The sequence below is a fragment of the Cibotium barometz genome, chromosome 26 (assembly GCF_041138505.1).
Source record: "Cibotium barometz isolate CiBa-2024 chromosome 26, ASM4113850v1, whole genome shotgun sequence".
NCBI lineage: Eukaryota > Viridiplantae > Streptophyta > Polypodiopsida > Cyatheales > Cibotiaceae > Cibotium > Cibotium barometz.
In genome coordinates this window covers 10,066,707-10,138,795 of record NC_141071.1, presented here as the reverse complement: position 1 = coordinate 10,138,795, position 72,089 = coordinate 10,066,707, and the positions used below count along the sequence as shown (strand labels likewise).

Here is a 72,089-nt window from a genome sequence, read left to right as displayed (position 1 = left end):
AATAGGGGTTGATACTTGCCAGATGTGGCTTTATTTTAAATATCCTTAGTTCCGAAGTGGGGAGAGGAAATAACACACTTTCTTGCCAATGGCCTATCAGTTGACCCCCTCCTAAACAAGGACCATGCACAACGACTTATTAAACATAAAACCCCTTATCAATTGATTTCAAGACAACTCTACCGATAGGGGAAAGACAAGATAATCAGACAGTGTGTCAGAGAAGACGAATATGTCTTCCTCTTAGAACAGGCTCACTCTGCCTGTGCTAGGGGCACTCTGCTTGTGTTAGGGGCACTTTGCAACATATATCACTACATGCAAGGTCCTCATAGGAGGGCTATGGTGGCCCACCTTAATGGCCGATGCAGCTGAATATGTCAAGCGGTGTGATGAATGCCAACGAGCAGGGCAATTCCTCACTTCAAGGACCATATGACCTTAAACCCTGTTATGTCCTGGCAACCATTTGAAAAATGGGGTATTGACTTTGTTGGACCCATTAGTCCCACTGCTAAATACACTGAAGCTCGATATATTATCGTAGCCCTGGACTATTGCACCAAATGGGTTGAACCCGAAAAGCTGACGCGCGATTAATTGCAAAATTCTTGTATGAGTCAGTAATCACTTGTTTTTCGGTTGCCCTCTCGAGATTGCGAGGAACAATAGCACACACCTTATTAATGAGGTAATCCAATTCCTCTTTCAAGAGTTCCTTGTCACTCACAAAAAATCATCCCCGTACTACCCCCAGGCCAATGACCAAGCAAAGAGCACCAATAAGGTTATCTGTTCAATCCTCACGAAAACCGTTGAAGCCAACCGTAAATGATTAGGAACAAAAGTTACTGAAGGCACTCTAGGCTTACAGAACCTTATACAAAACTACCACAAACGCAACTCCCTTCAGTTTAACTTATGGTACTGAAGTAGTTATGCCCATGGAGTTCTTAGTCCCAAGTTTAAGGATTGCAATAAAAGAATGACTCACTGGCAATGTCCTAGGTTGTTTGCTTGTTTGATCTTGAAAAGCTCAATGAAACACATCTCCTTGCTGTATATAGCATGATTGTTTAAAAATTAAGGAGGAAATAGTGGTTCGATGACTAGCTGAAGGACAAGGGTATGAATGAGGATGATATGGTCCTACTTTTTAGCACAAAAACTCATAAAAAGAAACTAAAGCCTAGAGGATTAGGACCTTTCCTAGTCACTGAAATAACTCTACAAGGCACAATGCACATTGAGACACTCGATGGAGTAGAAATGGTGGGGTATTTCAATGGTATCAAGTTAAAACGCTACTATGGCCCATTAACTAAAAACACTCTCAGGGCCATTCATGAGAAAAAACAAAAAAAAAAACAACATGAAGAGATGAAACAAAAAGTCCAACAAGAGGCTAAGAAGCGACAAGCTAAACTACGGGGAAACAACATTATAGTCAACAAGGCCCAAGTCATAGACCTTGAAGAAGAGGATTGGGAGGTGAAATTTGATCGGTTATGGTTAGGAATGACCACCCCAACCAACTTCACCTAGAAATTAGCTCTTGTAGATACATGAGCTAATCACAATTCAATGTCTTATGACACATGGCTTTCCTTCGAAAAACCCACATTGAAAGAGACTTGCCACAGTCACATCAGTGGCTTCTCAGACTATTCACTATTTAGGCACATTCACAAGTGTATTCCACGAAAGGGAAGTTTTATGTGATGCCTGCAAGAACTATGCAAGAAGAGATTCTACTAGGAAAAGGATGGATGGATGGGACATAATAGGTGCAATATTGACTGGGATGCTCAGACTGCAACCTTACAACAACTAGCCTCCGACCAAGTGACATTCCTTATGTGAAAGATGAAGAACCCATGCCCTCCACTACCTCCTTCCAAAAAGATACCTTCCCCCTCACCACCATCCTTCTGCCCTGGATCCACACAGATCCATTCCACCAAAAAAGAGGCTGCTCCCCACTCCAAACACTACACTGCCTCGCAAATCCTCACAACCATCCAATCTAGTAGCAACCCAAACTAACCTCTCCAATGCCACTTTTGTTGTTGGGAAACCTCCCCACCACAACACTAACTCCACTAACAATGCTAACACCTCTAACCACCACACACAGGGCATGCACTCTCAGCACTAGTTCCACAAAAAGCTTCTCAAGGCCCAAAGGTACTATGATGGTACAACTACGCTATGAATACGTCGTCGATCCCCTTCCCATTCTCATGAACCACCAAAACAAGCTCCTCGCCCCTCTTAAAGGAAACCCCTTCGACAACCTAAAGCTTTCAAGGTGCAAGAAAGGTGCCAGCCCAAACCCTCTTCAACACCATACACTCCTCGCCCTCAACAACTGAAGCCTAGAAGCTCAACAAAGTCCAGGTGGATCCCAAAAACTTTGCTTCACACTCAAAAGTATTATGAAGGCGATCACCAAATTTGGGTCCCCAAAACTCCCAGGTACACAACCCCTACTCTTGCCATGTCACAGTTCCCAACACTCCAATGGAAACCCAAGGTGACCACTGCCACTACTATAGTACAAGAGAAGGGGAAAGAAACTTTTCTTTTGTCAATTTCAAGACCAAGTTTGCAAGCTACACAACTGAGGACAATTGCTTTCTTAACCAGGAGGATTGTTATCTGAGTGAACTTTCTTGAGAATTTAGTTATATTTCTTGAGGATTTAGTTATATTTATTCAATAAAATTAGAGTTAGAGATAAGAATATATGAATATCTCTAAACAATTAGAAAAATGTAAAGAAATTAAATTTGTGATAAAAATAGTAGCTTTATGATAGAGATTCCCAAAAGTGGGTCGACTTAGGGAAATAGCCCACGTTGAGTTGTAGACCAGGCTTATTCTCGTAATTTTAAGTATGAACTCGACTATATTCTAGCAAAAAAAATAGAGAGTTAGAGCGGCTACAAGTTGTAGGCATGTACCTGTATACAGAGAACCATGACATGCTGAGACAGGCAAATGTCTATAGGGAGTATCAGTTTCTCTTATTGTTTTTCTTATTATGGTGTGATTATTTCATGAGTGTGTGTGTTTGAGAGAGAGATATATTAAACATGGAACTTGTAAGAATTGCAAGTTCCTTGAATGAAGCTTTCTTTTCTTTCTATCTTCTCTTTTCTCCTCTTATGAGAAGATGTATTGATTGTATCAAATTACTTCATACCTTAATAAATCATCAAAATACTCATATGTGAGACTACGGGTCTCACATATGGGGGGCAGATCGCGGACCTAGTTCTTTTTGTCTTGTATTGACAAATATTTTTTTGTTTAAGTTTTTCGTTTAATTCTTCTTCTTAGGTTGATGTATTAACTTGTAGTTAACTTATTTAAAACAATTATAAATTTTTTTGAAAGCTTGTACTTGGAGAAAAGGTCATGTAACAATGGGCAAGGCTATACATGCGACTATAGTCACGTGCCCCTAGCCGCATGTATAATTGTGCTAGAGAAATTTAAAATCTTGAATTTCCTTTGTTGTGGACGTGGCTATGCTCTCATTCTCTTGTAGTGATAATGCATGCATAGAGCTTGCATGCTTGTTATGCATGCATACTCTTTATGCATGGATGGAGTATACATAGAGTATGCATGCTCATTGCTTGCATAGAACATCCATAATGAATGCATAGAGTATACATGCTCTATGCATGCATAGAGCATAGAGCATACATAATACATGCATAGATTATACATGCTCTATGCATGCATAGAGCATAGAGCATAGAGCTTGCATACTCTATACATGCATAGGGCTTGCATACTCTATGCATGCATAAAGCATCTATACTATCTATATATGAATAGAGTATGTATGCATACATAGAGTATAGAGAGTACAAGCATGTATACTCTCTATGCATGCATGCATAGAGTATACAAGCTATATGCAATGAGTTACAAAATCTTGAATATGGTATCTATTAACTTTTACCTTTTCTAAAATTTACATACAAACTATGCATAAATTCAATCATCTTTTATGCATTCTCACCGTAGGTTCCCTGAATTGCAATAAAAATACAAGAACATCCATATGCACGTCAGCGATCCCTTCGGTATAGAATCGTACATAAAACCATTGGAAATATTTTCTAAATATTTATCAGAGTAACTGTCTAAATAGATGTCCATATATCAATCTGAAACTTGGCTGAAAAAAATGTTTCAGTTACTACCTATATTCCAACGCTTTTTTGGATGTATAAATTGACTTCTTTTTAGACACTATTTTCGATAATTTTTTCAACGCTATTAGAGATGGACACAGGTTTTAAATGTTTTTGGCATAATGGTGCATCCAAGTGCAGATGTGTACCTTGATGCATCATTATGCCAAACGTATAGAGACCTTGCTTCAACTGGTCTCAAATGAAGAAATAGAAATAATTAAACATTTAAGACAAAGATTCTTTGATACCAAGATATGAGAAATTTCTAGCTGGATATCAAACATTATACGAAAATTGTTACATACATAGATGTTGGGCTATACAGGCAAGCAAATTACACACTACCAAAGGGGGTGTAAAATGGATCTATACAACCCCATCTACATATCTAAGCAAAAATAAGCTTGTAGATGCGAGCTACTAAGTGGTATCAATCCATGAGTTGGTCTCCTCTGAGGGAATATGGCTAGGGCAAGATCTAACAACGCGCGGAACGCCTTCTGAAAATCAGTGTTCTTGCCCCAATCCATCTGACTGGTGAAATTGTAGCGCTCTGCAACAGTTTCTCCTCGGATCAAATGGACTCGAGGCGTTCTGCTGAAAGTGCAGAGATGATTTTTCCATGGCTCCTCGCTGAGCTCTGCAACAAGCAACCCGAGGGCGATGCAAACCTCCATGGGTGTGCCAAACATGCTTAGTGAAAAATCGCAGACGGCCATGCTGCTGCTCAGCTTGCTTCCACTTTCCCTGAGGTCACAGACCATGCGTTTCCACTGTGCTTCTGCAAGGGAACCCTGGGGCTTCCCGTTTCCCTTCACAGCGTCTTTGACAACCTTGTGGGGAAGCAAAGCCCCTGCAGCAACCTTTTTCTTCCCGGCAGCTACCCTTGCAAGAAACTCCATGTACCGATCCTTGTCGCGCTTGATGAAATGATCCACGTAATTTTTCATTGCAACAGAAGGCACGCGCTCATACGGCAGGATCCCCCGTTTATTTGCACTCATGTATATCTCCGGGACCTCCAGGCAGAAACTCTTTTCTCATCTTGTCTGCTATGGCGATGTCAAACAGCTTGCCCTCGTCGAGATGTGGAAACTCGTCCCTGCTGAAGAGCCGGCGAGCTATGGCATTGTGCAAACCAGTCCGCAGGTCATAGCTTCTCTGTACAGAGGGACACCATTTCGCAGCCAAGCTGATGTCGAAGAAGCTCTTGCTCTCGAGAGCCTTCTTGTCCTCCATAAGCTGCATGGCGAAGATTTCTGCTACAGCATCGTGCAGAGCTGCCAGGTCTGGATTCTCCTTGTACTTACTCTTGGCTCTGCAGGCCATGGCTTCCCGCTTCTGCTTTCGAAGCAGAGAAGCTCTCTCCTTCTCGGCCATGTCCCGCTTCAAAGAGGCAGCGATCCTTGTATCTCTGTCTTGTAGGACCCCGGCCTTCTTTGCTTGTCTTGCTGCTTCACCCTTCCTGCTCCAATACCCTTTCAAACGTTTTCCATTCAAAGCAACCTGATTTGCATTTTTTTTTAAAAATCTTATAACCACATAATGGCCTGTATGGCTCATGAACCCCATCACCTCCTATAAGCATAAGCTAGAAGAATCGCCCACCATGCCAAGGCCACCCACAGAGCCAGCACCTAGAGCTCAACCACTTCCTCTGCTAGCTTGCCCGACCTCGTCTCAGCAGAGCAATCTACTGCTCAACGGGCTTCTTTAGGCAACACCACTGGTGCTTTATTTGGTACACTTCCCGACCACAGAAGGCATGTGGCGCTTGAGCAGTGCTACTGGGTGTGACTGTCCTTCTTGCTGTGTTACTGGACTGGTTGTGAACGGTTGTTTTTGTGCGCCTTGGAAGGGCGGGTTCACATTGGAGCGGCGGAAAACATACTCTCAAACACACTTTTCCAGGTGGAACTCTTACAAAATGCACACTTCCGCCGTCCAAGTGTTCACATAGGGAGGGGGAAGTAAAAGGGAGCCTGACTTCTTCTGCCGCCCACTGTGAACACTGGGGGGCGGCGGAAGAAAGAGTAAACACCATACCAAAAACCATAGAACAAAGCTATATTATGTCCACAAAGCATAGTGTAACTACAAAAATAAAGAAGCCACACTACAAACCACAATAAGCCAGACAAAAGACTTGTATTACAAAGGCTTAATCGGAGTTGGTAGGTGAGTCCAGCTCCTCTAAAGCCGCCCTTCCAAAAACTTGTAGGACATTCATCCTTGCTTGCTCTCTATACATTGTTCGGGCAAGACTATCTCGCTGCTCCGAGCCAACTCCAAGGTCACTCGCACCCCCTTCATTGCCTCCTTGAGCGCGCTCCATTGCATCCTCTATGTCAACTTCACGTATTGCTTGAAGCTCCCTCATGGAGGTAGCTATTGCTCTTCGATCCTCTTCTACACGTCCAGAGCATGCTGACAATTCTGCTTCCGCCTCACGTACCCACTCCATATCAAAAGACTCTCCATGTTGGATATAAATGTTGTGTAGCACAAGACAAGCCGCAACAAGATCTGGGACATGACGTAGATTCATGTCACATCTTTTTAGCAAGATGCGAAACCTTGCCTTGAGCATACCAAACGCTCTCTCAACTGGCATCCTTGTGCTCGATTGAATGAAATTCCAATGGTACTTTAGACGTGTCAACCCTTCCTTGCATCCTTTGAAAGGCACTAACATGTATGGCCGTGCGGGGTAAGCACAGTCGCCAACCAAACAATAGTTTCCCAGCTCGCCCCTTGCACATGCTTGCCCTATATCACTTCTGGAGAAGTTCAAGGAGTCATGCGCTGATCCGGCCCAACCGACATCATAATTCCATACTGAGCAATTGGCGGCTACTGTTAGTTGTAGCAAAATAGAGTGGAACCCTTTCCGATTGAAGTAGTCAACATGGTTGTCACGGGGTGCAATGATGGGGATGTGAGAACCATCTATCGCACCAACGACGTAGGGAATTCCCCTAAGTGCCTCAAACTCTCGTGCTAAAGTTGCAAGCCGAGATCTTGAAGGCCATCTTATGTACATATTCCGGAGACCCGATTTCACAATTGCCTTGGAAAATGCAAGGATTATTTCACAACATGTGCTCTTAGCGCAACCATAGGTGTCACCAAGGCCCAGTAGTCCATCTCCTGTAGCAAGTCTGCTTAGAGCAATGGCTACCCTATCTTGAATAGACACAGGCACACGGAAGTTTGTGGTTTTCTTTTGCATGAATGGTGCTAGAATCCCACAAAGGTAATGAAAGGTTTCTTTGCTAACCCTAAGACGCCGCTTGAACATGGTAGCACTATAAGCACTTAGGAGATAGCATTTTACAAAGCCTTGAGGCCGTGGATATGCCCACGCTTGTCTGTGTTCATGACCCCTCCTACGGTTCGCAATCTTCCTCAACCTCACAGATCGTGCCATGCATTCGGTAACATGCAACCAAGTCTGCACTATGCACTCATCATTGTGCATGCTTGGTCCTTTAAGCAATTCATAGATCGCTATAGAACACAACCACGCACAATAGAGTGCAATGTCTTTTGACATGCCCATTGTCACCTGCAAATCCAAAACAAGTTGATACATATTAAATTCTCAGCTTATATGGCTTCTTAGGAGCTTAGAAACATTCATAAATCCATACAACGCATAGGAACAAAGCAACGTCGAGATCCCAAACTTTATAAACTCATACAAGAATAATAACAAGAATTTCCTCCGCCAAGGCTACTTGTTGCCCCCCTTCCTTCCTTAAGGAATTCACTCATTGTGGCATGCAATCCTGCCAATATCTTCAGTCGCTCCCTCTCCAAGGCAACATTTTGGCTAGAGGTCTCCTTGAGATGGTCCAATAGATGTTTCCCAGTATCGGCCATTGTGGCCAAAGATTCCTCATACTTGGGAGTCACTCGACGACTTGAGGACATGGGTGCTTGTGGCTTCTCGTCATCTAGTGCTATAGTTACTTCATCCTTGTCACCGCCGGGGAAAGTAGCATCATCCATTGTTGATGAAGAAGCGTGGCTAAGAGGAGCGACCGTGGCTCTATCGTGGTAATACTCATCCACAACATCGAACCATTTACATGTGTGCCTCCTGTCATTGCCAGATACCGAGTTGTGAGCTTTGTCCACTCTATATTTTGCTAGCACCGCTTGCCACTTCTTGCGACAACTTTCACTATCCTTATTGAAATCAGGGTAAATGCCGGCTAGCTTTGTGGCCACCTTTGCCCACAAGTTGACCCCTTGTTTCCCAGGATTGTTGAACTCCTCACTCATGCCCCCCCTGACATGAATGAGTTGGTCAACCCAAAAGTCTTGCCACTTGCTTTTCTTATTGTCGTTGTCGTCATCTTGGTTGAGAAGATAAAGGGGGGTTATTGAGCGAGTTGGGTGATGGTTGGCTTCCTAGGGAATTGGGAATGGAACCCATGTTTGGGATACCTAGGGGGGATGATCGATTAGGAGGTCGCACTACCATAGGTGAACGGGGGGGGGGGGGGGGGCGAAACATGAAGGGAGAGTTTGGAGAAAAGGAAGGAGAATTGAGCATGGCTTGGAAGCCATGAGGTGGCACATGAAAAGGAGGATGGGGAAATGAATAGAAATTAGAGTGCGGGAGAGAAGTTTGGGAGAAAATAGGATCATCGTCACCTCGTTGTTGCGATGAATCAAATTCATGGCTCGTGTTGGAATCCATAGTACCTACATCAAACACGAAGAGAATATTAGCACCACATAAATTAAAAACACATAGATAAGTCATGATAATGGAAATGCGGTTTGTGAGGGGTCACCTTATGCGCTCGCTTCACGTTGCCTCCCGCCCTTTTCGCACACCCCTAAAAGAAAAACAAAAGCACACAATGTCAAAGGCATGGCAAGTACCACAAAAACATTAAAAGAAAGGTAAATGGGTGGATAAAAAGAAAGCATGATTGAAGTGCATGTAAAAGCACCTTGGAGAATGGAACTTGTGAAGCTTATTATGTTCTCTAGAAATTCTAGAGGGTACAAAATCTCACCCTAAACCCTTTAATTTATAGGAAATTGAAGGGTGTTGGGGGGGGTGGGGGGGTTTGTACGTTGGAAAATGAACGTTGGAAAATTAACGTTGGAAAATGAACGTTTTGAAAAATGGACGTTGGGAATTTCGTGGGCTCCTCCTGCACGTGGAGGGTGGAATACTTTTGGGCGAGGGGGGGGGGGGGTCGGCACAACATCAACCCCCTTCTTCCATCACGTGGCAAGGGGGGGTGGATTTCCACCGCCCACTGTGAATGCAGAGTGCCATGGGGCACTCTGCGATTGCAGTGCAGGCTGGCGGCAGCTTGGCTACCGCCTTATCTAAACCCGCCCTTAAGCTTTCTTGCCCTCTTTTTTTATTGTTTCTTTGTTTTTTCTTTTTACTATTTTTTGTTTTTTTTATAAACTTTTCAAGAGGTAATCAATAAGAATAAAAAACAACAAATTGTTGCTTTTACAGGTAGGGTGATTCGAACTACATGATGTGAAGACAAAAGCTTCGTTGGGATGAGATTTGTAGGAATCTAGGCTTTTGGATATATGGCTCTCACAAGGTACAAGAGGTTTACTTAGGTATAATAGTTTTAGAGGACTAGCAAACAGTACTTTAGAGGACTATGCTTGATATGTATGCCAAGTGTGATGCTCTCGCCAAAGCACCACACTTGGTGATGTTATATCTTGCGATCAGTGTACTCCAAGAGACATCCTCCCGAGAAAGAAGCTCCTCAAGCATGCCCTCTTTAAGCTTAGCTATTTGATCAAGCTGCCTTGATCAGCTTAGCTATTTGATCAAGCTGCCTTGATAGCCACTTGCTTTGCTTTCATTTTAATTTTGTTTCTGCTTTGAAAGTTGTTCTATAGATTGTAGCTTTAGTTACAAGGTTGATGATAACTCGTGTGTACCGATATCAATTATATCTCTACATTAATCAGTGTTCGTGAAACAATATCACACAAGACTTGTCACATCATTGACTTCAGTATCGCAGGCTGACAAAGGTATTCCTATTTTTCTCTCTTTTATATTCAAACAAACTAATGGCATCTTTGAACATTGAAGGTGTATCTTTGGTCCACTTTCAATACCAAGAGTGTTATTTGGGAAACGAGGGAAGGACACATTCCCTTATGTTTATAAAATTTTAGGGAGGACCGTGCCAACTCCCACCATATTTTATGTAAGGTTCTTTTTTTTCACTCGCATAAACAAGCATAAAATTCATATGACTTAAACAACGACTTGTAACTCAAATTCATATGTGCTAACCAATTTGTAATTATCCTTTTTTTGCAAGGTACTTCAAGATCTCCATTGATCATAAGCGTAGGTGTGTGATACATCGGTAGTGGACGTGCCTCTAGCACCCTTTCCAAGTATGTTTACAGATTCATGTTCGTTCGATCACTTCAAGATATTTATAAGTAAAATTGCACGGCTGTATGTTTCTAAATTTTAAACTTTGCCTCTTCGAGATATGTCAATCAAAACCACACAAAAAATTTGCTACAGGTAACATGGCAAGTCGAAACTTGGGAAAAGCAAACCTACAAAAAAGACGTGCTTCATAAATTAGGACTTCAAGGAAAAAGAAAACAACTGCTGATATGAAACGCTTCCACGTGGTATAACGTAGAGATGTTATGTGAGCAATGGCATTATGAGTGTGATATTGTTGCCGGCAACATTGCACTATGTCCTAGATTTGCTTATACTTTGCTATTGCATTGTAGGGTTCCACCTATGCCCTTGCTTGCATCAACGCACACCATACTACTCACCACACACACACACCTAAGTACCACAAGGGGTTACCACCCTTTCCTGCAAATATTGCCCACTTTGTAGGTAGTAGACAAGCCACTGGACAAACCCCATAAGTTAGTCTCTTGGCCAATTGGAGAGCACAGCTTTGAACTGGGCATCTCCAGTTGAGTTGCGATCTTTGATATCCATGGCAGCCATCATCCTTGATCCAGAGCGTGAGCTTGAAGGGCAAGCATTGAACACTGTTGCTTCTACAGGATCGTTGAAGAGGAGGGTGGAAGCAAGTGCCATGATGATCTACCTAAGGTGTGTGAATGGTAGATTACATGATCACTTGCACGCAAACACACCCTTAGTATAAGGTGTTTCCAAGAGGATTTGAACCCAGGACCTCCCGTTAGAAAGTCCGAAGTCTTATCCCACTAGGCTACTGCCTTGGGGACAAATTTACAACCAATATTGAAAATCTTCTATATGTAAAGATTTTGATTTTTTTGGACAAGAACTTTTAAAACATTTCCCCACATAATAAACAATTTCAAAACCTTCAAATACAAAAATTTAAAAACCTTTAATTTCTAGATTTGAACATTTTATAAAGATTTTAAAATACAAATATTGTGGAATAGTTTGTGTATATATTAGAGAGAAATATATATACAACATTTAAAAGATCAAGGCTTTGCATAAAAAGAGTAAAAAAGGCCGTATACACACTGTAACAAAGATGAGCATACTAGTCTTGTCTCAAGAAGAAATTACTGTGTGCTCCAAAAAAAAAGTAGCTATTAAATTTTAAACTCTTAATTTTTTGAAAATCATCTATTTTTATATTCAAGGTCAATTTTTAAAAAATTATCATTCGCACCTTGATTTTTTTTGTGAGCCAGTATTGAGCTACAAGACTATGTGAAGGAAAGGATCTTTTAGTTGATCAATTGAAAATGTCAACATCTAGGCAGATTAGATAACTTTTTTTTTTGTCCTACTAATATGCATGACATTGAGAATTTTTTGATTGCTTGGGCAAAGTAAACCTTATTGTCAACATCTCCGTGTTGGGTGAGAGACATGGAAGAAGATTTGAGTGGACAAAATTGGCAAATGCTATTCAACGTCGTGGACAGGATTGGTGAATGGCATTCAAGCGGCTCACAAGGTGGATATGATTGGTGAAGACTTAGCCATTCAAAGGCGTGATGTGATGTGATCCTAGACACAATTAGGAGGGAGATAATAGATGTGCTCTGAGCACTAAGCTTTTTCCTTAATGATCTGCCCAAATGCCTATCTTGAGAGGGCCTGCATCACTAAGAGGCCTAAACTATATAGCCATGAAGTTGTACACATCTTGTTTTACATTTGGTGATTCGAACACACACACACACACACACACACACACACATGGAGTTGTACACATCTTGGTTTACAAGGGATGATTTACACACACACACACACACACACTCACACACAAACATATATATCTATGATGCTTTGTTTCCAATAAAGTGGTGATGAGTTGTGTGTTTGTGTATTCTTGTTTTTTTTAAGTAGGGTGCGATGAGTGGGTGCATACTTATGATTTTTACACATACACACACAAACATATATATCTATGATGCTTTGTTTCAAATAAAGTGGTGATGAGTTGTGTGTGTGTGTATTCTTGTTTTTTTTTTAAGCAGGGTGCGATGAGTGGGTGCATACTTATGATTTTTTGTTTCAAATTAAGTTGTGATGAGTTTTGTGTGCGTATGCTTGTTTTTTTAAGCGAGCTGTGTGAGTGAAAGTAGAAGTGATGGGTGGGTGCATACTTGAATGCTGGATCTACAGATTGAGTGATTGGGCGGTTGGCAGACTCATGGTGATTGGGCAAGGCTAGGTTCCCCCTACAAAGATATAGGCTTGAAATTGTATAGAGGAAAAAAAACCAAAATTGTAAGGTTGAAATCGCATGTGACCATAGAGAACCAAACATATAGGGAGAAGATTTAAAAGGAGGTTAATGAAGGAATTTCTGGCCTTATGAAGGAATTTAAAAGGGTCCAGGGTCAAGGTGATCTCGGGGTAACAAGTGTTAGGCTAGAATGAAGGAATCACTTTGGCATTTCTTGGTGAGGGGACTTTTTTAGTTGAGCTTCTGAGATAGCCTTTTTTCAAGCCACTATAGAGGAGGCCCTGAGTGGCACACTCTATACTAGTAGAATAGGTGTTTTTGAGGGGTATGGGTCTCACATTTGGTATCAGAGCAAAGGTTTAGTAACCATGAGAGAAAATCTAATGGGTCTTTATTCTTGCCTCATGGTAAAACAACCTGTTTTATGATGAGACCGTATATGTCTAGAGTTCCAAGAATCTCAATAGAAGAAGATATGATAGCTCTTTTGTCTTTGACTACCTTGCCTTCCAAGGGCTCGAAGGTGGTTATATAATAAGGGGCCTCACTTTGGTACACTTTCTAAGCCTTTTGCAGTAAAAAAAATATTTTTTTTCTCACTAAAAATGGCTAACCTCACCTAGCTAGCCAAGGAATTTGAAATTGAGATCTTTTAATGAAACATGACACCCTTAGTTATGAAACTAAACATATGGTCCGATCAAAAACGAAAAATTTCAAGCACTAAATTTTATATTTCACAGATATAGTGTATACAGTAAGTCCCAAATTTGCATAGGTTTTGACAGTATGATCTTAAAATGTTAATAGCTTTCTTGTTTAACCAAAATGTCATCCCCACTTTGTATGCCTAAAAACATAAATTGGTGATCTTAACTTGATTTATTGAGTAGTTTTTGCATGCAATTTCTATTTTAAACTAGTTAATACAAAAAGAGTATTTTTTACATCACTCCTTAATAAAAAATTATTATTTATTTTACACATGAAAAATGAATTAATAATTTGGATAAATTTGAGTAAGAAAAGGTCTATTTTTCACCCATTTATGTGAAAATAGCTCTTCTTCCAAGCCTAACTAGGATTGGTAACCTAGGTGACCCCTAAGGTAACCTAGGTTAAGCACATATTTGACATGTCACCTACACATGATTGCATGGATTCCACGTCAATGTGCCACCTCATCATTGATTACATAGCATGCCACCTAACTATACCATCTCATCATGTGATGACATGGTATACTACCTCATCATTGATGACATTGTATGCCACCTCATTTGATATGCCATGTCATATGCATTGACACATCGTCAAGGAGGGAGAGCTACCACCTCACTCTAATTACCACATGACTAGTCCATGTAATCAAAACATCCACCATGTGGGCATGCCACACGTTACACACGTGTATGCCACACTAACAATCTACCCTACCACACTATCAACTTCAATTACGATGTCATTATCACCACATACATGGGTGTATCCATGCATATAATATTTTTTGAAAGAAACCTATATATTTAATTTATAGATAATCCATGCATATGTATGTAAGAGGATGTCCGTTTCACGAGAAACTGCAACCCAATAAAGCCAATAACCGAGCGAGTGCAAAAAGATAGAGATCACAAAAGTGAAATTAAAAGAACAATTCATATCTCCAAAGAAAATCTTAGTATTAAAAGAAAATATCCAGGTCAAACCTAATTGCCCGTCTCAAATGCTATTAACTCTATGAGCTCTACCTGAATGTACCTGAATTGAAGCTACACGAGATATAAGGAGCTCTACCTGAATGTACCTGAATTGAAGCTACATGAGATGGAAGAAGCTCTACCTGAATGTACGTGAATTGAAGCTACACGAGATACAAGGAGCTCTACTTAAATGTACCTGAATTAAATGTACGTGAATTGAAGCTACACGAGATAGAAGGAGCACCAATATTTTTTACTAAATTCTACATAAAAGGAAGACATTGTACAGAAAGACAACAGACTAGCTTAGAATCCAAAAAATCTTCAACATTTGCAAACCAAGATGCAAAATTACTATTTTTTTTTAAAACACACATAGCTATTTGCTTTGTTCAAATCACTAATTTGGACACAACCAAAGTACATATTTGTGGACTAATGCTTTGCAAATGCCAAAATTTGAACTACAATGTAGTTCAAACATTTGGATGAAACTTGTGGCCCGACAAACATTGGAACAACTCCACCTTTGTGTCCAATGCTTGTTGGTGCATAAAATCATGAATTGTAGCATCTAAGTTCGGGACCTGAAGGAAAACAAAGTATAAATGCTTGCAAGGGACATAGGTTGCTCACTTTTCCTCTCGAAGTTGAACGTCTTCGCAAGAGCACCCCGAGAACTCAAAAACTATAACATAACATATTACACCCTTTACCCTAGATCCTTTGGTGATGACATGAAAAACATGTGATGCATTGCAAATAATAATCCCTTCTTTAACAAACTCAGCCCCTAGATCTTGTCCCTTCTCCAACTTGTTTCAAAAATATTTTTTGAGCTTTGTCCTCCAACGAATAACTTTGTCATTCCTATATTTTGCACGTACAACAGTAGGCACTAACAAGGATGGTGTGCACCCATCTGATGCACCAAACCACATTCCCAAAAGATGACCTCATTAAAACAAAACCATTCTGAATCAGCCCTACAATCTCATCCTCACTCAGCTGCATACTACTGTAATCAGCCAAACACCTAGAGCAAGTCCTAGTGATCCAATCGCATGGACCATGTCAACATTCCATGCATGACTAATGCTTATGTTGCAAAGCCTGATATAGCCTTACCTAACACCACCTGGATAAGACCACCTACCCCTAGAAGCAAGGAGCTAGCACTCCGACATCAATAAGAGCACTACAACATGCACTTGTCTCTTTGACCTTCCCAAAACATGTGACAAGGCTATGTGGATCAGTTCTTCGTATAGCCCAAAAGCTACGATTCAAGCTGGATTCAACAATAATGCCTTCTTATGATTCTCTCCTTGTTGTTGTTGCATGCTTTACCTTTCACTCATAAATACTATCACTATCACATATTCAGGCATATGGATATCGTTTTCCAAGACCAGACCAGGGTTGGACATGGATGGCCTTTTCCTATGAACAATTTTTGTCTCTAAATTTTTTTTTGAATCTCTAGGCTTTCTAGACTCGCCTCCTCCATTGTTGAATGAGTCAAGTGAACCAATCTTGTGCTTGATGTGGTGGCCCCTTTGTTGACAAGAAATCGATCTCATATGATTCCAAGTCCGCACACCAGCTCTAAAATGTTCACCAACAAGGTAAGCATTATAGTTTGCACTTTGTAGTACCTCCATGGACAAGTCTACACCCGTTGCCTCAAAGAGAGTAATTTGTTCACCAACAAGGTAAGCATTATAGTTTGCACTTTGTAGTACCTCCATGGACAAGTCTACACCCATTGCCTCAAAGAGAGTAATTTGTTTCTTGTATCCCACTCTGGCTCACATGCTAGAGTGCTTTGTTTCTGCTAGATTTGTATTAGGAACAAATGGATTGTCATTGTCTTGTTTCAAGAACCAAGCACCCCAATGTGATGCATGCACATTCCACCATGCAAGCCATTGTCTCAAGGCAAGGTATCTCATCTGAAATATCATGTCACTTTCTCCACCATTGCTTAATTCTTTCCTACAATGCTTAGCTGACATATCTATTGGTGCATCTTTACATTGTCTTGATAATGCCTTGTGCTCTTCATGACACGAAGCTCATATACATTTATTTGTGTGCTTAATCATACTCTAATCCTAATGAAAAGCACAAGACCGTTCCTTTTTAAGCATTGCCTTCCCTTTATTATAGACCTTCCTAATTGTAAGCCAATTAGCAGTAGCCTTGTCCACCATGAAATCACAAAACTCTAGCAGCCCGTGATCATTTTGCATAACAATAGAATTAAGCATCATCCAAAACTCCATCTATTGGTATCTATCTTCAACTTTAAACTCATAGGTCACTATAGTCAAAATCTCTCTAATGAAAGGATCATACACATGAGAACTTTAAGTCAACCAATCAGGCACTCTATGCGTGTGATCAAAGTGGACCCACATTATCTCTAACTCTCCTTTTGGCCTCATCTTGTTCATCAAATATAAACCACTAAACACATGAGGTTGATGCTTAACCTCCAGCTTCCCAGGGAAAAAGTATACTATGATGGGTATTTCAATTTATTCTTTAGATCTAAAATGGCCTCTAGACCTTTTGCACTATATTTGGACATCTCTTTGTCTCCCCCACACATCTCTAGACTCTTCTTCTATCAGGCAAGGGAGTGAACAACTTTAGAAGATCCAACCTCTCCAAAGTCAAACTTGTAGTTCTCTAATTCTTTAAGTAACATTTCCATCACCATCTCCTGGACCATTGACACCTTAACCTGTTTCAATGTTACAAAGGGTGTAGCTCTAGCATGAGAAATTATCTTATCCTCCACATTATTTTGGCCTTCCTAGATGTTCCCTCTCTAACAGGGTAATCATGGCTCCCCAAATGGATGCCACATCTAGTAGTGGAGTTGTGGTCTCATGGAATGCAATAATACATCACTGCTAGGCATGGAGTCACACACTCTAGTGTTTTTTTGCAATGCATGTACAAAAGGGTTACCATTTCAAAAGAAATTACTCCTACATGTGGTTGATTCCTTAGTTTTCCAATCCATTTCTTCTCATTAACCAAGGATACACTACCAAAGTAAGGATATTCAATATTATAACATCTTAAATGTCCACCACATCTGCTGAGATGTACTACTCTTGGAAAGAAATCTGAGGAGCAAGTGACATAGTCTACCCATACCTGGCTATCATTCCTATGCTCCATTCCCGCCATTGTGGATTCTCCTTTACAAGAAGGAAGTTTGAAAGCAACATAACCATCATATGTTGCAGGTAACTCAGAAACCTTTATTGTGTGTTGAGCATTTGCTAGAGTTGTGTGCAGGTTAATGTTCAAGGGAAGGCTTTTAATAATGTTGCTGACAATAAACAACTTGCTCTTGCTATTTTCGATCTCTTCTCTCATAACAAATGGACATGCACTGCTCCCTTCCTCAAAGAAAACCTTGTAGAATATGTTTATATGAGCATCCAATATGAAACCATAGTCCCCACTAGAGAGAATCTATATTTCAAGCTTCACTCCCTTGCACCCTAATGTTAGTGGATGAAAGATAATTATTTGCCCTTCCAAGCCAAAGTGCTGAAGAATATCTTACTTGTCAACCTCATAGTATCTTGAATCATGTGTGACTATCATTTTTTTCCCCTTCACTAGCCCAAAGTTAGTGATATCCATAGTGATTTTACTTGGCAATAGAGGAAAGAGTAGAAGAAAGAAAGGCACCCACACTGAAATGGAAAAAGCACACAATGTTTAAACAAGGTGGAGAATTAGAGAGTATTCCAATGTGTAACCCATAAATCCAAAATTATTTAATTTTATTATTTTTAAAATAAATTAATAATGCATTGAATGTAGATTGAGATTTCATCATTATGCCACACATGAAATTCTAATTAATGTTTGGAAGATGAATACTGTCATCTAGGAATAACCATTAACGTGCCATATCTTTTCTAGCCTAATATATGATAATTTGAAAACTATAATAATAAATAATATCTTTTAATCCATGATTTGTTGTCAATATTCTTAGTCTAGTCATTTTCCTCTAGTTTATCAATAAAACACACTTAAAATAATAATTTTAAAGGACATCCTTTAAATTATTTACAGTACCCAATAACATCCTTTAAATCATTTACAATATAGTGAGTTCTTAGGTACTTTGAATAATTACTATGAATAAAGGATACAAAGAAATCAAATATTTTTAAACCATTGGCCATCTTAATAAATGTCGAGATCACTAGCAAATCTAGAATATTTAAACATATCAGATTCTAAAGAACAACCCAAAAAGAATTTACTTTTTTCTCTGAGCATATATTCTAATAGATTAGAGAAATAATTGAATAATTAATGTCCCAATGAAATTTTTGAAAACTGAGCATTCACTCACCTTCTAAAAATATTATCACTCTTCTTCTTCAATCTTCCTCTTCTTCCTCACACACTCTTCACCTCTTCTTCTTTACCTCTTCTTCTTTACCTCTTCTTTACCTCTTCTTCACCTCTTCTTCTTTACCTCTTCTTCACCTCTTCTTCTTTACCCACTTATTCTCAGAGAGCGATCAAAGCGTCACCATTGACCTCCTCTTGGTAGTAGCACTCCCATTGTCAATCCTCCTTCCCAGATCTACGCCGATGGCTCCACTAAAAAAGCCTAGGTATGTCGCTTCAGCGTGGGAGAAAATTAAAAAAAACTTAGTTTATTGATATTTCCCCCCCAAAAAAAATCAAAGTGACCCGCATCGACGCGAGCTGCTATGTGTTTTTTCATGTATGAGTAGTTATGCATTTTTTTATGTATGTGTAGTGTGTTTTTTGTGTCATTCATATCCCATCACATTCACATTCATTCATATCCATCACATTCATTCTCATCACCATTATATCACATCACTTCTATCCACAACATATCTCATTCATACACATCTTATCTCATTCATCCACATCCATCCAATCGTTCACATGTACGACTACTTACATCCATCCAATCGTTCACATGTACGACTACTTACATCTATCCCTACATTCATATCTATCACTTCACATCTACATATATTCATCTCTTTACATCACATCACATTCCTTCACATACACATCTATATCCATTCTTTCACATACATCTGCATCCATTCTTTCACATACATCCGCATCCATTCTTTCACATACACATTCACATCCATTCCTCACATACACATTCACATCCATCCTTCACATTCACATTCACATTCACATTCATTATCATCACATACATTTACTCACATCCCATATTATACATTTACATCCTAATTCACATGACATCACATCTCATCTATTCATTCATCATCTATCTGATTCACATCTTATCTCATCACATCTACTCCTCATATTCTCATCACTTCTATTCACATCACATCCATCCATCCATTCATTCCCATCTATCCGATTCACATCACATCTATTCACCTCACATCTCATCACCTCTATTCACCTCACATCCATCCATTCATTCCCATCTATCTGATTCACATCTTATCTCATCACATCTATTCACCTCACATTCTCATCACTTCTATTCACATCACATCCATCTATCTATTTACATCTATCTGATTTGCATCACATCTCATCACATCTATTCACCTCATATTCTCATCACTTCTATTCACATCACATCCATCCATCCAATCATCTATCTGATTTACATCTTATCTCATCACATCTATTCACCTCACATCTCATCACCTCTATTCACATTACATCCATCCATCCATTCACATCTATCTGATTCACATCTTATCTCATCACATCTATTCACCTCATATTCTCATCACTTCTATTCACATCATATCCATCCATCCAATCATCTATCTGATTCACATCTTATCTCATCACATCTATTCACCTCACATCTCATCACCTCTATTCACATTACATTACATCCATCCATCTATTCACATTACATCTCATCACCTCTATTCACATTACATCCATCCATCCATCCATTCACATCTTATCTCATTACATCTATTCACCTCATATTCTCATCACTTCTATTCACATCACATCCATCCATCCAATCATCTATCTGATTCACATCTTATCTCATCACATCTATTCACCTCACATCTCATCACCTCTATTCACATCACATCCATCCATCCATTCACATCTTATCTCATCACATCTATTCATCTCATATTCTCATCACTTCTATTCACATCACATCCATCCATCCAATCATCTATTTGATTCACATCTTATCTCATCACATCTATTCACCTCACATCTCATCACCTCTATTCACATTACATCCATCCATCCATTCACATCTATCTGATTCACATCTTATCTCATCACATCTATTCACCTCATATTCTCATCACTTCTATCCATAGAATTTAAGAGAATTCTAATTTTTTATATAAAGATTCTTTACACATCTATTTATGCATAATTCAATTTTAAAGAGAATAAAACTTTTGAAATAAAAATAAATCTTTTATGCATCTTTCTATGCATAAATTCAATTTTAATGAGAATAAAACCATTGAAATAAAAATAAATCTTATATGCATCTTTCTATGCATAAATTTAATTTTAATGAGAATAAAACCTTTGAAATAAAAATAAATCTTTCATGCATCTTTCTATGCATAAATTCAATTTTAATGAGAATAACACCTTTGAAATAAAAATAAATCTTTTATGCATCTTTCTATGCATAAATTTAATTTTAATGAGATTAATAACACTTTTGAATTAAAAATAAATCTTTTAGAATGCAAAAACGGAGGGGATTACTCTTTTAGAATAACCTAATGATAAACTTTAGTTTCACAAAATTTAAGAAAATTTTGCCATAACCTCCTTTGTATGGCTGACCGTTTCTCAATTTTTACATTCTAATATCAATTTAAAATTAATCCCAATTTGAAGTAAAGTACTCTAATCTACTCAATTTTCACTTTCTAAAGAGTAAACAATAAGAAAAGTTGAAATCAATTTATTTGTTACTCATTTTAGGATAAAGAAAGGTTGAATTCTTAATGAAGAGAAGGGGGGGTGGCCTTTTCATCAAGGCATAACATCCATATTCACATTAAAAAAGCAAGAATCAAAAAACCATAGATTATAATTTAAAAAAAGTAGAATTTTTAACTTACATAGAGTTTTTGTGAGCTCTCCTTTGGCTTGAGGAATTGAGGATTCTACTCTTGTTTGGATCAAGAGTGGCCACCAATTCTTTGTAGAGGATTTAGTCAAAAACAATTGAATTATCAAGTGAATTCAATGTTTTTGGCTCTGGGGAGGAGTAGAGTAACAGTGCATAAACACTATTAACCTTTTACAAAAGGGGAGGCTTCTATTTATAGGAAAAAGTGAGCCTCTAACCAAGCAAACTGATTCTAGAATTTTCTAGATCAGTTTGGTCACTTTTTGACCATTTTTAGGTCAGTTTAGCTTACTTTTTGGATCTAGTTGAAACAGGAGAGAGGAGAGATGAAAATATCTCATTATTTATGAGTTTAAAAATCCTCCATACATGTGAAATAGGCGCCTCCTTCATGAGGGGAATTCCCCACACTGAGGTATCAAAATGCATCATTTTATCTAAATATCTCTTCTTTTTTTAATAATAAACCTTGTCCTTAGTCAACTCTTCATCTTATGTGAGCATTTACTCATTTTTGGGGGATTTTCTTTTATTCTTCAATTTATCTCCTCCCTACATTTGGATTAATCTTATTGGTCCATAGGAATCTTAATTGGAGCATAATTTAAATTTTTTTGAAAATCTTGACCCTTAGGCTAAGGTCCTTTTTACCCAACCATGATTGGCTGAAAATACTTGCTTCAGTTGACACCCTTCCAGACCGTAAACTCGACACACAATTCGTGCTCCCAAATGGCCATGCCCTTCATGAACCCTACAAAGCCATTGCCTCGTTTAGCACCCTCAGTGTAAGCATAGCTCCACAACCTCAAACAACCACCCTTAGGGTCTGGATAGATTTTCCTTTTGGAAGAAATATGCAAAGAAAGCGAGCCTTATTAACTCCCACAGCTAGCCACAATCTTTTGCCATGGGAAACCTGGGTCTCCCTAGGCAAACCATTTCTTAAAACTACCCATGCCAAAATTCAATTGCCTAGTGGACAACGCATACAAAGCCTTAGGTCTTTTACACAAACTGTACATACTATCTCTAACCAATTAGCTTGTAAGTTTTATGTGGTTCACACAGGTGAGAAAAATGAAGCAATCCTCCTTGGCATAGAAGCTGGATCGAAAACGCTACAAGTACCATCAACTCCACTAACAACACAGCTACAGTCAAGCTTCCACATAGCAAGGTAACAATGATCCTCTAGGACGGGGAGTGCGTTGAATTTGATCCTCTGCCCCCACCAATTACTACCACCAAGGGTACTCTCTCACCCCCAACAATAACTGGTTAGTCTTCTATTGCCCCTACACGTCCACCAAAACTAACCCCCCAAGAATATGGATTGGACTCCCGAGACTGAGAATGGTCTGCAATGGTGGCAAGCCCACATCTTTCCTATGGTCCACACCAATTTCATATTCTTGGAGGTGTGGAAAACTCTTGGAAAACCCACACTTACACAAGAAAACACTTACATTCAAATTTCACATGAAATGCATTTAATGAGTGTTGGGTATTTCATTCCTAAAATTTCTATAAGAAATAACCAGTTAGAGTGCAAATTTCATGTCATAGATGCAAGAGCACTACAAGGACAGATAATCCTTGGAAAAGAGTGGATTGATGCCACTCATTGCCAAATCAATTGGCATGAAGAAACGGCCCCCACCATGGAAATCAACAGCAAAAAGGCCACAATCCTCTTGTGTCCCTAAGAGGAACTCATCCACACACCCTCACCCCTGACTGCCCTTCCCCCTCACGCCCCATCCTCATCACCCGGCAGTCTCCCCTGTGACCACACCCCATGCCTCACCAATGCCAGTCAAAGGGCCACCGCCATCGACACCCTCCAACATTGCAAATCCAAGCCTTATCCGTTGACAATCCCCCTCCATTCTACATCTTCGACCACCTACACTGCACGCACTCCAACCTCATATCTTTATCATGACAATCCCCCTCCATTCTACATCTTTGACCACCTACACTGCATGCACCCCAACCTCATATCTTTATCATGACAATGGTGTGTGCCCAAGAATCTACTTGCAACTCAAGGATTCTACGATGGTTACACAAAACTCTGGATCCCGAAATGGCTATCTCCAAAACCCAAGTGCAAGAAGCCAACTATGCCAACAAAAACTAACCCCAAGTCCAAGCTTCAACGTTGGCTATCCCTGACCACCTATTATGAGCACAAGACTACTATGAAGGCAACACTCACCTCTAGCTACCCAAGAACGCTGCATGTGCTCATCCACCACAACAACTCCCCCAAGAGCACCGACGCAAGGCCCAACGGCTGAAGGTTAAGCAACCCCAAGCACAACGAAGCCAACAATGTTGGGTGCCTACCAATGTGCTTAAGACTCAAGGCTTCCATAAAGGTAACACACACCTGTGGCTCCCTAAGCCACCATTAAAAGCCTCTCCTCAGCATCGACAACCTACACCTAGCTCCATGCCTCATCAACCAAAAACCAAGAAGCCTTGACCACCATAGACTTTCATCACTCGACAATGATGGGTGCCCAAATGTCTCTTAGAAGCTCAAGGCTTCCATGATGATGGCAACTCCATCATTTGGCTCCCACAACATAACCCATGACCATTCGCCCATACCACACCAACCAATCCCATACCTATCCAATCGTCAAAAATAGTTTGGCGAGACCAAAGAGCAAGCAAGTCCCCTCTTCAACAAGTAAATACTATGGACTTGCCCACACACGACCCATGGGCAATCAACATCTCAATTCGCCTATCCCTTTCAACCCACACAGCCTCATCTATGAAGCTCCACACCACCCCTCAACTTTGCCATCAAACCAAGGAGCAGTGCTACAAATGGCTGAGATTATCCAACCACTCAAAGATAAACTCAAGGGTATAAGCTCACAAATCTAGCCACATGGGCCACTTAGTGCAAAACCCTCTTTAGGGGTGCTGACCAATAAAAACATGCTCAAAAAGAAAGAAAGAAAAAGACAAGAAAGAGTCTCTAGATTATTAGGACTTTAGGTGATTAGGACCACGGCCGTGCACACATTTTACCCTCGCTCATGCACAACACTTGCAATTCTCATAGGGCTCTGTCCTATACACACACACTGCACAAAGCTTCGTCATCGACAACCATCCAGGTACATCTCTGGATGGGGGGACCATGGTGGGTGCAAGCCTGGTCAATGATACGACCCATTGCTTGGATCTTCTTAATCACCCTCGCTTCACCAGAATAACTGTACTTCATGCCTATTCGCAAAAGAGGTTGCACCACCCGTTGGATTAGAGCAACCGCCTTAGGGTGACAACGAGTGCGGGAGGACAACAATGACGATGCCCACACAAGATGGTGGAGCTCTTGAGCATAGCTCAAGCTCAACAGATCGGCAACTTCCCATGACAGTTAGGGTAGGATTTCCTTAACATATATCCTTCATGTTTCCAGATAGGAGTTAAGACCTTCATGTTTTCGGATAGGAGTTAACACACAAACATGCATGCAATTGGAGAGAACTATGTAGTACAGAATAGAGTCAAGACAGAGGCCAACCCTCAAGCCATTCTTGAACATTAGCTCAAACTCTCAATAGTATATCGATTCGATATCTATTGATCTCCTAACTTGCAGAAGCTCCTCTGGAGAGTTCCCCCACCTTTTCTTCTTACATCCAATCAAGTACTAGCCATTTACAAGAGGCCGTTACAAGGTTATTAAAAAACAAGAAGGCTTAGACCATAATAAGTTTGTTACAAAAAGGAAAGAAGTCTGGGTGGTGGCCAAATGGCAGCCAGATGGGTTGGTTGGCCACCAACATCGGTGGATAAGACTTGTTCTACCTTCTTGCATGTTGCATCAACATCTGAAGTAAGCTACACACATGTACTCAAATGCCAACTTCTCTATTATCCTTACTATATAATGCAAGGTGAAAAAGTGGACCCTTGTCAAGGGTATTTTTAAAATGGGATTCCACTTGGGATCTAATGGCTCTAACTTTCCATTCTTTTGAACACATTCGTCACATGTTGGAGCACCACATTTTCCTATCTACTAGTGTTTCTTCCCGTCCTTGCCTTTCTTTCTAGATTGGTCACATGTTGGAGCACAACATTTTCTTATCTAGTGTTTCTTTCCATCCTTGCCTTTCTTTCTAGATTGCATGTAATATAAGCAGGGAAACTCAGCTGATGATGATGCTGAATTTGAAACACCAAACATAAATTTTAACGTTTTTAAATCATCAGCAAGATGCCATTTTATGTCATAGTCACTAGGTCCATTAATATTCAAAACTTCACCATTATTTTATTGTCGTATACTATTTGGTATCTATGTTAAGTTTAAAATAATTCATTACTTCATGGTTCTCCTGTAGCACCTCAAATGTAGCAAGCCACCATATTTCATTCTTTGATTGCATACTAGAATATTTTAGATGTTTTTAATTGATGTTGGGATGATATAATGTCCTATTAAGTGTCAAGCTAACACGTTCAAGCTGTTGGCCCTTAAAAGCTTCACTTCCATCAAGTTTTAAAATAAATTAAAGCTTACCTCTGCACTCAATCTTATATTTTTAACCAAGGTCCTCCTTCACCTATTAAATAGACCCCTTCTCCTTCATTTTTACACAAATTTAGCTTATGGGATCCCGCAGGGGGGGAGGGGGGGGGTTCTTGTTGTTCTTTTGATGTAAAAGGTGGGTTGCATTGGGGGTCTTGCATAGATCATTCGGAGAAGAGGAGGGAGGCTTGTGCACACAACTCATGGTTGGGTAGTTTTCAACTTTCAAATCAGCCCCAAAAATCCACACCTAGATCAAGTTATAAGAGGTGAGTCCAAGCCTAGACTCTCTCTCTCTCATACCTTCTCATATGTTGTTATGGCTCACCCAAACCCTCGTCGAAACACATCCAATAAGAAGATTACCTGGTGAACCGCAACTGTCGTGGGGGATCTTTCCAATGTCCAAGCTTGTAACCCTTGAGGTTTGCAAGCTCCACCACTCCTTGAGTAGCAATTCCGAAGTAGCCTCCCACGTGCGTTGTCACACCACCACGTTGCACTACGTGTACTCGTCCCTCCTCTCACCTCACTTCACTCCCACACACTCACTAGCATGCATTGGAGAGAGATTAGCAAGAGCAACACTCAATTGCACAATGGGAGAGTCCTTTGTATTATGAGAGATTTTCACTTATATACATGACTTTTAGGGTAGGACCCTATGCACCTACGTCATGCAAGATCCTTTGTTGTCAAATCATTGCAATTTGATTTTCTCTTTAATTACTTCATTAGAGAGATTCTCCGATGTTACATGATTCTCAAGATTTTACACCCTTATCTAACTTAGTAGTCTCATATTGGTTCCATAGAAGTCAACCATGCTTCTGTAGCTATAGATGTATGCTGAATCATAGTCATAGCAAAATCATTGACGCTCATGAGATGATGAAACTCAAAAGATTTAAATCCCTCGTTCTCTAGGAGTAGGACCCGAGGAGCTTGTTTGAGTTGGGATCTTTGGCATATGGTATAGCAATCAACATCCCACCTACTCTAGTAACCTTCTCCCATAACTCATATCAAGATAGAATTAACTTAATTTATCAAGATAGAATTGTCCTAATCTTGAACTTCTAGAGAGTGTTACTGATCCATCCAAATTTTCTTCAATGTCAAACGTTGGTGGTTACAAAGAACATACGATATCAAGCACTAGTTTTGCAAGCATTGTAGTAACATATACTCAATGCGAAAAAACACATCTAAAGGCATTGCTATATAGAACTAGAACAAAGAACACCCAAAAACATACAAATTTGAACGCTAGAAAGCACATCTAGAGAAAATCTATTAACTAATTTCTCTATGTATAGAAACAATTCTAGTCCTGCTAATGAGGTGATAGCACAAGTGGTGAAGACGTTTGCTTAGGACCAAGAGGTCCTGGGTTCAAAACCCCCCTTGGTGCTTCCTTTGCGGCATTGCCTACGGGCAGATAATAGAAACAATTCTAGTCCTACTAATGAGGTGATAGCTCAAGTGGTGAAGGCATTTGCTTAGGACCAAGAGGTCCTTGGGTTAGAACCCCCCTTGGTGCTTCCTCGGCGGCATTGCCTACAGGCAGATAATTAAGCGTGCCTATGGGCGGTGAAAAATCGGTAACTACGCGAAGATCTTGGACCTAAGGCCAATGCAAGAAACAATACTAGTCCATGGAAGCCACAATCGTACACCTCTGTCACCTTGGTTTGCATGCACTACACAAAACACTAGTCCGTTTTATATAGTTATTAAATCATCTAGGTGATTAAAATACAAAAGCAATTTATATCATCATTGCGACTGTCTAACTAATGCGACTGTACCCAGAGTGGGCAAGGCGATCTGTGTACGGCTATGGCGATGGAGGGGAACGATGACATGGAGTCTCTCTTTGCGGGGATGGATTTTGTGAACCCCCTCTCATTCTCCGATGTAGAGGTCCCTCTCTCCCCCCCACAAACACAGTCTGCTCCTCTCGATCTTCACGATTTCTCCAATCAAGATCAAAGCATAGAGACCCCCTCTGAAGACTCTTCTGTAAGCGAAAAAAGCTTGGCAAAATCAGATCAGGATTCTCTCAAGATCAAAACACAGAACAGCATCGATTCCATCTTGGCAGCCTACGACACAGTGAACTCGAAAACGCAGCCCTCCCTAGTGAGCTCCCCTTCCTTTTCAAAGCAGTCCGTTGATGCTTCAAAGCCCGGGATTAGAAGAAAGAGAAGAAGCGTCAAGATTGGCTATGGCCGCTCTGCCGATGATGCAGAGGAGGCTAGGTCAAGCGGCTATGATGAAACTGCTAGTAATGGAAGTGCCATTGATGATCAGAGCAATGGTTTGCCTGAAATGATCTCAGTTGTTCATGATGCGATCTCAGTTGATGGACGTGATAAAGTGTGCTTATCCATTGGAAATGATGACATTGGATCTGATGAAGGGATCATCATGGCATCTGACGCTTTTGATGCCAATCAAGCAGAGACTTTGGACAACCTAAATGTGGTGTCAAAGCCATCAGATAATACGACTGTTGACACACATACATCTGAGGTGCCGAATTTCGATCTTGGCACGGGTCAAGGCAATCTGGATGGGGTTTCAGAGTCGTCGGCAGCCACCGCTGCCACCCCAGATTTAAAGGCTTCAGAGGTGAAAGTATCAGGTCTTGGTTCAACAGAGAATCAAGTTGAGCATCCTGCAGATGAAGAGTCAGGGATAGAGATGCCACACGAGGATGGGATTGCAGAAGTTTCTTCTATATCAGCAGAAGCATCGGCTTTAGGTGATGATGAACATGACATGGGAGACGGAAACACAAAGTTCACTTCCTCAAACATATCCTATGATAGGGTACATCCCGAGAGTGAAATGGATGTGCTAGATCTAGGTATACAGGTTCCACCTGGCTTTTCCATCGAGGAGAGACTTTTATTCATAAAAAATACAGTGGCAAGGAATGCAGAGTGGATCCAGCGAAGGATTGCTGCCGTGTCTCAGGCAAGGAAAGAAGCTGCACAGAAGCGCAGGCAAGCAGCAGAAAAAGTTTCCAGCACTTCTGCCAAGTTCAAGGAAGTCGAAGAAGACATAGAGGCTGCCTGTGAAAGGGAGGACTTTGAGAAAGCTGAGCGCTTGAATGAGGCATTAGCAGTTGCAGAAAAAGCCCGGGAAGCTGCTTTGGAGGAGTTCATAGCTGCTGAGACAGAGTATGACAAATATGCTTGCAAGATGCAGGAAGTGATACAAATGCAGGTTGCAAATGAGGAAGAGGGTGCTCTGCTTTTGGAGCAACTAGGACAGGTAAGAAAGCAACTTGCTACTCTTCAAGCGTCTTTGGTCACATTTTCTCTATATAAAAAGAACTTAGTACTCTTCATGTATTTCTCTCTACTTTCTGTATCATCTGTTGTGTCAAAGGTTGCTGTGATTTCTGTACCCTGGCTTTGGCTTCTTAGTGTAACCAAATAGTTCTGCTCACATTGTTTACCAATGCGGTGACCAATCAGCAGGTTGGCCATAGGTCCACCACCCATCCCACTTGTGCATTTTAGCAGCTAGCCTTTAGCTCTCAAGCATCCTGCTTTCACTGCAACAGTTCCCATAGCCATCTAAGCTCCTATCTCATGAGTACAGTGGTGGATGTGATCAGCAACGCGTTTGCATTTCTACACAATCAAGGTTCAATTCTTTTCGTAGTGCGACTCAAGTTCAGTCTGTGTGTGGAAAGATCATGTTTGTGTGAATGCTATGTGTTACACTGTCATCAGTAGGGACACTACGGGACATTGCTTCTCATTTGATCATCACAAATAGGGGACACTATAGTGATTGATGTCTTGTTTGGATCGTGAATGTTTGTGATGGGGAATATGTGTGAGGGGGCAATTGAAGACAATGTTTAATAACATGGGAGATTTGCGATTGTGTGCTGTCTACAAAAGACAAAATCATCTATGAGACCAAAAGATTTTACAATGTGTCTATAAAGTACTCATGAAACAGTAAAACAACCTAGCTAATAAAAGAGTATCCTGAAGATCTATGAGACCAAATACATGTGGTGAGAGTAACAATCTACTACAAAAGAAGCCCTCTAAGCCAAAGGGGGTCACTTCATCTCCTTCTCATCTAGGAACTCATTTAAGATGTCTATAATCACTGCTTGTGTTGAGCACTGATGTGCCTTTGGAGGATCTTTCTGGATTGGAGCTGTTGTGAAAAGCTCTTCAGTGTGGTCAGTGTCATGCATGGTTGTGGGTGATGTGTGTAAATGTGAATTGATTTCAATGCATGGGTTTTAATACCTGTGAATAGGCCTATAGGAAGCAACTGGCCATCTTTTTCTTTAACGGGAAAGAGATCCTTCTATTAGTAAAAAAACAGCAGCCATAGGCTAAGTGTACATGCTCAGAACCCTCACAAGAGGCAAAAGAAAACGAAGTGGGTGGTTCTCTCCATGGCTGGCCACTCTTGGAGGGAAACTACCTTTGGGGGGGGGGGTGTTGGGGGGGGGCTGTGATGCGAAGGGATCTCATTGGCCCGATCAGAGAGAAAGGGGCCCCGGCACCATGTGCACAAGGCCTCGTGCTGTCTACGCATGGGATTTGATCCGCCCGGCCATGGAGGGTATGAATGATGTCCGTCCAAATGGAATGGAGGGACTCGTTTGGGGGGGGGTGAGAGTGCCTTAATGGCCTCGCTGCAACAGGCCTGCCATGTACGCCATGCGGCTATGCTGTTGATGATCTTCCATCTCTGACTAGTCCTCAGAGTCCAGGGCCTTGATGATCTATCAGGAGTGGGTCCTGCAGTAAGAGTTGGAGAGCCTGTCCTGCTCCCTACTTGTAGGAAAGAGCGGGGCCTACCTCAATCACCCCAGGCTACCCCCCCCCCCTCCTTGAGGTGATGGTATGCGGAGTGGACCGTACCATCGTGTAGGGGCAAAGGATCCTCTGCTAAACCTTCTGCGCTTTTGGGACAATCCCAAAGGCAGTGCCAATGCGACTTCGTGGGATGGCTGCAACGCACACTGTGTCGGCCGTCCTCCAATGGCCAACCAAGTGTGGACGGTAAGGCTGCAGTGGCTGACCGCCAGAGGAAGAGTGATGTTCCTTGGCTGATAGCTGTCCCATAGGTGCTTCCAAAAATCTGTGACGAAGTGGGAAGAGATGCCTTGTTTGGCCCAGTGGGCTGCAGCAGCTGGGGTACCATCGATCTCATGCATCTGGATCATGCAACCATCCTCGCCGTGTAATGCAAAAAGGGGGTGGTCTGCCATGGGCCACTTTGGCCAGAGGAGGGTCAATTTGCCATTGGTGATCATGGAAACTGACCCTCACCTGTTGAAGAGATTTTCTGCTGAAATCCTCAGTGGGGGAGAGGGTCATTTGGCCATGAGGGCCTTGTGAGGGCAAAAGGACGAAAAGAGCAGATGTATGAGAGATCAGAGTAAATCAATACAGCATGGGATGGATGAGAGAGTGTATGTATACTAATGAATGAAATCCAGTACAAAAGCCCACTGATGTGTGGTGCAGCAAGGTCGGTATCAAATGAGCAGAGAGGGCTGCTGTCCCAACAGAGTAGAGAATGTAAAAAACGCTGAAGTACTTCAGGAGTATGCTGCTGCAGAGGTCCAGAGAAGTGGGCCGTCGATGGGCTGTATATAAAGAGTGCTGCGTTTGCAGCAGTCCACAGCAGCAGCAGAATACAATGCTGAGCAACTTGTTGAAGGGGTAGCGCCGGCAGCAACAGAAGCAAGCAGCAGAGTAAGTCGATGAAGACAGTGCTGATATTGATGTGCCGGCAGCAGTAGAAGCAGTAGCAGCAGCACCAGGGAATAGTGAAGATATTCTTATGATTATGTGTACCACTGAATAATGATGCGCTTCATTTATATATGCTGAATGGGTGCTGGTTGGTCAGATGTGGCTGTCGGCCAGCAGATAAAGCTAAAATAAATTGTCAAAATAGCCCTTTTGGGCTGGATAAAATACTCTTTGGGTATATTTTCACACCCCCCCTCTCAGACCAAAAGGGGATCATGAGAGAAGATGAGGGGAAATTGGCTTTGGTTGTCGAAGATGAAGATCATGTGCTTTTTCACTTGAGTAAAGGCTTTTGAGTTTGGGAGGTACTGGAACTATGCCACAATGCAAGAGGTTTTCACATGCATGAATGCCCATTTTTGGGTTTTCATTCACACATGCGTCCCAAACACAAAAACAGAATGCTATGCAAAGGGAATGCAAGATAGTAAATGCAATACAATGGGTTTTCACATGAGCCGTGCTCTCATGGGGTTTTCACTGACTCATGTGCCCGTTACAAAAATGATAAATAATTTGGAAGGAGAGGGTGATCCCCCTCTCAATGTGAGGAGGGTGATTGTGGAATTCCAATGTTGATCCGTTCGCTAAGACGCTTGAGGATGGGCCGGTTGACGGAATTTGTATAGAACTGACTTATCCGTCGACCAGAACCATGCTTCCATCGATGAAAAAGGATCTGCTCGGGCTCAATAACTTCTGCTTCGTCTACCACGTCTGGCTACTGTTCATCTAAAACATCACACTTCTGGACCAAAATATGGTTTTAGGCAAGAAACATGGAAAACATCATGCATTGTCCAACTGGTAGACAACTTTAACTTCATGGAGACATCACTTAACTTTTTGACTATTGGAAAAGGGCCAAAACTATGGAATGAAAGCTTGGGACAATGTTTGTCCACTTGTTTCAATCTTTGTTTCATGATGCACTGAGAGGCCCAATCCCCTTCCTTGAAGTGGATATCTCGTCTAAACTTACATGCCTGTCTGTGAACTGAATGATGGCCAGGCTCAAAATTGAGGGCCAAACTAGGTTGAGTACCAAACTTTGTGGAATCGACATACTGATCTTCTAAGTCTTTTCCAGAGATGTTGAGAATGGTAGACTCTTGACTGGTCGGGATGCTGGTCTTTCTACTAAGAACATCTGCTACTGGGTTATGCTGACCAGGGATGTACTTAATCATTCCTCCAACTTGTTGGAAGAGCTGACCCTGTCTAGTGTGTTGAGCACTCCACTGGGCACTTGGCATCGTCGGGAGCCACTTAAGTGCTTGGTGGTCTGTGGTGACTGTGAAAATGCGTCCATAAGGAACATGTTTCAAATGTTTGAGAACTGACTGCTGTTCTAGCTTGCCCTTAAAAGTCTTGGAAAGACAAGAGGGAAACTTGCTAGGAGGTTCTGCTAACTGTGGGGTACTGGGTGGGAGATCATCCTTAAAAATGTCTGAATGAGAAAGGAGATCTGCCAACTGAGGGACTGAAGATGATGAGACAGCGGTTATTGATGAGATAGAAGCTGTCTGAGCATAAATTAATGCTCCTTCTGCTTCCTTGCACATAGCTCGTCAGGCCTGGAGATGAGAAATCATAGGAACGCCAAGAATGCTCCTATCCCCCCGAATCATGTGAGGCTCAGGAAAACCTTTAGAGATAATAAAGGTGTCCTGCCCCCAATTGGGAATAGGTTCATACTGTCGAAACCACTGGATTCCTAAGATCATGTCACATCCCAAAAGAGGAGAGACAATGAATTCTCGCTGGAATGAGGCCTTTTGAACTTGAAAAGAAAATTGTTGTGCCTTCTGAGAGATGTGGGTGCGGAGACCAGGTGTAAACCCGTCTACCTCCAAATGATAGGGCACTAAGGTACAGCTCATGTTGGTAGCCAACTGGGGAGAGATGGCGTCCTCAGAACTGCCCATGTCAAAAAGGATTATGAACTGTCGGCTTGGCAGAGCCATAAGCTCGGATCAGGCTTTTTTGTGTGGTTGTTGCCTCACCCTCCTACTTAGCATCAAGTACCACGGATGGCATGGAATGCATAGAAGGTAAGATCTGAACCGCATTGGTGGTAGCAGGCAGATCTGGAGGAGCGGGAGATACTGCGGCAACTGTGGCAGAAGGCTGTTTGGAGGCTTGCTCCACTTGCCTTTTTGGACAATCCTTCATGCCATGCCCAATGGTATGACAGAAAAAACATCGATTTTGTGACTGATACTGCCTTTGCTCCTCTGGAGGAAGATAGCCTCCAGTGATGCCTGCTTGAGCCCTTTCCTCAGGGGTCTTCTTAGGCTTGGATTCCTTACCCCCTGAACTAGAGCTAGGACTGTTGTCTGTCTTAGTGTCTTTAGAAGACGAATTACCCTTCCCCTGTTGGGGTTTGGTACTGGATTGAGATGACTGCTTGGGCTTGCCTCTGTTTATCTTCATTTCTTCATTTTGAGCGAGAGTCAGAGCCTGGTCATATGTACTTGGTTCAAAGTTATGAACTGTGAACCGAATGTTAAGAGTCCAATCCACGAATGAATTGCTCCATCTTAGCCTGCTCAGATAACCCTAACTAATGTGCTAAAGTAATAACCTTACCGGAAAACTGAAGCACTGGGGATCCGTTCTGTTTGAGTCCATAGAACTCGTCTTTCAGACCGGTCATGTACTGGGGCGGGAGAAATCTGGTCTTTAGGTCAAAGATGTCCCAGTCAAAGGCTGTGACACCTGTGGCCTGGTCTGTATGAATACTAGACCAATGCTGCCACCAAGTGACTGCCTCACCAGTGAGATGGGGAGCTGCTAAGTGGACTTTGTCTTGTGGGTCTGTGATCCTAGCTAATGGAAAATGAGCATTAAACTGATGAATAAATTGATTAACTGACGAATGATCACACTTACCCCCATCATACTTACTGAAGTTTGGTTGACTGCGAATGATGGTGGTTGATGCTGCTGCGGACTGCTGGCTGGTGACACCTATGACTCGGGAGATTGAGGAGAGCTTCTGATACCTCAAGTGTATGGCCTCCTTTTCCCGTTGGTGCTCGAGTAACATACGTTCTTGATCAAGCTCACGTTGGTGTTCCCGAGCGGCGAGTTCAGCCTGATGCCGGTCTTTGTCGATCCTACGTTGGGCTTCCTCATAGTCTTGTCTTTCTGCTTTTTCTCTTTTCCTTCGGGCCTCATCCTCTCTCCTTTGTTGTTCCAACTGAAAGAAGAGGGAGATGTAGTCGGGTGCTGCTGGAGGTGTAGAAGGACGTGCTGCTGCTGCCTCCAAGAGTTGGACATGAGCGGCTGGTTCTAAGCTCTAAGAAGAGCTATGGTGTCTGCTGTAGGCGGAAGAACATGGTCTCCTTCGGGGGAGACGTCTTCCGGTTGATGAGTACTCTCTTCTGTAGACATGATGTTGAAGTCGGGCGGTGGTCGTGCCGGAAGGCAATCTAACCATCCAAGGATGCCCCCACACTAGGATACGGTGTGTGTGGACAATCTGAATTTGATACCAATGTGATATGCAGCGGAAGTCTTTGTATTGGAATATCCGGTCATACAAATGCTCACACCGTCTTCTGTATCCTGAGTTTCGTGAGTTTAGCAATCCACTTTAATACTTCAAACTTTAAAGAGATATGAGAACTGTACACCAGATTGGGTCCCGAATTACCCACTGAAGGGCCCCCTATCCCGATAACGAGATAGTATTTGCTTTATTTCTTTAGAGAGAATGACTGTGGACTGTAGATAAGCCAAACGCAAGATGTCGGAGGATCGGAAGCCTGGCTGAACTGTACACGGCTGTAGAAAGTTGAAACACCTCGATGAACTGATCTTGAGCCTATGCACACTTCCCAAGGGCATGAGGAAGGGCTGCACACCTGAGGCTGAGAAAAGGAGATGGTGGACTGTTCTAAGCTATGTTAGAATGCTGTAAATGCTTATGAATGCTGTGTTACCTTCACCAGAGGGCTGGTGTATGACTGGATGATGTACTAAAGGCTGGATACTGATGTAAACTGATGGTTCAGGGCGGAGAACTGCTGTAGACTGAAACGCAGACCTGTAGGGATGATGCTGGACTGAAACGCAGGCTGAATGCTGATGCTGGACAGAAAACGCAAGCTGAATGCTGATGTTGGACAGAAAACGCAGGGCTGTAGACTGAATTCTGGCCTGAATAGATGCTGAAAGCAGGCGACTGTTCACATGCAGAAAACGCAGGTATCTTATGCTGATTTGGGGCTGATCTGATGCGCTTATGGCTGTAGGGCTGCTGAAGATGCATGCGTTGGAGAACCAAGGTTGGCTGAAGCAAACTCAAGCACTCCAAGGGCTGGATGAGACTAGTCTAGTGCTGAAGGCAAGGGAACTCCTAGGGCTGAGGAGGAAAGCTCTTAGCACACTGAAAACTGAATGAGAAACTAAGCCCTATGCAAGCCTATTTATACTAACTAGAGGCTGGTCATAATTTAATAAACTTTATGTTTATAAATGACAATAAATGCCAAATAAATACCATAAAATATGGAAAAAATACCAGATAAATCCTAGTAAATTCCCTAAGGCTTCTGGGATGTTCTAAATGATGCACAGGCATATGAATGCATATTATGCAGAATGCAGAGTGCTTTCTGATGCAAACCTAAGGCTTCTACTGACTCTACATGCATGAATGATTCTCTCCAAGTGGGTTAAGGGACTTGACTGACTGACTGACCTGCTAAGGCTGAGGAATGACCTACGTAGCTCATGCCTGACTTATCGTGGACTGAGGATGTACAATGGGGTCATGGCGTACGACAATTATCATCCTACTAGGTTCTAATAATGTACAACTGTTGCATTGCTGATGATGAGCCATCTTGTCACCATGCACTGAGTGCAGAGTGCATGTGACAATAGCCACCTAAAAAGGACCAAAACCAAGATAAAAATGGTCCAAAGGTTGAAAATAACACTACCAAGAAGCGTCCCTTCAAACTAAGAGACTATGGTCTCACTCCGGAGCAGAAAAAGCAATATATGAGTGAGGGAAAATGCTTTACTTGTGGTAGCACCGAGCATGCCCAAACAAGAAGAAGCGTGATAATGAAAATGCATCAAAGCCTAATGTGCATATGGTTCCGGATGTGTAGGGCAACACTTCACATGATAGCAAAGATAGGGTTGTATGTAAACTTGGGGACAGCTCAGGGATCAGTCCGCTTTGTTCATGTTTGATGATTGTGCATCTGAAAATTTCATATCCACACAGATGGCAGCTGCTTTGGGTATTGAAGTGGAGGACATGGGTCCTCAAATTGAAGCAGGGGTTGCCTTTGTTGGTAGAGAAGTCATGCCTATTTTTGGCAAGTTGCGCATACACATTCAAGGCTAAGTGGATCATGAGGATTTTCTTGTGGCGCCTTTGAATGGTTGTGATGTATTGCTTGGAAAGCCTTGGAATACACGTATTGATCCGTGCAAGGCTTACAAGACCAACAGGATCACCTTCATGCATAAAGGCCGAGAGCATGTAATTGATGCTGGTGAAGAGGGTGATACCATTCCCCTTGTATCTCATGTACAAATTAAGAAAGTAATGAAAAAGAGTGTTTTTGCGTACTTGATTTTTGTACGAGATCATGTTGAGGAAAATAATGTGCATGTAAACACTCTTAGTAATGATAGGTTGAAATTTTGCAAGAGCGCGATGATTGTTTTGCTGATGAGTTACCAAATGAGTTGCTACCTGTACGACCGGAAGATCATCGCATTGATCTTGTGCCAGGTAGCTCACCGCCTAATAGGCCAGCCTATCGTGTAAGTGCATCCCAAAAAGAGGAGATTATGAAGTAGGTGAATGAGCTTCTTGAGAAGGGTTTGGTTCAGCCAAGCTCTTCCCCATATTGTTCACCCGTCCTCTTGGTTCAAAAGAAGGATGGATCCTTTTGTATGTGTGTGGATTATAGAGCTTTGAATAAGCTTACCTTCAAGAATCGGTTTCCGATTCCACGCATAGACGACATCCTTGACAAGTTGGATGGATCGGCATGCTTTAGCTGAATTGATCTCAAGAGTGGATATCATCAAGTGCGTGTAGTGCCTGAGGATGTACACAAAACTGCTTTCAGGACAACATTTGGGCTTTATGAGTATCTTGTTATGCCTTTTGGTCTTACAAATGTCTCGGCTACATTCAATAGAATGATGGATCGCATATTCCGTGGGTACAAGAAATTTACAGGTGTCTTCTTTGATAACATCCTAGTCTTCTCGAAGATCGAACAAGAGCATAGAGCTCATTTGGCCATTGTTTTTGAAGAACTCCGTAAGCATAAACTCTTCATAAATGCAAAGAAGAGTGAGTTCTTCTTGTCAGAGATACATTATCTTGGGCATATTGTGTCCAAAGATGGAGTGCGGATGGATCCTGCAAAGATTGATGCAATTCGGAATTGGCCCGAATTGAGTTCGGTGCATGAGATCCGTAGTTTTCTTGGATTATGCTCTTACTACCGCAGGTTCATTCGGCACTTTGCATGGATTGCTTCTCCTTTGCATGATTCGACAAAGAAGACGGCCGTGTTCAAATGGACTAATGTAGAGAGGGATGCATTCCTCAAATTGAAAGATGCAACTACTCATGGTCCAATGTTGATCATTCCGGATTTGCAAAAGCCTTTTTGTGTGGAATGTGATGCATCTGGAAATTGCATAGGAGCTGTCCTTAATCAAGAGGGACATGCCGTGGCTTGTGAGGGCCGTAGATTGCATGATGCAGAGCTATCTCTTGGCATTTATGAGAAAGAGCTCTTGGTTGTAATTCATGCACTTACTATATGGAAACATTACCTTCTTTGGGCTGATTTCACTGACAGATCACTAGAGTTTGGGGTATTTTCTTACCCAAACTAAGTTGTGAGAGAAGCATATGAGGATGGCCAATTTCCTCTCTATGTTTCATTTTCAGATCTCGCACACCTCGGGAAAGAAGAATGTAGTGGCTGATGCATTGTCACGAAAGCCGTATGTAGCAGCTATTTCGGTTGCCTCTCATGGGGACTTGTCTACCATGCGTAATTTGTATCATACCGATGCTGATTTTGCCACTATTTGGGCTGATTTGATGGCTGGTCATGCACATGCCTCATATGTGATCAAAGAGGGTTATCTCATGAAAGATAATTGCCTATGTGATGTGTCTGACATGAGGCAAAAGGTTTTGGATGAGTGCCATGCTCCTCCATATGCTGGTCATAGAGGCATAATGCCTACTACGCACATGATTGAGCGGTATTTCTTTTGGCCAGGTATGCGGAAGGATATAGAGACACATGTACGTGCATGTGTCACCTGTCAAAAGGTAAAATTTGATAGGCAAAAGGCACCAGGTTTGCTTCAGCCCATTCCCACGTAGCCATGGGAAAGTATTACAATGGATTTCATTATGGACTTGCCACGGACCCAACAGGGTAATGATGCAATTTGGACAATTGTGGACAGGTTTAGCAAGCAAGCTCATTTCTTGCTGGTCAAAAAGACCATCAAAGCTGAGCATATGGTTAAAATATATCTTGCACAAGTGTTCAAACATCATGGAATGCCGAAGTCGGGAGATAGAGATCCCAGGATTACAAGTCTCTTTTGGCGGGCCTTATTTGATAATATGGGCACCAAATTGGACTTCTCATCAGCTTATCACTCTCAAACGGATGGGCAAAGTGAGGCTGCAAATTCAGCCGTGTTGGATCTCTTGAAATGTTATGTGGTGGATCAGAAGTCTTCTTGGGAGAAGTACTTACCGCTTGTGGAATTTGCATACAACAACACGGTGCATGCATCTACGGGAAAGGCTCCGTTTGAGATTCTTTATGGTAAGGTGGTTTTGCCACCTATCCTTCGCACAAAGAATGAGATATTTGCAGCTGATGAGTATGTAAGAGACTTGGATATTGCTTTTGCTCAAGTGCGGACAGCCATTGCAAGGTCACAAGACAAGCATAAAAGGGCTGCCGACAAGCATAGAAGGCAATTGGATGTTAAAGAGAATGATTGGGTATTGTTGAAATTTGACAAAGCAAGACCTGCAAAGAGGCCTGGCAAAGAGGGTGCATATCCTAAGCTTGCAACCAGGTACTATGGGTCTTTTCGAGTGATCGAGAAGATCAATGAAGTGGCTTTCAGATTGGCATTACCTAGTCATTGGCACGTACACAATGCTTTTCATGTGAGTCTCCTTTGCAAGTATGTAGGGTCGGAGCCCAGTGAAACGATCATTGAGGATCCACCAGAAGTGGATGAGCTTGAGGAGATCTTGCAGCCAGAGCAGATTGTGTATCACAAGGAACGCAAGCTTGCTGCAGGCAAAGTTGTGAGGCGTTACCTTGTGAAGTTTAAGAACTATCTTCCCATTGATGCTAAATGAGTAGATGAAGAGTTCTTCAGAGATTGCCCGCATGTACTTCAGACATATTTGGATGCTTTTCAGTTGCGGACAATTGTTTAGAAGCCGGGGGGGATGTCACCATTTGGCCACCTAATTGGTCCACCCGGACTTGGCTTTCCGTTGGGACTTGTGTCTCCGTGTACATGCCTGGAAATGCTTGGTGGATTGTTCCATTGGATCTGGTACCTTGTGTACTTGCCTGGAGCACGTCTATCTTGGTATAGTCTCATGAACGGGGATTGTCCATACCAATGCTGCATTGCATAGCATCTTTATGTGCTTGCGTGCAATTTTTCATGCTTGCTCCCCTCTTGAGTAGAGGAGGAAGAGGATGACTTCTTGGGATGAAATTGGTCATGCAACCGAGCGAAGCGCAAGAGTTGGCACTCACACTTATATAGGTTAGGTATAGGTTTTAAACTAATGTTGTGTGTGACAAAAGTAAAGAAACTAGGCAGCAACTTGTTCAGTAAAGTGATAACCTGGTCTTCCTGCGACTTGGTGGAGCCAGTGGTGGCATACTTCGCGTTAAGGCGCCAGTATTCAACAACCTTGACGGTGAGGTCCCCCCCTCTTTGATAGAGAAAAATTGAACGCGTGCGATCTAAAAGAATGGGTACTATGCTGTGATACCCACAAAGAAATGCTGCAAGAACTGTACAACACTGTATATGGACAGCAAGCATAAAGGAGAAAAGAAGATCACTGTTGAATATCATCAAAAAAGGTAAGTACATCATGTGGAGTAGCATGAGGGAGGTCCCGTAGATGCTGCCTATCACTGCAGAAGCTGAAAAGAGATGATCTGAGGGAAAAGGGAGCCAGCCCTTGTATACTAACTCAGTATGCTTGTTGGCCAGCTGTAGTAGGCGGACAGCATGGTTCTAGCAAAAAAATGCTATAAAATACCAAAAAATGGTAGAAAAAATGCTGAATAATCTCTACTAAGATATGCCAATGTAGGGCTTCATATGGAGCTAGATACAAGCATGAATATGCATGGGAAAGTCCATCTGGGGATAAAATAATTTCCAACACCTCCTCTTCAGCACCAGATGGGTGGACCAGGTCCGGTACGCTGCAAAAAATCCTCTAGAGAGTCTGAAGGAACAACCTCCTCATAAAAGGCACAAAGCTCGCGAAGATATGGTACATCTGAATACCGAGAAGGTCTCTGGAAGAAGCCACGAGAAGATCGAGAAGATATCGAAGATGAAACAACAGGATCAATTTGGAGAGAGAAGCCCTCAGGAGATGGAACCATAGATAGCTCTGAAAAATGTGGTACCTCCTCTGCATTTGCAACAAGTATCGGGACCGAAGTAGAATCTTCCTCTGAAGAAGAAGGAAATGAAACAACCACTAGAACAAACTGATCATCAATGATAGCTGAATTTGCCAGGTTCGAAGTAGGGATAGGCTCCAAGATAGTGGAAGATGCCTCCTCTGAAACATAAGAAGGAGATTGCAACTACCAGGAGAGAAGCTGCCAAAGTAGGAAGCTCCAGAATATGTGAGGAGATCTCAACAAAATCATCCACATGCTCTATAGAAGAACCACTATCCTCCTTTGAAAGAGAGGAGAGAAAATCTGCAATAATAGCATCAGCATGAAACAGCACAAGGGAAGGAAGATACTCATCCAAAGGGATGAGAGGGGAAGAGAAGAGAATCCCCAAGAGGGGAGAATGGTGATCTCCAGAAGCCATCACCTCCAAGAGCCCAAGCCTCCTTTAGAAAGACTAGAAGAGAGGGTGGGTGAGACGGAACCAGAAAGAGAAGATAATAGAATGACTCTCCAGTGGTAAAGGCTATAAAACAGCTCTGTAGAAAGAAATTGCAGCACTTGAGGCAGTCCCGAGTGAAAATGCAGCTCCACAGGAAAACGCAGGTTACCGATGAAGAAAACGCAGCAAGTGAACAGCTCCTATTTGCTGTAAACAGTCAACAGCAGCATGGGAATAGAAAACGCAGGTCACTGTAGATGTTTTCCGCTCTGATACCATGAAAGAATGGGTACTACGCTGTGATACCCACAAAGAAATGCTGCAAGAACTGTACAACACTGTATATGGACAGCAAGCATAAAGGAGAAAAGAAGATCACTGCTGAATATCACCAGAAAAGGTAGTACATCATGTGGAGTAGCATGAGGGAGGTCCCGTAGATGCTGCCTATCACTGCAGAAGCTGAAAAGAGAGATGATCTGAGGGAAAAGGGAGCCAGCCCTTGTATACTAACTCAGTATGCTGGTCGGCTAGCTGTAGCAGGCCGACAACATGGCTGTAGCAAAAAAATGCTATAAAATGCCTAAAAAATACCAAAAATGGTAGAAAAAATGCTGAATAATCTCTGCTAAGATATGCCAATGCAGGGCTTCATATGGAGCCAGATACAAGCATGAATATGCATGGGAAAGTCCATCTGGGGATGAAATAATTTCCAACAATCACGTGCGGCATATGTCCCTACAAGGTGTGCCCATCTGTCAAAGACATAGGGGAACTGTTGGAGTTGTGAATGAAACTCCGGCAGAAGGCCTTGCATGAGCTCCACTATGGTAGTGGCATTTCTAGCTTCCCAATAGCGGATGACTTCAGGAGGTGCTAGGGAGGGGTGGGCTTTTGGTTCAAATCCCTTTACTAGGTTCTAGGAACCTTGGGAAGTAAAAACTTGTTCCATAAGATTAGCCCAGGTGGTATAATTAGACCCATTAAAACGAGTCTTTTCTGTGAAATCATTTCTGGACATAGAAACATGAAAGCAAGAAGGTGGGGGGTTCGAGGATGGCTGGTAACCATATCCGGAGTGTAGAGGGTTAGGAGGAACTCCAGCCAATCCACTCATACCCGGCATAACTCCATAAGATGGGATATAAGGTTGGGAACTTTGCACAGGTGGAGTTGAGTCACAAAATCTGGAGGAGGAACATATGCAGGAACAGAGGTAGTGCCTGAGATGGGTTGGTAAACTATTTGATACCCCGGTATGCGGGGTGGCAACACAATGCCAGGAGGGAAAGTGCCGAGAGGGCCCTGTGGTGGGTACAGCTTAGCATGACAGAGTCATCCACATTGCTGTGTGTTATTTTGCACCACGCCACTCCCCTTACGCCGCACAGCATGGCCAATCACCGTATTTACCATTATATGGGGATATCATGGAGTTCTCACAGCTGTGGGAAGTCCTCTTGCTCAGGGATTTCAACACCAGGAGGGAAAAAGGACGAAAAAGACCAGATATATGAGAGATCAGAGTAAATCAATACAGCATGGGATGGATGAGAGAGTGTATGTATACTAATGAATGAAATCCAGTACAAAAGCCCACTGATGTGTGGTGCAGCAAGGTCGGTGTCGAATGAGCAGAGAGGGCTGCTGTCCCAACAGAGTAGAGAATGTAAAAAACGCTGGAGTACCGTAGGAGTATGCTGCTGCAGAGGTCCAGAGAAGTGGGCCGTCGATGGGCAGTATATAAAGAGTGCTGCGTTTGCAGCAGTCGACAGAAGCAGCAGAATACAATGCTGAGCAACTTGTTGAAGGGGTAGCGCCGGCAGCAACAGAAGCAAGCAGCAGAGTAAGTTGATGATGACAGTGCTGATATTGATGTGCCGGCAGCAGTAGCAGCAGTAGCTGCAGCACCAGGGAATAGCGAAGATATTCTTATGATTATGTGTACCACTGAATAATGATGCGCTTCATTTATATATGCTGAAATGGGGGCTGGTCGGCCAGGAGATAAAGCTAAAATAAATTGTCCAAATAGCCCTTTTGGGCTGGATAAAATACCCTTTGGGTATATTTTCACACAGACCTCTCTTCTTCGTGAGCTCAGTAGTGCTATCAGCAGATCCAACACCACCCTTCGGTGAGATTGTTTGTAGTATGGGGTGCAAAGTTGCAACAGTCTCTTGGTTCTGTTAGCCTATCGTGTGGGTAACCAGGTTTCTTGGGGGTGAGGTCATTCAACTCTACAGATGGGTGGTAAGCTAAGATGTAGAATCCAATTAAGTTTCTTTAGATCCTTTAGCCTGCGTTGAATTGAACCGTCTTTAAAAGCAACGCTCTACATGCTTTTGCTTTGTGAAATAATGTATACTTAAATCTATGCATATGGATCAGTCCGGAAACATTGCAGCTGTTGTTATGCAGGTTTAGGGTTTAGGGTTTAGTGCTGTACACGGTTAAAACCTGTTCTGCGGGGTGTGACAGGATGCATCTGATATGGCAAATCATGTGAAGGAAGATGCCGAAAAAAAAGGTAGAACGGAGATGGATGCACTGACAGCAGAGGAAGAGGCAGTCAAGCTTAAGAAGCAAAAGTTAATGCTGAAAGTTCGAGTGGTTGAGGAGGCAAAGTCTGAAATGAGTAGTGCAATCGAAAGCTCAATTCAAACCGAATCACAGGAAAAGAAGAACCTTGTGGAGGAACGGCAGGTGCTCTTGGAGGAGCTTGATGCTCTACTGGCAGCAGTCAGGCTGAAAGAGGCACAAATTGCAGAACATGACAAGAAAATTGGAGATCTTGAGGAGGAGATCAACAGCAGGGTTGCAGGGTTTGAGAAAGAAAGCCTTGGGCTGGAAACAGACCTTCAGAATCTTTTGTCTGTGTTGGACAGTTTAGAGAGAGAATTGGAGGGTCTATGCACACACAAGATCCAGGTGGAAGCTCAAGTGGGTCAGGCACAAGAAGAAGAGAAGAAGCTTGTCGGGTTTTCAAGAATTGCTAAGATAGAAGCTCAAAAGTTGCAAGATGCATTGTATGTGAGGAAGGCTGTGGCTGAGACTGCCCTTAGTTCCAAAGAGAAGAGGCTGAGTTTGGCCAGTCAAGAAAAGCAACATGTTGAAGCTGCCCAGAACTTACGGAGTCGCTCATCGTCTTTAAGGACATTGCTCCAGGTATGTTTGAATGACAGTTTTATGTTAGCTTCTAAGGGATTGGGGCAGAGGGGCTTTACAGATATAGCCCTCTCCCCCGCCATTGCTGTCAGAGCATGTGATGATGGCAGGTGGGGGAGGCTGCTTATGGACGGGAAATCAAGCCCATCCATAAACTGCCTGTCTGCGAAATGGGGATCATTGTGTGAAGGCCCTGAATGAGTGCTTTTGTTTTCTTGGCCCAAATGCAATGTTGGCGATGTTTTATACATGTGTTCCTTGTGTGTGTTGGCTGCCTTGTATCAGGAACTTGCCTCTGAAAGAATGAAGCTGCACCAAGAGTCCCTTTCTGTTAACCAGAAAATTAGCTCAATTGAGAAGCGAGGCCCTGAAATAGAAGCTGAAAAGAAGTTGGCAGCTGCATCCCGAAACTTCAAAGAAGCAGGGCGGTTGGCCACTGAAGCCAAGGCATTGCTTTCTACTAAAGAAAGAGTAGCATCAGACTTGAAAAAGCTTACAGTAGATCTTCAGAGGCTTGACCAGGATTTAGAGAGCCGAATGAGTGAGTTATCAGAACTGGACAACCAGATTATGGTGGAGGAGAAGGAAGCAGCCATGGCAAGATGTGAGAGGCTGAGGTTGCTCGCTGCTGCAGCGAGGGATGAAAGGGATGCAGCATCAGAGCTAGAGGACTTTGAGGAAGCAGAAAGCTTGCACATTGAGGCCGAAGCTGCAGATAAGGAAGCAGATGAACTTCAAAAACAGTATGGTTTTGAAGGTAAAATGTATGTGAGAACGTTGAGTAAAGTTACCACGTCTGCAATTCCTCCTAGCGTAGTAGACTCCAAAACTGAGTTACCATGTTCAGAGCAAATAAGGGATGATTCAAAAGAGATAGGTTTTGTGGATGCTGAGGTGGATCCTGATTTTTGAGGACCTTCTCCCTGCCTTTTCTATGGAATTGATATAGCCCCCTCCCCCTTCTTTCCCCCTTCTGGGTTAAGGTTGTTATTTCACTCTCCTGCCTAGGGGTCTGGAAGCTGATGTGGTGACTGGCAATTATACCAGATGTACTTTCAAAGGTAACTCCCTTTTTTTGTTTGCTACCTTTGTGTGGTACAAGGCTTTGTGGACCATGAAGCTCTGTGATCTAGTGCCATCGCAAAGCTTGAGTTGTTGGGTTCTGTGTGCTGCTCATCTTCTGGCATCCTCGAGACAAAATCTAAGTGGTTTTGTATTCAGTTTTCCCTTTTGTGATGTTCAGAGAAGCCTCAAGAAACATCATTCAGATGGGTGATGTTGAGAGAAAAAAAAAAAACTCAAAAGCATGTTGCAAGGATTTTTATTGTCTTCTGTAAAAGGTGTGTGCATAGTTGTATGATTGCTAGAGCAATCACAATAATGCTTGTGGTAGGTAATTTGCAAATTTCCAGAAACACTTTCATCACAACTTCTGAGTCTTCACGTCTCCATGTAATTTATTTACTGCAGTGCAGTTGAAGAGTGGATGTTATCGTAATGGACATTTGAGTGATTTGCATAGTGTAGCAATGAAACATGACTTATGTAAATTTGCAGGAGAGTATATCCTCTGAAAATATGTTTTTTTGTTGTGCTTCTCAGTGCTCGAAAAAACATATTTTTCAACCAATCAAAATAAGGACAACTCTTAAATCTATCCGGTTTTTGTTCCAAAATTTCTATTATATTCTGGTTTTATAACTAAAATATATGAAAAATCATTACTTCAAACAAGGGCTACTTAAAATCTCAGCCAATTTTCTTCTTGCAGATAATCATTAAGGCATTATTGAACATGAATGTTTGGTACAATTAAATTTGTATAATATGACTAACTTTTACTTGGTGTGAAAATAGTGTACAATTAAACAAATTCTAAGATTACATAGGCACACTCATTTAAAGATTTGTGCAGACCTAAAAAAGAGAGCTCTTAGGATATGTGAATAATTAGGACAAACTCCTTCAAGTTCACAACACTAAAAGTAAGTGATTTATGAAGCCTTGAACACACGCACATTGGCATGTACTTATATGCAAAATGATTACCATGGACAAGAAGCATTAGAGCTCTGTAAAAAAACAGCATTCTATGCAAGTAAATGCTTTGAGTAATCAACCACATTGCATTATGTTGCATGAGAATTGTAATGTATTGAACAACGCATACTTATTACGCCTTCTTGAAATGGTTCCAATTCCTTCTTCCAATGCTTGATCAAGAGCTTGGATTTGGGTTTGTGCATGCATTTTTGTCCTAGGGTCGAATTGAAACCCCATAGTTTTTCGAGATCATAGAGCTCAACTCATGCCTACATCTTACAATCAAGAATTTGCATTTGCATTTGAGCGTCTCACATCTCTCTTCCAGCATAGGAAAAAAAAACATTTCTAGTCTTATGTTCAAGTCCAGAGCTTACTTAGCCTTGCCAAATCATGTGTTGTTGGTGCTTGCCTTCAAGCTACAATTGTAGTTTCCCGATGTGGGTATGCTAACTCATCTATTGCCTCCTCACTCCATTGTCACACTAGAATGCTCCTTGTCAATGGGATGAAGGGAGAGCTCTTTTCGCCTAGGTGAAGGTAAATATAGATGGTCCTTTGCGATGGTTCTTTCTTACAAAAGAGGGGAAAGAAGAGCAAGCTAGTACAAGAAGAAGAGCAAGCTAGTACAAGAAGAAAACCTACAAACAATCCTATCTAGCAAGCATCCATCGAGCATGGAAGATTCAATGGAGCACAAGCAATCAAGAGTGGAGAAGAAAGGGGACCTCACAAGTATTCTATTGCAAAGGAATGATTGTGTATTCCTTATTGTCAAGTGACGAGTTCTCACATTAGGCTTGTCAAACTTAAAAATGGTTCGACCTCTATTACTGGTCGTATGCACTTGGAGTTCGTAGACTTTCCCTATTTGACTTTCAGCACAAGGTAAGGCCGCTTTATATATTTTAACGACATCTTACAAAGGATAAGTGTCCGTTTGAGTGGGTAAGATGACGAAGCAACTTATGGTAGGTCAGGCGGTTGAAACTATGTTAACTTGTGGAGTGGTTAACATACCTCCCTTTCTAATGCGTGTGTCCGTGTGTCCTTGGTGATAGTGCCAAATATATTCAAGTCAAGAGGTTACCTAAGTCTTGCTGCATCATATGTCGTTTTCTTTCGAGCTGCAATTACAACTTCTCGATGTGCGTGTGTTAGCTTGTCTGTTGTATCCTCCCATCATTGTCACACTAGAATGTTGCCGATGGGGTGAAGGGAGATCTTTTTTTGCCTAGATGGAGGCAAATAGATATAGTCCTTTCGCGATGGTTCTCTCTCACAAAAAGTGGCGAAAGAAGAGGAAGCGAATGCAAGTAGAATACCTAATCCTATCTAGCAAGCATGCATGATTTAATAGAGCACAAGCAAGAAAGACTAAGGAAGAAGGGGAGTAAGCAAGAGTACAGAGAGGGGGAGATCACAAGTATTCTATTGGAAGCGAATGATTGTGTATTGCTTATTGTAAAAAATGGCTTATATACAAGTGACTAGTTTTCATAGTAGGCCGGCTAAACTTAAATAGGTCCGACCTTTATTAATTGTCTTAAGAAAGTATGTACATGGAGTCCGTAGACTTTCTCCTATTTTGACATCCGCTTCATATATTCCAATGCTGTTAGTGTCAATTCGAGCGAGTAAGATTATGGTAGGTAAATTTGTGGGGAGTTGTAACAATATCGTTGTGGGGGTAACTTGCATTAGTACCTTGAAAAAGAGCTTTGGCCACAACATGGGATTTCCAATTTTGATCAAGTCTTTATATTCAGTAACAGACAATTGCTCCAAGACATCTATGCCATCATATTTTCTAGGCAAAGGAATAGGAGGTAGTGTTACCTTTGTGAAGATGCTCGCTATCGGCCTTGGTGCGTAATAAGCTAAACTCACAGGACTAAGGGATAAGCTAAACCATTATACCCTTAAAGAAGCTTGTCAACCAAAACTAGTGAGAGTACTTACTTGTTTGTCGTGGGGATGAGAGTGGCTATCCATTTAGAGATTCCCAAGGGTGGATCTCCAACCACTTGTTGGAGTAGCTAGCTTATGCTACAGCTTCCATTGTTGTAACCCACGGTGTTGTTGTAGCTCTCCAAGGATAAACCCTTCACAGTAAGAAGCTATAGGGTATGAGACAATAACTTGCAACAAGCACTCACACTCTCTCTTACCACACACACACACTCAAGAGATAAAGTAGAGTAAAGAAGCTAGTGCTCTTAATCTCATACAAGGGAAGTTTCCATTCTCATTAGAGAAGCTATCTTTTATACAACTCACTAAGTGTATAGGCAACCACACTTGGGCGATCGGCCTTAGTACAAATTGCACAAATATGTATGTCGTCCTAGGCTAAATAATGTACATCCTTTTGATGGCAACATTATAGTTAGCTCTGTTAGCCCTTGATTGCATCGTTATGAGTGCATTAGAGTAAAAAAATCAATAGATTTACATGGAAAGTGCTAAAAAAATGCTTGGGAGGCCAAAATTACAAAGTGACCCAAATGTATAGATTTGTTGATATTGATCACTCGTAATGACTCCGGCTTCATTAAAAAGGTGTCAAAGAAACCCATCAAAGTCGTCCACCTCATCAACCACTATTAAGTGGCTACTGTCCACCTTGGCCAAACATTATTACAAAGAATTGAATAATTATACTTCTTGAAACCTGGGCACTTTGTCCACAACTCTAGTAATAAAAATATTTTTTGATGGGTCCCACTTGAGACGTTAGTTAACCACCAAAAATGGGGTTAACATCTCCCCTTTCGTGATGTAGTTCCATCTTAGACCTATGTAATGAAGAGCAAGGTTGAGAGATTGGTTCATGTGTTGATGTAAAAGAAGCTAGAGACTTATAAATGTATTCCCCCAGTGTCGATTTCACGAAACAAGAATGCACTCATGTGTGTTGCATTTTAATAGTTAGCTACCTTGATGTTATTATTATGAGAATTGGCTTTCACTAATGAGGTTTCAACTATTAAGTGCAAAATGTAGAGGTAAAAACAATAAAAGAGTGCCTAATACAAGCGCTTAAAAGATGCAGACGTATATGCTTCACATAAAAGAACACCATTCTATGCAAGAAAATCATATAACAAGGTTATCTAGGTGATGGGTTGTACCTTGGGTGACCAGTGTCATCCAGTTATGTACCTGGATGGATTTCGATGTTGAGGAAACTAACCTATTAGATCTATGCATAATTAAGTGTGGAAGCTTTTTTTAAATATTGTTTTTTTCTTCGTTCTTTTATGACATTTGAAAAAGTATAAGAAGCATGAATTCTTAAGCAAGACTCAATGCAGGACTATGCCATTGACCAAAAAATCTCATACGACTTTAGACTCTTATGGCAATACCTACACTGGTGACTCTCTACATACTTATGCAAAAACAAGACTATGCCAATGGTTGTTGGAAAACCAATTGACCACTTTGTGCATAAAAACGTTTTATGGCTTATTGTGCATATGTCCTACGAGAAAAAGCATGTGAGGAAAAGACTATACCTTGAGCCCAAAAAGATTGACGAACGATTTTATTTTTCTTTAAGCTCTTTCTCATCTCTTTTTTGGAGGTAAAAGTGGAAGGATGGAATTTTGGAAAGTTAAAAACATAATGTGGATTCATTTCCCTCTTTTTGATAAATTCATAATGTGACCATGTCCTTGGGTATTGCATCAAACAAGGGTTGATTCTCAAACTCCTAGAAGCAACTATATAAGCCTTGGAAAATTGTACCCTTTTTAAGTAGGTTTGTCTCCATTCTCCTTGTTCTGGTTGCCAATCCTTAGGCAGCTTGCCATGATAACTCCTGGGCAAATTGTATCCTCCTATGCTAGCTCTAGGATGCTCATTCTTCCATTTTTTAAAGGAATATTCAATCATGAAGGCCACTACATGCACATCCAATAAACAACCATGTGTGGATTTCTTAACTACATTTGCTCTTCAGATAAAGGTGGTAGCCACAAGTCCCTTGCTTTTCCACCTTCTTTGTTCAAGATACTCTTTCAAACTTATTATCGGTTGGTAGACTAAATAAGGCTTCTTGTGAGCAACTTCGTATGTGGGCTTGATTGCTCTCCCAATGTAGGACAAAAGGGCTAGTAGCATCAAAAGTGGAGACTTACATTAAAGATTCAGATAATGATTAAGTTTAAGCCAAGGCTTTCCTTCTTAATGACCTCAAGATAGGACGTCATGTCATAAAAATATCAATTTTTTAAAATAACTCCTTAATGATATCAAGTGTTAGTGGTTCCACGAGGAAGATATTATACCTGGTTGGGTATAATCTCTTCCTAATGATGTCAAGTGGTTCCACGAGGAAGATATTATACCTGGTTGGGTATAATCTCTTCCTAATGATGTTAAGTGGTTGCACAAATGTGCCCTAGACGTAGACGTTTCTAAGTTTTCTAAATGGGAGCATAGATTTAAAAATATTTTCAAAATTACCAAAGGATGATAAGACGACTTATTGTGGTGTGCTTTTAGGTACAAATAATAGTCTCTAGCTTCATATAACCATAATTATACATGTAAGATAGGCTATTAGAAATAAACTCTCTAGGGCATTGGTAATTGAGAAGGAAGGGCTCTTCATCATTAAAGAAATCTTGAGGTTGCATAAGTACAATGATCCATGCCCTAAACTATAGGATTAATTGGGAATTCAAACACATCTTCGGGCTCTTGAAGTTCTACATTACCATGAAATATGGCCATGATAAAAGTGGGTGCAGTGCATTTTGACAAACTTTTGGACATAAACCCTATCATCATGGCTAATGGAAGATAAGAAATATATTCCCTTTCAGTCATTAAAATCAACAAGGTAGATGTAAAGAAGGCTTGAGTTTGCTTAGGGGTTCTAGGTGCAATAGCTAGGGTGGCCATGATAAAAGTGGGTCTAGTGCATTTTGACAACCTTTTGGACATAAACCCTATCGTCATGGCACTAATGGGAGATAAGAAATCTATTCCCTTTTAGTCATTAAAATAGATAAGGTAGATGTAAAGAAGGCTTGAGTTTGCTTAGGGGTTCTAGGTGCAATAGTTAGGGTGGCTTACTAAGAGAAGCGCGAGAGAAGAGGATGTCCATGAAATTACCCAATTGTTTGGGAGGCGAGCTTGCACCTTCATTCTTTGCTTGATTTTAAAGAACCAATTCAAGTTCTTCATCCTTTATTTATGATTTAGGTTTTTACCTTTGAGCTAGTGAGTGTCACAAGCCTATTAACCTGATCTTGTGAGTCACCTTCTTGATCTAGGCTAAAAAGGTTGTCAGCTGCATTGTTGCCTCCTCCAATTTTGGGCCTTCTTCCTCCCTTCTTTGCCTCTTCAGAGGGTCTTTCAGCATCTTCAAACAGTGGAGGTTGGTCAAAGAGTGTTACTTGTTGTTGACTAGGCGTTGTAACACGTGTTTCTTTTCCATCCAAAACTGCTACCTTTTTCCACTACATTGTGTGTTACTGGATCTGATTAACCTGTCAAGATTGGTGTCACCTCCTTTTCTTGCATTTGTGAGACATCCAATATCTACTCTGATAAATTACTTGCTTGAGAAGACACTTCTTTAGCATGACCTATTGCTCTATCTCCCTTCCCAATTTCTTCTATTTGCAGCTCTTGAGTGCTTTGAGGAAAACCCATAGCTTTTGTAGCTCTGTATTATAGAAAGATTCAATGCAATAGGAAAAGGGTTGGCCCCACTACCTCCATGTGATCCTTGTAATATGTTTTAAACCCTTGAATATTTGGTGTGCCCAATCTTTAGAAATTCCTTGGGCCAAGACATAAGTGTGACGAGGTATTGTCCTATTATGCCTGTCCATGTACTTGACCTGTGTCAGCATATTGTATGCTCAATTGGCATTTTCTAAGATGACATTGTTTATGGATTTAAAAGATACTACACTATGAATTTTCTACCATCCCTAGGTCAGTATCTTCTAAATTTAGTTTGTTTGGTCTATCCTTGACTAGTGATCAAAGTGCTTCCACCATGCCAATTCCTTATTGAGTGTTACTTCTACTAGCTATGCATACACTCTTACTTTTCCTATGCCATTATCTGAATCAAAAGAGTCAAGGAAATTGGTAATGGAGGTAAAGGGATTATAATCAAAGTCCATGATGGTGGCAACTGTTGCTCCCAGTCCTGTCTGCCTAAGCTTTTCCATTACTCCATGGTCTTGTAAAATTTGGTAACATTTGGGGCATGGTAGACAACACCCATGTTTTCTCCCTTTGACCTGATCTGACCACTGTCACTTTAATCCTTTCTTGGTTTTTATCTCCAGCTTCTCCCAATGAAGTTCTAGTGTAATTGTGAATTGTGGCCCATCCATTTGTATCCAAAAGGTTGTCCTCCAAAACCTCAAGTCTTGTTTTTTCGGGCTTCATTATGCTACTCTTGGCAGTGCTAGCCTATGGTTTGGATGAATTTTTTTGTTTTTCCATATAGATGTTAGCTCATGTGTTTTTGATAATGATGAAACACAAGTGCAAAATAATGACTCTAGTGCCTATACATTCTCCCTCCCAAAAATTTGAGCATCAGGACATGCTTAGTTCGAAAAATTTCCTACTTCCATGGTGAATTCCTGTGTGGGGCTTTACATCCAAATCGAAGGTGATGTTGATCTTGAAGGTTATAGTCCCACAAGATACCCCCTTCCCCTTCCCTAACTAGAGACACTCTTCCACAAGTGTTTTGCCAAAGAAGGATATTCGTGAAGGGCGTTTACATTGGTACAAGAGCTATAATGTGCTTGTAAAATGTGCATGATAGGTTAGCAAGCACTTGCCTGAGTGGTTAAAATGTGCCTGATAGGTTAGCAAGCACTTGCCCGAGTAAAATGTGCCTGATATGTCAGCAAGCACTTGCCTGAGCAATTTAGCTCATCTCGACCCACCCTAACTAAGAGGCCGTGGTGGTGGGTTCGAGCCTTGACACTATAGGGCTTGAGCCTTGACACAATGGGGTTGTGTGTGTGAGTGGTGTAGCTTCTAGTTCGTCTTTACATCCCCTCAAAAGGGGGATTTTGAAAAAGAAAGTGCATGATAGTGTTGTATTGATGGTGCACTGAAGTGTGCCGACGACAACCATTGGTGAGAACAACCATCTTTCAGAAATCGGTCGATTTTGATGGGGCGAGCCAAAATTTTTGTCCCCCTTGTCCTGGCTTACCTAGTGTAGAGGTATGCAAATGGAAAGGCCAAGGTTGAGACTGTGTAAATATATGATGGCCCATCAAAAATAAAGATACAATTGCATTTAGAACACACCATTCAGTCACCTATCCGAAAAACGACTATGCTCCAAGATGGTTATAGGACTAAGTGTTGGAGTGGGCCTAGAATGGGGGGCTAGGGGTCACAAAATGTGTTTTCCTCTTATCCCATGTAAAAAATGATAAGAGGAGAAATCAGCCCAGATAGCATGTTCGGACTCTATTCTAGGATCATGATAGGCTAATTTTAGTGTCTTTAGACAAAAATACGTGCAAAAGCCTGTATTATTTCTGAAAATGCTACTAAACTTGTCATAATTAGGTGAGACCTTGTAGGATTGTGACAAAAATTTGGCAGCATTTTAGCACTATTATGGATAATTGTTTTATAATTTTAACTAAAAAATACTTTTTATGAAACTTTAAAAAATACCTCCCCTTGTCTATTCCAGGTCAGATTTCATTGAGATACAAAAAGGGCAAAGGGAATCTAAAATCTCTGGTTTGCCAATTTTGAGAGAAAAAAAGCCTGATTAAGTCAGAAATTAAGTATTTTATGCTTAATTATAGGTCTCAAAAAAGATAATGGTTTAAAAAAGATAAAATTGACATAAAAGTTGGTAAATTGATGTGTAAAGCATGCAAACAATAGCTTTATGGAAATGAATCTAAAAATTTTAATTTTAGTTATGACTTTGTGTTAAGATTTAATTTTTTAAAGAATTTAGAGCTAGCAAAATCAGAGTGTAAAAATGCAAGAATGATGTATCACGCTTGATGCAAGGTAAAGAAACAGGATCCTCCTAGATGATGTTTTGAGTAAAAAGAAGTAGCAAGAATGCAAGAACATAGAAATTCTATGATATTTGCTGAGGAGTTAACACTAGTTCTGTAATTGGACACTAAAGTGTCCTAAGGACACTTTAGTGTCCTGTTTCTCACCAAAACTTTGGAATTTTTTAGGGAACCTAGAAACAACATTTCTACACCTTGTTTCAACCATAGGTCGATTAAAAGTCAAAAAATAAAGGGGATTTTTCATGATGTCAAAACACAAGCTATATTAGAAATTTGACAAAAAACTCTAACTTGAAATTTTCATTGAAATTTGAAGCTGTTTTGTCAAAAATCCCATAAAATGCCTATAACTTCTTGAATAAATCATGTTTTTCATGTTTGTAAAAGTCAATTGGTAAAACTTGGGGTTTCAAAACAACACAATCTCCTTTAGGTCCTAGTTCCTAAGCTACTTGTGAACTATAACAAAAATCTCATAATTACCAAGATGCTGAAAAAGAGGAAAATTTTGGCCTTCCAAAGGTACTTCCATAAAACTAGGGTTATGTTAGTGCAAATTGGCAGTCGAAAATGATTATATAGTTCAAAACCAAGTTAATACATATTTTTTGGGGTCCCAAGCTCAAGTAAATCTTGCTACTTGAGCGCTATCTTAGTTTTTCAATCGTGCTATATTTTTCAAAATTTCTAAATTCTCTCTCAACAACCATGAAACAAAGGTTTTAGGTTCCCAAATTATGTTTGTACAATGTACCTTAGCGGAATTATTCTATACAGACAAAATGTTGCAAGTTTACTAAGGAATGTAATGCGTATGACTCAAGAATCTAAATCCAGAATTTTTGTTGTGTGCAATTTTGACATTTTGAAACAATTAATATTTGTAGCTTACTAAGGGGCTTTTACATATAACTTTAAGATCTCAATGGATAGAGTAAGCATTGTATCACCTTAAAAAACTTGCAAACACATTAAAACCATGTATTGGTTTGGATACAAATGGATGCTAAAAAGTGGTGTATCAAACACACCCAACTTCCTACTATTTTAGACACTCTCAATTGAATTTTATTTCATGTGAAACTTGGTAAAATCTTTGACACAAATATGAAATAATTACTTGGAATTTTTCACGGGGCTTAGTGATTTTTTTCTCTAAGCTTAGAAGGCGGTTTTCTCAAACTTGAGCTGCAGTCTCATGCAAGTCCTATTTATGGGTGTAATTCCTTATCGTGCCAGCATCCAAATTGCAAGGTTACATTTTTTAAAGACACACTAGGTCACATATTCAAACTCCTCAAGAGGGATTTTGAATATGTCTTTCCTAGTGCAAGTAGCATTTTATTTGCATCGTTTGAAAAAGGACACTTAAGTGTCCTTTTTTGGTACCAAACTAGTGTTAAAAGAAAAAACTTATATATAGGCTTATAAAGACCCTAAAAATCATAAAATGGCCCAAAAAGTAAATAAAAAGCCAAAAAAAATCCTAAAAATTCAGAAGTTGTCAGATGCTATAGCAACCTCGGATTAAACATTAAATTAACAATTAACCTGATTAATTATGATTAAAGTTTCTGTCACCCCCCCATTTGGCACCCACCATCTGGGTGTTAAATTAGGCTTCCGTTGATGAGACCGGTGTTTGATTAAAGTGAAACCTAGCGTGCCTGTAGAGTTTTGATTAAAGTAAAAATAATTTAAGGTACAGTTTTCTCAAGAGACCTGAATTCTAGCTTTTTGCTCAAAATAGCAAGAAGCAAAATCCTTGTGTAAATCTAAGGTCATCTAGCCCTTGTTTTGAAACTTAAAGGTTTCCAAGCTAGGGTTGACAAACCTATGCAATGGGCATACTTGTGATGGTCTGAAGATGGTGCAAACCTTGTTAGTTTGAGGAAGGGGTCACTTTGAGAGCTCTAAAAACATACCAAAATTGGTGGAGGTTTAATATGCCTTATGTCCACATACTTGGTAACATATGTGTTGGCATGTTAGCATCTGAGCCAAGAAGGGTTCTTTTTCTTTAGGCATGGAAACTTAGAAGCCAAGGGTGGCATCTGGTTGCCCACCATGTGATTTGGCCAACAAGATGCCACCCTTGGAAGGCCAAGGGATTAACCTTGGAAGAGTGACCTCAAGTGTTAGGAATGTCATAAGATTTGCATAATAGACCTTTATTACAATAGTTAGAAGAGTTGTACCACCAGAGCTTGTGTCAACCTGGCTACCAAATTTTTTTTCAGAGAAATCATAGAAAATATGAGGTTTACATGAAAATCCTTGTCTAGGGACCATTTAGAGTGGTCAAAAATGATCTCAAAATCTGTGGATGTTTGATACACATCATCTCTAAGCATCAGTAAGCAAGTGTATACAACCCACAGGGGGAATTCTGACTAAGAATCTAGGCCTTGAAACTTGCCCTTGTTGCTACCTGGACTTAGCCATGGTTGGTCATAATTGGTCAAAAATAATCCAGGACTGAATCACTACTGAAAGAAGACTCCTACAAAAACATGCTACAAGATGATTGAGCATAAGGCTTTCTCCACAGTTGGCTAAAATGTTTTTGGCGTTTTACGTCCACTTTTGTCAATCTTTGCTAAGGGTCACTTTGAGCAGTGTGAAAGCACCTAAAATTGTCTTGGATTTGCTCTAGGTCTCATACACACCATCTATAGATAAACTTGGGAAAGCTCTCTTTTTAGCAAACATGGAAAACAAAAATGCCTAGGGGTGCTTAAAATTACTCTTTAATGCATAGCCCAGACTGTCCACTATAGATCTTTGATTAACCCAATGTGGCACAAAAATGGTAATATTGTATACAATCGATGTTTATGATTTATAGACTACATCCATGAAAAGAAATACTAATTTGACGCACACATCAACTCTTCGAGAGAACAGTAGTAGACATGCTCTTTTTGTTGCTTTGAATTTTGAATGTGTCATCCCACCTTGGCCTACCTAGCCCTCCTGTGCTATTCCTTTTGAGTTTAAAATTGGTAAGCTTGAATATTCTAATGTATTGAACATGTGTGCAAAGCCTTGCCAAATTTTGACTTTAGTGAGGCCTTCTCCAAACCAAACTAGGAAACATTTAGTATAGATTCCCTAAACATAGTCTTTGATCTGTAAAACATCTTGTCCTGACTCATTTGACATATGGTTTGAGCCATAGTAACTACATGTCATGGTAATTCTATGTGTCATGGTTAAGACTTTTGAGTTTCAGGACTCAAATACTAAAAGAATCTCTTTGTTTGGCTATAAATTACCAGGCATCCTGGTTGGTACAAGACAAGTTTATATACTCTTCTATCCATGTGCAAACTCGGTTAGAAGATTTGAATGTGAGGTCCACTCTTTTCTTAGACTAGGAAATCCAATTTTGCCTATGTAGAAATACACCTGGGCCCCGGTCTAGGGTAGACCAAGGCTCAGGTCTACCTGTGTAGAAATACACCTGGGTCCCGGTCTAGGGTAGACCGGGCTTATATACCCTAGCTAGACTTATTGAAATAGGGCAAGGCTTCAAGTTCCAGTGGAACCTTATTGCCAACCACTTCAATATTTTAAATCAAGTAAATGGTGGGGAGAGAGTTACTACAAGGCATGGAAATCTAGTCTCTGTAGCTAAGCGTGTAGAGAGAGCTATTACCAAGCATGGAAATCTAGAGTCTCTATCGTCAAGCTTGCAAAGGTCATACCTTGCGTTGTTCTGTAGTCAAGATGTTCAAATAGTCAAAAGTCATCTAGTCAAAACAAGCTTTCATTATAGAGACTAGTTTGTAGCTATTTTGACCACCACAACAAAAGTTTTTACAATCATCAACAAGCGAGACAACCAAGTTTCTAAGACTTCCTTCCCTTTATACAGTGTTAGATCTTCAATCCACTTATTATTTGTTTGAAAATGTTTTCTTTGCCACCATTGCATTATATTTTCCCTTTGCAATCCATTCTTGAGCACATTGCTTTGGTACAGAAGCCATGACAAGGTTATGTGTTGGATTTATTACAAGTAGATCAGACTATATGGGATTCTAAGTAATTTCACATTTTTAACTAGAGAGAACCCATTGGTAAGCTGATTTTTTCATTCTATAAGAGTTATTATAAGAGCTCTAAAATTTACTATTTTTAGATGTTGCTTTCTTGGTGCAATTTTTCAAATACAAGGTGGGGGTGATTTCATTGTCGGACTCTATTCATCAGGTTTGTTGGTTGAAGTTACGGCCTTCCTAAGGTTTCCCACACTTTGTAAGCAATTAAGCTCTTGTTCATACCCGAGTCTACAAGACCAAGGGATTGTACAGTTCCCGATTGGGTTAGAAATCCCAACCATAACCGTCTTCGCTCAATTTCTTCTTCTACCTCTTTAGAGGTTAGGGAGACATTCTCGGTTAAGGGCCCATGAAATTTTCTCAGTTTTCTCCCATTCACATAGAAGTCAAATGGAATACCATCCAAGTTTTGAGTCTTGATGTCTCGAAGTGTGTGAACTCTACAAATTTTGAAGCATCATCCTAAACCTAGCGATTTCAGCTTTTGTTTGTTTTTCTTGACCGTGTACATGAGTACTGGGTCACCCTCATTAAAGTCTTATTTTTTAACAAACCATTTCTTTTTTCGAAGCTTCTCAACATAAAGCCTATGGGTTTCTCGTAGACTTGTTTCATCCAATTGCTCAAGTTGAATTAATCTTTCTGAAAGTTCATAGCCAGTTAGCCTTGCACTTATTGAAACTTGGAGAGATGGCACTATAAATTCCATAGGCATTACAACTTTCTTTTTGGTGCTTTCACCTTGGCTATATACATGGAAGCGGATAATATGAAGAAGATTACTATGGATAACCATGAATTCAGTAAAATAAACTTGATCACTTCATTGATGAAGTGGGCATCCATGTCTCAAAATCATGTTCTTTTAAAGAAACTTAGTTGTACTCTGTGCATCAACCTTGATAATGGCTTCGGCCTCTACCCGTTAAGAACAATAGTAAGTAGCTACAATGATATACCTTGCATGAGTAGATTTTTCTTTATAGCTAATTGGACCAACAAAGTCTAAACTCCATTTTTAAAAAACTCGTAAAATATAAAAGGACACTATGTTGGTTAGAGGCATGTAGATTCTTGTTTTATGAGTGACATTGAATAGTTGACGTTTGCCACATATTTTAACAAATTTAGCAACATCTCCAAATAAAGTAGGCCACCACAACCTCAATTGAAGACATTTTTTGGCTATGGTTTTTTCTTGAAAATTCCCACCAGCTATGCCATTATGTGTTTCTTCATCAAGTACTGCCACATATTCAGACTCAAGGACACATCTACAAAGTAATCCATCCTTTCCTTGTTTATAAAGTTATTTGGAGATGAGGTAAAAGGGGAAGCTAGCCTAATAAGCTTTTAGACTTTGTCCTTAGGTATGTGAGGATTAATGGGTAGGCCATTGGTCAAAAAAACATACAGTATACAAGGTCTATTTAGGAATCAGTCAACTTGACCATTTGTAACTCTTGACAAGTGGTTTGCATGCATTGGGTAACTCCTTCTCAATCTGTAACAATGAAATAAAATTTCATGAGGATAAGGAACCACATGGTCATGCATCTAACTGTGCAAGTTTTGTTAACTAGGTAAAGAAGAGCTTGGTGAGATCAGCAAAGAACACAAATTTATTTGCTAACAAATTGTATCTTAGCTTTTTTACTGCATACACGATTCCTAGCCCTTCCCTCTCAATTGTTGTATAATTTTGCTCATCGTCATTGAGTTATCTACTAGAAAAACTAATAGGAAAGTCCATATTATGTTCACTAGGTTATGCTAGTATACACCCTATAGCCAATGTTGATGCATCAATGTGGACATGGAAAATTATATCCCATTTTGGTGCTCTAAGAATTGGAGCTGACACAAGGGCTCTCTTAATTTCTCTCATAAGATTCATGGTTCTAATTAGTCTAAACAAAGATAATCAAAATTTTGGTACAGAGGACGGGCAATATCATCATATATGAAAGTGAACCTTTGGTAGTAACTGACATGTCCCATAAATCTCTATACTCCTTTAGTATTAGTTGGTTTCCATAGGTGACTCATAATTATAAATAGCGACAAAACTCTCTAAAGTATTCTCCTCTACTTAGTGCATAGGAGTGACCCTTGGTGGAGTAGGTTTGGTAAAACAAGTGAAGGCATCTTTACAAGTATTGCACCTCCTACCATAGATGTTGCTAGATTTAGAGTTCCACACTCACAGTGGCGTCGGCAAGGCAAGTGGCCTTTGAGGAGCAACTAAAGGCAAAGCTCCATTTGTCAGATTAAATCTATAATATCACCTACTAGTGTCATGACTTCCCATATGAACACAATACCCACACCATAGATTAGGCCCTGGTTTTCATGTGTAGACACTATTGTTTATGATTCGATTTATAGTATGCACACCAAACCATATCTCACTTTGGGTAGAGGTGAGAATTTCTCATTTATTTTTAGGAGTGATTTTAAATTTATCTTTCAATTGTTTCTTTGGTCCATTAATGAGATTAGGATTTTCTTTCTTTATTTTAGACTTCTATCCTTTAGATCTTTCACTTCTTGAGCTAGTCCTGTGAATGATGCTTCAAAGCCACGTACTTCTCTAGGTGGTCCTAAGAAGTTGTCACTATAATATATGGTATCCAATGCATGTTAATTAAAGGTTCTATGCCTTTAAGAATAAAGTTCATCATGTAATTTAAGAATTTGTAAGACTATAAAAAAGAGAGACCAATTGAGTTTGGCTACGTCTCTTGTTAGGTTCACACCTATGTATTCTCTAATTATCTTAGTTTGTTTTTGCTTTAGGGTGCTCAATTGATTTACAAAACTCTATTTGGCCCCAGTCTTAGAATAAGCAATCAACAGCATCCTCAAAACATGTAGGTTCAACATCCTACACAACCTTTTCCATGTATGCATAATGATGAGCTACATAACCATCATACATGAATCTCTAAATAGGGTTTTTGACCCTACTAGACCTACATTGTCCTAGATCTATCCTTGGTGTCCTTGACTACCTTAGCCTTCCTTACACTAGGTGTCTTGATAGCTGGAATCCCAAACTCCTCGTTAAGGCTCTTCTATGAGCCACTAGACTCTCCATCAACAAATGAATGCCATGGTGAAATATTAGGCATACCAAGGGACTCATCGACCTTCTCTTTGCCTTTATGTGATGCACTTGCTGAATTTGCAGCATTGACATTCTAACGCAGGGTGCCACTCCATAGTCTATCAATAGACCCACTACTAGGGGACTATCTCGGTCCACTCAATGACTGTGATTGTTGACCTACATTTTTTAGAACCACCTGTTCTTGTGCATCAACCCTAATCGAGTCTTTTATATCATCATACCAACTGCTCATCACATCAAATACAACATCCCTACTCACCCTCATCTCACATGTGACAAGGTTGTAACATTTGTATCCTGTTTTCTGAGGCAGTTGAAAAGGCGAGTGAAGAAAATCGAGCAAGGTCGAAAAGCAAACAGGAAAAACTAAGCGAACTATAATGAATTTCCACTATTGTGGCAAAACCTATCTATCATAGCAAAAGTATAGCTCCAATATATTTCTCTCTCACATACACGATTCAGATAACAAATTGGGAGCCATATTCCAAGGTAGAACCATATGCAGACGTGAAAACACATGTTATCATTGATCGACATCATGATTAGTTCATTTACATTGCCAAGCTCCTTTCCCAACACATAATAAACTACCCTTTGTTGCACTCATCAACAAATATTGTAATATTGACAATGCCGAAGGTGCAATGGTGACAGAGGAGGAGAGAGATAACACATGATTTATTTTGGAGGGTGATGGGGAGCTTATTGTGCGGGGAGAAATTGGTGGGGAAATGCCTCCACCAAGTCAAGAGAGACCAACAAGAAGGGACAACAAGCTTGTGCGGTGGAGATCAAAGTTGAGCAAGCAGTTCCATAAGAGAATTGATCGAGAAAAAATGATGGTGGGTAAAGTGGTGAGGGAAAATGTAGCTACTGTGAGGGAATGCCATGTGTTTTTCCTTAAGAGAGAAGGATCTACATCAAAAGAGTTGACATATTTAGTCACTATATCTAAATATCCATGATGCTCATGTGAGGATTTCACATAAAGGGAGGTCGGGAAGAAACTGTGTATGCCAAGAAAACACCTGTACTATGTGTTCATCAAGGTGTCAGGAAAGCATGAGGTGATGCATCAGTTCATCCACCAAGCGGCTTTGTCCAAACTGGAATTGTCTACTACATTGCGTAACAGAAATTCCTAGAATGGATGTGGATAGTGCCCTACCACTTTTTGCATGTTTTGTGACTTTTGTTGTTGGTATGTTTCAGTCAGGGTCAGGCGTGATAGTGGCAGTTGCTATCTTTTTGAGTGGTCCTTCCTTTGTGTCTTTATATGAACTGGTGGGTGTAGCAAAATGCTTGACTATTTTGGGTTTTTTGTATTGAATATTGTCGATGGTGTTCAACTGAGTATTGTTTTGCACTTGTATCATTTGACATTACATTGTTATTGCATATATTAGGCTCCCATGCACTTGGATTGTGGGGGTTTTTGCTTGTTTTCTTTGCTCGCTTTATCAACCTTGCTCGGTTTTTTTCACTTAGTATTTGGTAATCCTCCCATTTTCTTAAGGAAGTAACCAAAGAAACACATTTTTCAGCCTTCGGATCCAACTTACTACACATCACATCAGGGATATGTACATATGCAATGTATCCAAAAACTTTTAGGTGTGACAAAGTTGGTTTTCTACCACTGTACTTCTCCTCTAGAGTCATAACATGCACTACTACTGTGGGAGTTCTGTTCATTATGTAAACTGTAGTTGCAACTACTTCAGCCCAATAATGATGAGGCAAGCTATGCACAGGCAACTTTTGCAATGTGCCTGTTCTTCCTCTTAGCGACACCATTTTGCTGTGGAGTGTACCTACATGTAAACTACCTCTGAATTCTATGCTTTTTTAGATACACAGTGAACTCATTGGAGAAATATTCTTCCTCTCCATTTGACCTCAGGCACTTAATCTGTAAACTTGATTGTTTTCAGCCAACATTCTGAGAGTGAGTAAACGCTTCACTTTTCTCTTTCATGAAGTACACCCACACCTTCCTTGTGTGGTCTCATCAATGAAAGATACAGAATAGAGACATCATCCCATTGATGTCATCTTTGTTTCCCCCCATACATGTGAGTGAACCACATCAAGTGCCCCCTTGTTTACATTTCTGTCACGTGGAAATACATTCTTTGTTTACTTCCCAAATTGACATGCTTCACAAACCTTATGCATTACATCCACCTTAAACTTTGGCAAACATGTAACAATTTCAGAATTCTGCATGGACTTCAATCTACAAATTTACATGACCAATATGTTTGTGCCAAATATCTATATCGGCCACAACACCTGCACCTTGTGCAAACATAGCAGCTTTGACCTCAGGCATGCTTACATGCAAAGTAAACATTCTGCCCACTCTCTTGCCCTTTGCAGTCAAACAATATTTGTTCTTAAAGTCCTCTACATATTAGCCATAAAGGTTGAAGCATACCTGGAAACCATGCTTAATCATCTACCCAACTGAAACTAGGTTCTTTGTGATGTTAGGCACGTGAATCAAAAAAGTACTTCATCTTGCCATCCTACATAGCCATTCCCAATACGAGCAATAGGATGAGCAATGTTATCCCCTATCTCTACATAACCCAGTTTTTCCAAGTTCTTCTCATCTCTAAACCACTCACCATGATAGGTCATGTGGTTAGAGGCTCCCAAGTCCACATACCATACATCATCAACAATTGTGCTGGATACATCTGCAGTACTATGTGCTGCATGACAAATAAATTCTCATATCTATCTTTAGCCTGCTTGCTTGAAGATATATAATTATTTTTCTACGATTTCCATTCTTCATGTCACTCTGTCTCTTGTGACATTCTTCATAAAAATGACCTGGTTTGCCACCATTAATATCAATATCTAGAACTTGTTCTTGATTGTTGTCTATTCCAATTACCATGTCCTCTTTGGCTCTGTAATGAAGTAGATTTTGTATGTATATGCACATGGGGGATGGGGCCTAGGCACTTGGGCTTAGGGTCATTTATGTTGAGAATCATGGATCAAGCTCTCCTAAGGAGACAACATTTACCTAATGATAAACTAATCTTACACTAATCACAATACTAATCTACTCTAATGACATTGCTAATCTAAGGGGGATAAAAATGAAAGAGACTCATTGTAATGAGTGTGTGCTAATTAAGTTTAAACTCAAGTTCAGTTAGGTTACAAGATGGAAACTTGTACTCATAAAAAGACTTGAGATGTTGTGCTTGTATTCCAATGCTTGAAATGTCCTTCTTTTATATGAGGAGAGTACAACATGGCCTTTCTCTTGCATGTGGGATAATTCTCACTTGGTGATGTGGCTTCTCACACTCACTCCATATTTTCCTTGTGCTCTTTGGCACCACATTTCTCAACACCCCCCCTTGGTGCCAAATCTTTGGGCTACTCAAGGTGGTTGGATGTCAGTTACAAAGTCTTGTTTTGACTTTTTACTTTCTACATTCCCCTATGTGCTGTGAGAAACTTTGGCTCATGTGCTATTTTGGCACTTCCCCCCCTTAATGGTAGATTGGGTACAATTTTTAGGCTTTCACTCTTCCTCTCTCTCCCCTTGTGCTAGGCTACTTTGGCCTTTATGCTACTTTGGCATTATAGCTACTTTGGCTATGAATTTCAGCTTGAGTGTATCATATGGCCTCAGAGGCTGATTACATCACACTTTTTGTAGAGACATTAGGGGTGAATTTCTAGCTTGGGTACATCATCGGTCCCAGAGGCTAGATACAAGCACTTTTCATAAGAAGTAGGATTTTTTACCAACACATTTTTGTTTAAGAAATGGGTAGTGAGAGGATTTTTGATTGCATGCTCATTTGGCCACTTACAAAACATATTTGAGATTTTTTTTTAATGATGAGATAGCCAACATTTGTGGCTTGCATTGATTTTGTGAAGTCCATGTTGTTGATGATATGTTGATGATGATGTGATAAATTGAAATCTATGTAGGCCCAAAATATTGTTGCAGATTTGACAATGTTTAAGGTTGATGGTATGCACAAAGTATGTGAAGCATGCCAGCTTGGTGAGCAAGCCAAACATGATTTTCCACATGAAAAGCATGTCAGTGGCAAGGCCATTAGATGTCATGCGTTCAGATGTATGGACACCGACCAAGACTACACCAATTGCAGGTTGCAGGTATTATGTTACATTCTTTTTAACCACATTGTTTGATGGAAGAGTTTTGTTGATGATGATCCAACCATTACATATGGCATTGATGCTTATGAAAGAATGAATACTTATTTTGGGTTTGCAAAGTGTGTGAACACTCTCCAGAGTGAGACTTTTCACACTACACTTTACACTTTTTAAGGGATACAATTTTTACCCTTTTTCCTTCTTTTTTTCTTTTTTTTGCAACCTTATCTTGTCGGCAAGGCTGCGTGTTGTTGGTGGGATGAATATGCTTACTCTGCGAACAGGGCTACGTGTGGTTCTGCACCGGCTTCATCGTTTTGTTGTGAACTAGGGAGATGATGATGATGACTTCTCTTCCTCTTTCTGAATGCCGAGCTGACTAAGAGGAGCCCAAATCATATCCAAGGGGGCACTTGCCCTCCACTACCTCTGCTTGGTTGTTTGTTTTGGCTACGCTGCTTTTTTTGCTGAAGAAGATGCCGACTATGCTCTTTGTTTGTATTGTGTTTGGGTCTCACTGAAGCTGTCTCCTCCCGCCTTCTGTTGATGTTCTCCTCCACCGCTTGTTGTATAGTATATGTCGTTGGCTTCTGTAATAGCTGCTTTTCTTGTGCTCAAGCTTCAGTTTGTAGTAGTAGGCTGGATGAGAACATTTTTGCCACACTTCTAATTAGATGCTAGTATTTTTTTTTTTGGCTTTGATGCACCTGAAAGCCTATTGGTACCTGAAAGCCTATTGGTTGAATTCCACCAAGATTCTATTTTCCCCTCGTTTTCTCTCTTCCTACGTAGCTTTAAGCTGCTATTTGAAGCTCTAAATGATCACTACAAAGCTTGTTTTATAGAGAGAATAGAGAAGAAAACTGTTTCATCAGCTCTAGATTTTTAAGCTTAAAGATTTTCTATCTCTAATTTATTAAGGAAAGCACTCTTAACACAAAAGAAAACACTTATAAGTTAAACCCATCCTAGACTAAACTAGATCCACTATATCCTAGCCACCATGGCTCTGATACCATGTTGAGAATCATGGATCAAGCTCTCCTAAAGACATAACATCTACCTAATGATAAACTAATCCTACACTAATCACAACACTAATATACTCTAATGACATTGCTAATCTAAGGTGGATAAAAATGAAAGAGGCTCTATTTATCGATATCTTGAATATACCCTATCCCTTATTTCACAACGCAACCACCCCCTCTTTTTTTTAAGAATTAAAAAAAAAGTTTTTCCTCTATGTCTCGTGGTGGGAAGCAGGGGGACTAACTATTCATTGATCATCCATTGAAAATTGGTTGGGACTAGGAGAAGATCCTCAAATTGTAGTGATCTTTCAGATCATACAGCTTCCTCTATGTGCATCCCAATGGATCTCAGTTCTCCGAATAACTAAGTTTAGACTCAAGTTCAGTTAGGTTACAAGATAGAAACTTGTACTCATAAAAATACTTGAGATGTTGTGCTTATATTCCAATGCTTGAAATGTCCTCCTTTTATATGAGGAGAGTACAACATGGCCTTTCTCTTGCATGTGGGATAATTCTCACTTGGTATGTGTCTTCTCACACTCACTCCATATTTTCCTTGTGCTCTTTGGCACCACATTTCTCAACAATTTACATGTGTACTTTTGGGGCCTTGGGCTATATTAGGCGTAGGGCTCATGGGCATTATACCTTTTTTATCATATTTTACTCTATAGACATTTATGCCTTCTTGGTGCTCACGCCCAAGCTTTCATGGTGACCTTCACCCATGTATTGGACTCCATGAAAATGATGTCCTGTGTTCCTAACTCCATGAAAACAAGTCATCCCCTCCCTCCTTTCTTTCATTAGTATCAGAGCCCATGCCTTTGATCCATTTTTTGAATTTTTTACATTTTCTTGATTAAGAAGATGGATATGGTGACCTTGAATGGTTAAATTTCCTTTTCTTTGTTTGCTTCCTAAGATTTTGGGGCCATGGGTTTTATGTGGACCAAATTTTGGGTGACCCACACCTAATTTCAAAACTCAGGACTAAAAATTAGGGAAAATTTCACTAATCCTGACTAGTGTGAGTAATCAAAACATTTTTTAGCTTCTTCCCCTTGTGCTTGAGCTTTCCATAGCCATAGCTCTTCAATCAAGCTTATTTCGGTTGCCCAAGCTTAGGGTTATCATGGAGCAAGTCATTGGCAATATTTAGAACTTGATCTTATGGAAGGAGTTCACCATTTTGCACCATTAGGTTGCTCCATTTTCTGCATAGGTAGGGTGATCATGAGCTTGTCAAGCCTACAAAAGCCACTTAAGAGTTGCCAAAATGATGGAGATTACTTAAGGCATGGTTGGAGTCTTCTATTAAGCTCCTATGGGAAGCTATTTCTTGCAAGATTTTCTCCATGAAGCTGCCCATGTTTTTGCTTGATTGGAAAGATGAAGACTCAAATAGATGCAACAAAATGCTTTGGCAATGCATCACTACAGTCTAAGAAGCAAGACTTTAATCTCTTCATTGTTTCCAATTTTCAAGTTCTTCCTTAATAGGGTTTCCATGACAAATCAGGGTTTCTCTCATAACATTTGGATACGTTTTTCAATAATCTTCTTCCTCATTCTTAACGACACTTATACATGTGATCAATTGTTGCTTGAACGTGGGATTTCATGGAAATTTCAACTCCTTGCATTTCATGAACTTCATGGAAAAATTAGGGTTTTCTTCAATCTTGTTGAGAATCCATGGCATCAAGCATGATCACTCCCTTGTTTATGCCATGCATTGTTTGTACCCTTGGGAATTGCATACATCCAAGTTTTGCTCATTGAGGTAAAATTGCTCTCTTCACCTTGAGGGTCCCTTTATGCATTGTGCATTGAGTTGTTTCCATGAAGCAATGGGATTGAAGACAAGAAAGGAAGATGATTGCACTACCATATAACCTCATCAACAACATTAGACTCTTGTAGTGGATGGATATGGCATGCAATTATAAGTGCCTTTTTTGTAAGTGATCTCAATCATCTATTTGAGATTCAATCACTCTCCACATCACATTGTACTACACTTCTCAATTCTAGCCACTAGTAATGTGTGAGGGTACCTCAGTATGTGGAGGAGAGACCGGGGAGAGCATGGCGTGAACTCATCGTGCTGTGATTGACGTGGGAAAGTGGTACGGTGAGAGATTAGGTACATGGTGGTGAAGAAATGGCCCAAACTTGTGCCCTTGGAATTCAGACTGGGTACAAGGATTGGAAGATCTTGGTTGGGAGATTAGCAAGCTTCAACGTGCTTCATCGACAATTATCTTGTTGGTAATTGCATTTGGAGCAAAGCAATGTCATAAGAAAAGTGGAAAGGATTGCAATTGTTTGGTATATGCATATTGCCTATGCTTGGGCATTGTTTGTGGTCAATTTTAGATTGAGATCCAGTGGCAATTTCCAAAAGTTCATGCCAAATATTCTTCAAAATGCAATGCCAAATGCTCAATACATACTATTTGACATTGTTGGTAAAATCATTTGTGGTGAAGCTTGATGCATTGGAGACTAGTGGGACAATTTTGACTATGTGCAGGCAGTGCAAAAAAGCTTAATTTAGTCACGGAAGATGTTTTGAAGGGGTTTGGAGTGTTAGATAGCACTACTAAAGAGCTTTCTAACAAGCATTAGAACTCCTAATTTGGAATTTGCAAAGGTGATAAACTTTGGCATTTTCCATCGCATTGTTTTTGGGGCAGATCGTATAAAACCTTGGCCCACCAGTCATAAATGCCTCGAGCTGATTAAAAAGTGATCATATATGGCATAAAAGTACATATCAAGAGATTTACCTCAATCCCAAGCATGCACGGGTTGGACACCATTTTTGATCGGTCAACCACTGGGATCTAGGGCGGCACACTTGTTCTTCTCTACATTGTAGATGTGGTGAACTAAAGCTCATCAAATTTGGAGTCTGTTTGAGCAAAATACAACCTATTTGATATTTTGGTAGTTTTTGATAGCATAGAGTAAAGTGCTAAATCCTAATTTAGTCAAGAGGGTTTAGGGCTATTTAGAAAGAAATCATTAGACTTTAATCCTCACCCTATAAGCGTCATGACAAGCTTTCAACCTCATCAATCGGATTTCGAAATCAAAAGTTGGATCAAATCTTGTACCGGGGGCATAGTAGAGCAATTTTGGGTTCGGTACACTATTCGGGAGTCATGGATAACTACGATAGTAGTGAGGATGATGAAAGCTATTATGGGGATGAAGATAAATATAATATCGATGATAGTACTTGCAATGGAGGTTGTACCACAAATAAGGAAGATTGCATTGAAGGACATACTTGCCATGGGGATAGTTACAATCATGAAGATTCAATGTTAGCCGTAGGGCGCGGACTAATGACCGCAATAGTAGCCGGATAGCTACCCTACCCATAACTACAAGTTAGCACTGCTAGTGAAAGCCAGATGGTAGTTAAGAGGTCATTATTACTCAGCGATGCCGCTTGCACCCCTCGTCCGGCACATCTTACCATCCAGAAAAAATTTTAGTACTGACAGATGTAGCAAGCAAGTAGTATAAAAGGGTGAATCCTGAGCCTTTTAGAGGCTGGCCAATTTTGTATCACTGCCCTTCTTAATATATATATATATATTAGCAAGACTATTGCTTTTTGTGGGTTTTAGCTTCATTGTACATGAGTCACCCTGTTATGTTTTTATTGAGTCTTGATGTTTGTGTGTGGTTGTTAACTCCATTGAAAGAAGCTCTATAGTATTGTGTTCTTCCATTGTTAAGTGAATAGGTAGTCCGTAATTGTTTGAGTAACCTGTAAGCTATCCTTGTGCTTAATTTAATGCCGTGTTAGTCTGGTGTATGTTGCGCGCATAACCAATGAGTGAACTTTAGTAGGCATCTCAAGAAATTTGCTTTTGTGTCCACACTTCACAAAAGTGCCGCTCTCTAGGTAGCTCAGTATGATTATGCCCATTTCCCCACCTATGATGCCATTTGGGATGCATTCCTTCAACGCTTCAAAAAGGACAAGACATCTGTGCATGTCTTGGATAAGCCATCCAGAATGACCCAGAAGAAAATGACAGTGAAAGATTATGTTGCAAAGTTCCACAAACTTCTCCA

The 72,089-nt window shown here is 40.7% G+C and overlaps 1 protein-coding gene and 1 pseudogene across 1 annotated transcript; one reads left to right on the top strand and one right to left on the bottom strand.

The window, feature by feature from the left end:
* Positions 1-1,317: 1,317 nt before the first annotated feature.
* On the bottom strand, positions 1,318-5,789 carry LOC147623652 (uncharacterized; annotated as a pseudogene).
* A 22,325-nt stretch (positions 5,790-28,114) lies between these two features.
* LOC147623651 (uncharacterized) lies at positions 28,115-46,916 on the top strand. Its single transcript, XM_086820238.1, has 3 exons — positions 28,115-29,639; positions 44,801-45,487; positions 45,773-46,916. Exons 1-3 carry the CDS (start codon positions 28,197-28,199, stop codon positions 46,397-46,399), a joined length of 2,757 nt encoding a protein of 918 aa, XP_086676364.1. The 5' UTR covers positions 28,115-28,196; the 3' UTR covers positions 46,400-46,916.
* The last annotated feature ends 25,173 nt before the right edge of the window (positions 46,917-72,089 follow it).

Bases quoted from the DNA above. Each gene is read 5' to 3' on its own strand.
- LOC147623651 (XM_086820238.1), top strand. From the start codon at position 28,197: ATGGCGATGGAGGGGAACGATGACATGGAGTCTCTCTTTGCGGGGATG. The intron at 29,640-44,800 runs GTAAGAAAGCAA...GGGGTGTGACAG, and splicing joins TTTTGGAGCAACTAGGACAG to GATGCATCTGATATGGCAAA. The intron at 45,488-45,772 runs GTATGTTTGAAT...GCCTTGTATCAG, and splicing joins CTTTAAGGACATTGCTCCAG to GAACTTGCCTCTGAAAGAAT.